We start from the raw sequence: 72,089 nt of genomic DNA on the forward strand, positions 1-72,089 counted from the left end.
TTTCTTTGAGGAATAATAATAATAATAAAATAAACCTTTATTGTTAAAGTACAACATGTGTACATTGAAATTAGCTGAACCTCCCCCCCGTGCTCCCTCCCCCCAACACACAGAAGATGTTTCATTTCTCATCCAAGAAGCTGCATCAGTAATGTCAGGATGATGGGGGGGGCAATGGAAGGGTTAGTTCTGTCAGGATTGTGGGGTTGGAAGGATCATATTTCTCCCTCCTCCTTGCTATCAAAACTAATTTTCCCATTACCCCCACCATCTGCCATAACCAGAGATTGACTAATCCCAAGCCTGTCAGCCCTTAACCAGAGCATGAAGATAGGTACGTTCAAAGAGTGCTTATGCTATTGCAACCATTACTGCTTCTCAGCTTGCAAACAACTGGGGTGGGAGGGGGGAGGAATTGGAATGCAGTCTCCAGACCTCAAGAGGTCAGCTCGTGGGAATCAAGGACGTTGCACCAGGTGTCTGTCAACTCCTACAGACATTTTCTCATAATAATATTAGGACACTCAATTGGACACTGTGACCTGCACTAATTGGGAGAGGGAGGATTCTATACTTTAATTATGAGGGTTTGCGCGGGAATTAACCAGAGTTGGTTTTGCTTTCATCTGTGCCGAAATGATGTGCTCAATAAAGTTTTGCATTAGAGATTTGGATCGTCTCAACGGTGCTCACTTGGTTGGGTTCGTCAGTCGGAACCTTGACAACAGGGTTCTCCCCACAGGAGACGGGGTCTGGTGTTGCCATGCTTTTGTGCGTGTGTGTGTGTGTGAACAACTATGATCTATGGTGAGTCTTCCTGATCCTTGGGGCTATTGATTTTTAGAACAGAATATAGAATAGAATATTCTTTATTGGCCAAGTGTGTGATTGGACATGTAAGGAATTTTTCCCCGGTGCATAAGCTGTCAGTGTACATACAAAAAAAAAAACTTATATCGTCATAAATACCAATAGATACTATCCTTGAACCCATGTCAACATGAGAGTTGGACAAAACACAATGGACGAAAAAACGGCTGCGGAAGTTGATGGAGTCAGCAGAGGTGGCTAAAATGACTGCTTTGATAAAAGAAAAGAAAAAAAACCCACAATTACTTTTGTTTCTACTTGGAAACTGCTTCTGAACTTTGTGTTTGAGATGAGGAAAAAAAATAGGAAACTTTGATTTTGGGTTTCACCAATTAAACAGCTTTGTTGTTATAAAACTGGCTAGTTTATACTATTAAGCGAAAGTAAAAAGTCGAAGTTCGGTCTTAGTTATCTTCTTCTACAGCACCAAAGGGAGTCGGAAGTCAACACCTTTTCTTTCTTTTTCCCTCCTTTTCTACTTTCCCCTTCCCTATTGCCTTCCCCTGTTTTTCCTATTATTTGCATTTTTGCATTTTATATTATAAGCTAATTAAAAAGGATAAAAATGAGAGAGGGAGAGGGAGAGAGAAAGATTCCAGACTCGTGATTTTTTTTTTGATTTTTTTTTTTGCCACCCGGACTTAACACGGATCTCCTCCTCCTGCGTGTGCAAAGTAACGTAGCCGGGGCGATGTGGATCCCTGGGCGCAGAGGAACGTCATTCCCTGCTCCCGTTCCTTCGCCGTTCCCGGCTTTTAGCAGGCAAACGTGGAGCTGACTCGGCCGGCGGGTCCCGCTCGCTACGTGGGAAACGGGATTGGCCTGGGCGAGGTTCCCCGCTGATGTCAGAAGCTGCCGTGGCCTTTGCCGAGAGCCGTCGCGTCTCCAATCCCCGAGAGGTCCGGCGCGACAGGTTGCGCAACCGGGCCCGGCTGATGCGGATGGTCAGGCCCCGGCCTGGTCAGTAGCGGCTGCTGCAATCCTCCGGCGGTTTGGTTATTTCATCAGCCGCGGCAGGCAGGATCCCGCCCCTCCCTCGCCCGGACTGACCCCGGTAGTGTATTGGCGGGGCTGGGAAGAGTCAGAATGGGAGATGCCGGCGGGAGAAGGTGGTACAGTGGTTTGCAAACTTAGGGGACGCCAAACGAAGCAGGTCCTAGCTGGCCAAGCAGCGTTTCTGAGCCTCTGCAGTTTGAAGATTATTATTATTAATAATAATAATAATAATAATAATAATAATAATAATAATAATAATAATAATAATAATAATAATAATAATAATAATAATAATAATAATAATAATAATAATAATAATAATTTTATTTGTATACCGCCCTTCTCCCGAAGGACTCAGGGCGGTGAACAGGGCAAACATATAAAAATACAAAGATACAAAAGTTAAAAAAGAATTAAACACAATGCCCAAGCTAAAACAATAAATAGATATATTAAAAACAACAATAAAATCCCAACCCATCCCCCATCAGGCCAGGCCGGCTTGTTCGAACAAGTGAGTCTTCAGATCGCGTCGGAAGGAACCTGGGCGAAGGCCCCCCTAGTCACATCCACTATGTGATCTTCCAAAGCAAGCCGTGAATCTAGGACTGGGTGGACTTCGACTCCCAGCATTCCCCTGAATTCAGCATTCCCCAGCTTGAAGATGGGTGGACTTCGACTCCCAGCATTCCCCTGAATTCAGCATTCCCCAGCTTGAAGATGGGTGGACTTCGACTCCCAGCATTCCCCTGAATTTCCCCAGCTTGAAGATGGGTGGACTTCGACTCCCAGCATTCCCCTGAATTCAGCATTCCCTAGCTTGAAGATGGGTGGACTTCGACTCCCAGCATTCCCCTGAATTCAGCATTCCCTAGCTTGAAGATGGGTGGACTTCGACTCCCAGCATTCCCCTGAATTCAGCATTCCCCAGCTTGAAGATGGGTGGACTTCGACTCCCAGCATTCCCCTGAATTCAGCATTCCCCAGCTTGAAGATGGGTGGACTTCGACTCCCAGCATTCCCCTGAATTCAGCATTCCCCAGCTTGAAGATGGGTGGACTTCGACTCCCAGCATTCCCCTGAATTCAGCATTCCCCAGCTTTAAGATGGGTGGACTTCGACTCCCAGCATTCCCCTGAATTCAGCATTACCCAGCTTTAAGATGGGTGGACTTCAACTCCCAGAATTCCTCAGCCATCTCCCAGAACTCTGGAAGTTGAAGTTTAAAGCTGCCAAGGCTGAGAAACATTGGGCCCATGGAAGCAGCAGGCAGAGGCCTCTTAGGTGGTTTATAATGGGTACGCGGTGGCTCAGTGGGTTAGGATGCTGAGCTTTGTCAATCAGAAGGTCGGCAGTTTGGCGGGTCAAATCCCGAGTGCCGCGTAACAGAGTGAGCGCGCCTGTTACTCGTCCCAGCTTCTGCCAACCTAGCAGTTCTAAAGCACGTAAAAATGCAAGTAGAAAAATAGGGACCACTACAGTGGGAAGGTAACAGCGTTCTGTGCGCCTTTGGCGTCTAGTCATGCCGGCCACATTTTTTTTTAATTTTAATTCCATTTATATCCCGCCCTTCTCCGAAGACTCAGGGCGGCTTACAAGCTTAGCAGTAGCCTTCATTCTATGTATATGCCTGCTTGTTAGGGCTTTCACACACACACACCCCAAGCGGCATTATTACAAAGTCAGCTTAATTGCCCCCAACAATCTGGGTCCTCACGGAGACGTCCTCGGACAAGTGCTGGCTCTTCGGCTTTGAAACGGAGATGAGCACCGGCCCCTAGAGTGGGAAACGACTAGCATTCATGTGCGGGGGAACCTTTACTTATAATGGGTAGGGCTGATTTGGTTTACATTACTCCTCAATTTTAGGCAGGCAGAAAGCGGGCCCATCCATCCATCCATTCAAAACATAGAGCAGTCCATCTTGAACCAAACTCCAGGGAGTTCCCATCCCCAAAATAAATCAATACAAGTAGTCCTGGACTTAAAACCATTCATTTAATGACCAAACAGCACTGAAAAAAAGGTGACTTGTGACTATTTTTCACACTTATGACCATTGCAGCATCCCGATGGTCACATGACCAAAATTCAGAGCCTTGGCCACTGACTTATATTTAGGATGGTTGCGGTCATGTGAACACCTTTTGCAACCTTCAAAGTTGCAAAGTCAATGGGGAAGCCAGATTCACTTAACAACCGAATTTAATAGCTGTTAACTGTTAATTGTAACTTCAAACTGAAGAAGCTTCTTGGATGGGAAGCGAAACATCTTCAAAGGAAAAACAAGAAAGTCCAGTTTTGCCTCCTGAAAAATACTTTTGGGACAAGCGTAACCAGGATGACTAAGAATCTCCAAACATTTACTAAGCAAACAGTCATAAATGTAGGACGACCGGTACTATATCTTTTATTACGTGCAACCAAAAGAGGTGAAACTAAGAACCATGCAAGCTTTGGATTCTTCCAGCACTGTACTCTTCACATACTTTTACAAACCAAAGAATTGTGAAGCACTCAAAAGCCTGCATGCTTGGAGGTGCTTCATTTGGCAGTCTTAAAATCTCAGCACTGTATGGATTTCAGGTTAATAATAATAATAATAATAATAATAATAATAATAATAATAATAATAATAATAATAATAATAATAATAATAATAAGTTGGAAGGGACCTTGGAGGTCGTCTAGTCCAACCCCCTGCTAAGGCAGGAAACCCTATACCATTTCAGACAAATGGCTGTCCAGTCTCTTCTTAAAAACTTCCAGTGTTGGAGCATTCACCACCTCTGGAGGCAGGTTGTTCCACTGGTTAATTGTTCTAACTGTCAGGAAGTTTCTCCTTAGTTCCTAGGTTGCTTCTCTCCTTGACTAGTTTCCATCCGTTGCTTCTTGTCCTGCTTTCAGGTGCTTTGCAGAATAGCTTGACTCCCTCTTCTTTGTGGCAGCCCCTGAGATATTGGAACACTGCTATCATGTCCCCCCTCGTCCTTCTCTTCGTTAAATTACACATACCCAATTCCAGCAACCGTTCCCTATATGTTTTAGCCTCCAGTCCCCCAATCATCTTTGTTGCTCTTCTCTGTACTCTTTCTAGAGTCTCGACATCTTTTTTACATCGTGGTGACCAAAACTGGATGCAGTATTCCAGGTGTGGCCTTACCAAGGTTTAGTGAGGGATACTGTGTTCTGTACACAATCAGCCCCTATAAATACGAGATACGCTTATTTTCACCTTGCCTCCTTGTGTCCTTCATCTTGTTGTGTTTTTGAAGAAGAAAGACTATTCCAATAATTTGCTAACTTTAGTTACATCCAGGGCTTTTTTTCTCATTGAACGCTCAGAACGGAGTTCCGGCACCTTTTTTGGATGGAACCTTGTAGGGTAGGCAAGGCGGGTTGTATGACATGTGTGAGTTCCAGCACCTTTTCCTTTTACAAAAAAAGCACTCTCGTAAATCTACCGCATGCCTACATGTAAGTCAGAACTGATTCAGTTGCAGTGAATGCACTTTCCAGGGGAAAAAAAAAATCACTGTCCTACCTTAAAAGGCAGGTTGCTACACTCTCCCTCCTTCTCCTGCCTGACCTTTAAAAGGCATTTTGGCTTGCAGAAGCCTAGCACGCAAGGAAAGCTATTTCTGGCATGCGAATGCAAACAATGATGCGGAAAAATGTTCCGCTAGGTTTCTTTTCAGCAGGCTATTGTTAGAAGGTTCAGAAGTACAATCAGAATCAGCAAGGTGTGTTTAGGTTTGTGGGGCATGATGGCATCCTTAGTCATAACATTGTTCTGAGAGGCAAAACCAGCAAAAATAAACCAGCACAACGAAAAAGGTTCCTACAAACCAATGTGCAGGAACAACTGGAATTGTGTGCCTGGGTTAGCTCAGGCCACCAAGTCTTTCAAGAATCTCTGATATTGGGAGGGGTTTGTTTTGGGGGTTTGTTTTCTTTTTTCGTCTTAGCAACTTTGGGGAACAGTTTGCTCCACGATACTGTAGAAGTGTACATGTAGGCCATGAATCAGCAAACTCTTAAAGAGATCTCTGTAGAGAGAAAGATGGCGGGTCTCTTTGGGAAAAAAAAATCTGCTTTATGACAAAATGCATCTGGCCTTTGGAAGTAGCCATGTCTTACTTAGCCAATCTTATCCAGACTCAGAAGCTCTGCAGAATCAACTTGGTTAGCGTTTTGCTCAGAAATCTCAAGGAAATTCCAGCGTTATAGATACCGTATTTATCGGCGTATAACACGCACCGGCGTATAACACGCACCTCATTTTAAAAAGGAAATTTCAGGAAAAAAACTTAAATTTCGCACTGCTGTGCGGTATTTACTATGGGTCATTAACATTATATCGGCGTATAACACGCACACATCATTTGCCCCCTATTTTCAGGAAGAAAAAGTGCGTGTTATACGCCGATAAATACGGTAGCTTTCAACTCATTAATTAATTAAATGTATTGGCCGCCCATCTTACCATAGTGCATGGGTAGGCAACCATGGCTCTTTTACGACCCGTGGACTTATTTATTTATTTATTTATTAAATTTATATACCGCCCTATTCCCGTAGGACTCAGGGCGGTTTACAGGGAGGGTTAAAAACAAACATACAAAAATTAACATCAGATTAAAATTAATTAAATCAAGTCCCCAAAATTTAAACTAAAACCCAATAAAATTAAAACCCCTCAGCCTGGGCCAGACAGCTCGAAGACCCAAGTTTTCAGGTCCCGGCGAAATGAGCGAAGGTCGGGGGCAGTCCTAAGTTCCATGGGGAGTTGGTTCCATAGGGCCGGCGCGCCCACAGAGAACGCTCTTCCCCTGGGAATATGCTGGCTCAGGAATTCTGGGAGTTGAAGTCCACGAGTCGTAAAAGAGCCATGGTTGCCTACCCCTGCCATAGGGCAAGTCTGGGTGACTTACAGTCATAAAAATATATCTATACATATACAATTGAAACATAAACAAATTGAAATCAAGATGTTAAAATCGAAGGACACATGGGTAGAGCGGGGGAGGGCGGGTAGATGGGATCTTTTGTCACTCAATCAACGACCTCCATTGTGCTGTTCCCCCACTTGTGTCCCAAGCCAACTTTAGGCCCTTATGAAAGTATAGGAGGGTTCGGCCCAACCTCACATCGGGGGGTAGGGAATGTTTCAGAGGGCAGGTGCAATGGCAGAGAAGGCCTTCCTTCCTCCTGGCCCCAGCCAGAATAATCGGGCTGACAGGACCCGAATGGGACAGGCCAATCCCGGTGGGATGAGACGGTCCCTCAAGTAACCTGGACCTATGACTTATGATCAGAATTTCCATTGCTAAGCAAGGTGGTTATTAAATGAGGCCTGCCCAATTTTACAATCTTTTTTGCCACGGTTGTTAAGCAAATCACTGCAGTCGTTAAGCGAATCCAGCTTCCTCCCACTGACTTTGCTTGTCGGAAGCTGGCTGGGAAGGCCGCAGATGGCAATTCTGTGACTGGAATACTGCAATCATGGTAAATTGCCACATGCCTGGATTTTGATCATGTGACCGTGGGGGATGCTGTAACGGTTGTAAGTGCGAGGACCGAACCTAAGTCACATTTTCCAGCATGTTGTAAGTTTGAATGTTTGCTAAATGAATGGTTGTAAGTCAAGGACTATCTGTATTGGATTGAGAAATAAAATGCATTTTAGCAGAAGGCAATGACAAAGCATTTCTGCCCAGCTACCCAAAAAATGTATGGGTGAGGCCATGGAGTCCCCAAGCTAATTTCTTGAGAGACTTTGAGTGAAGCATAGTGAATATGGTAGTTTCTAAAATAGACAAACAACCAAGATTAGAGGAGAAGTGGAGACAAGGAAGAGCTATTAGTTTGTAACTGTTAGTAGCCTCTATGCGTGTTCCCTTTTAAATTAAAAACAAACCACATTCCCTAGAGTCTTGAATCACCCTCAGAGTAATTTGTTATTGCAATTCTTGCGCAGGTCACAGTTTAGTTTATTAGATGCATGAGGAAATTATTCATTTATTTATACAATTTAGTTGGCTGCCCAACTTCTAGTATCTCAGGGCGACTTGGAATGAAATATCTTGGAATGAAATATCTTCCTGAAAAGGGACTCTTATATTTATATTTGGACGGTGGTGCACAAAACATACTCAGTAACAACTAAAGTTGCTTTTAAGAAGCCTGAGGACTCTGTTTCTGTTGTAAAAAGTTCTTCTCCCTCAAGTCATGATATTGGCCATATGCTCCCTCCCCGGTTAGCAATAAGAGCCCTCTGAAGAGGGGTGTCCTGGGAGATGCGTTTAGTTCTCATGTTGATGTTTATCTACAGCAGGCCAAACTTGGCAACTTTAAGACTTGTGGACTTCAGCTCCCAGAATTCCACAGCCAGCCATTCTGGGAGCTGAAATCCGTAAGTCTTAAAGTTGCCAAGTTTGGAGACCCCTGATCTACAGAAGCAGGAGGATGTTATTTGCCTATTTGTCTTATTTGGGTCTTTTTGATTAGCCAAAGTTGTGGAAGAGAGAAAGGAAAGGAAAGGAAAGGAAAGGAAAGGAAAGGAAGGAAGGAAGAGAAAGAAAGAAAGAAAGAAAGAAAGAAAGAAAGAAAGAAAGAAAGAAAGAAAGAAAGAAAGAAAGAAAGAAAGAAAGAAAGAAAGAAAGAAAAAGATAGATAGATAGATAGATAGATAGATAGATAGATAGATAGATAGATAGATAGATAGATAGATAGACAGACAGATAGACAGACAGACAGACTGATAGATACTGTAGATCAGACATGTCAAACACAAGGCCCGGGGGCCGGATGCGGCCCACAAAGTGGTTTCATGTGGCCTGCGAAGCCATCCTGGAAACAGTGAGGTACCGGCCCCCACTGCCTTGGCCCTGGCCCAGAGACCCTCCTTCTGCCAGAGACCCTCAGATCTGTCCCACTCCTGCCCAGGCCCCCATAGGCACCCTTGATGCGAATGATGTAGAGCTGGCCATGCCCACCCACTAGGCCATACACACTTTAGCCACGCCCACCCAGTAGGCCACGCCCACCCTGGCCACACCCACCCGGCCCCCTGAGGGCAACCGCAATGCTGATGCGTCCCTCAATGAAATTGAGTTTGACACCCCTGCTGTAGATAGATAGATGCTGGATTAGAAAGGTTTTTGGTTTAAGCCCCCAAGGCTTAAACTCACATGCTTTATAAGTGGTTCTCTACTTAACATCACAATTAGGACCAAAATTTCCATTGCTAAGCTGGCCGATAGTTAAGGGAGTTGCTCTCAGTTTTATACTTTTTTTTGCTGTGGTTGTTGTGAATCGTTGCAGTTGTTAATTGAATCTGACCTCTCCCATTGTCTTTGTGTGAAGGGAAACCAACTGGGAAGGTTGCAAATGGCGATCACGGGACCCCAGTTGCTGCAACACTTGTAAACACATGCTGGTTGTCAAGCCTCCAAACCTGGATCATGAGACCGTGGGGATGCTGTGATAGTTGTAAGTACAAGTACCAGTTTGTAAGTCACTTTTTTGTGTGTGCTGCTGTAACTTCGAATGGTCACTAAATGAGAGGTTGTAAGTCAAGGACTACCTGTATTGAGGGGCCCTTGGTGCTTTCTGAGCTTGGTTGTTTTCTTGAAACATTTTCATTACCCAAACAACGTTAACACTGATGATGCTACCTAGTTTGGGTTAATGAAAGGTCTGCAAGAAAACCACCAAGCTCAGAGAGCACCAAGGACCCCTCATTTCAACTCTCAGTTGCATATATTCCCTCTCGGTATTACATATATTGTCTGAATCTCCATCGCCCCAGAGGGAGTCAAGCTATTCTCCAAAGCGCCTGAAGGCAGGACAAGAAGCCACGGATGGAAACTAGTCAAGGAGAGAAGCAACCTAGAACTAAGGAAAAATTTCCTGACAGTTAGAACAACTAACTAGTGCAGGGGTGTCAAACTCAATTTCATTGAGGTCCGCATCAGCATTGCAGTTGCCCTCAGGGAGCCGGGTGGGTATGGCCAGGGTGGGCGTGGCCTACTGGGTGGGCGTGGCTAGAGTGCATATGGCCTACTGGGTGGGCGTGGCCAGCTCTACATCGTTCGCATCAAGGGTGCCTATGGGGGCCTGGGCAGGAGTGGGACAGATCTGAGGGTCTCTGGCAGAAGGAGGGTCTCTGGGCCAGGGCCAAGGCAGCGGGGGCCGTTCCCTCACTGTTTCCAGGATGGCTTTGCGGGCCACATGAAACCACTTCACGGGCCGGATCCGGCCCCCGGGCCTTGTGTTTGACATGTCTGAACTAGTGGAACAACCTGCCTCCAGAAGCGGTGAATGCTCCAACAGTGGAAGTTTTAAAGAAGAGAATGGATAGCCATTTGTCCGAAATAGTATTGGGTTTCCTGCCTGAACAGGGGGTTGGACTAGATGACCTCCAAGGTCCCTTTCAACAACAACAACAACAACATCATCATCATCATCACCATCATCATCATCATCATCATCATCATCATTATTATTATTATTATTATTATTATTATTATTATTATTATTATTATTATTATTATTATTATTATTATTATTATTTCCTCCAATCTTTCCTGCCTTATTGTCCATCTGATTTTAAAGTGCTTCTAGAAATGCTGACCTCCAACACTGGAGGGAGGGAAGAATGATGAGAAAAGGAATCGGATAGATTTGGAAGGAATCTACTTGGGGACAGCTGATGTAAAGCAAATTCTGAATCTCCAAGGTCATAGATATGAGTGGTGCATGCATTAGTGCACCAAGACTAGTACAGGTAGTCCTCGGCTTACAACTGTTTAGTGCCCGTTCAAAGTGAGAACGGCACTGAAAAATGTGACCGTGATGACCGTTTTTCACAGGGACGTCCTTTGCAGCAGCCCCAGGATCACGTGATCACAATTCAGATGCTTGGCCACTAGTTCATACTTACGACCGTTGTTGTGTCCCTGGGTCACATGATCCCCTTTTTGAGACCTTCTGACAAGCAGAGTCAAGGGGGAAGCCAAGTTCACTTAACAACCGGGTTACTAACTTATCAACTGCAGTGATTGATTTAACAACTTGTGGCAATTGAAGTCATAAAATGGGGCCAAACTCGCTTAAATGTCTCACTTAACAACATAAATTTTGGGCACAATTGTGGCCGTAAATTGAGGACTACCTGTAGCTGAGTGTTGGACTGAGAAGAAGCGGCAGGTTCAAATCCCCACTTGGCCAAAGAGCTGTCTAGGCCGGGGTAGGCAACCTTGGCTCTTTTATGACTCGTGGACTTCAAGTCCCAGAATTCCTGAGCCAGCTGTGTTGGCTCAGGAATTCTGGGACTTGAAGTCCACAAGTCATAAAAGAGCCAAGGTTGCCTACCCCTGACCTAGGAGGTGTCCTTTCCAAGCCGGTCATGCTTAGTTCAACCTACCTTGTTGTTAGTTGCGAAGTCGTGTCCGACCCTTCACAACCCCATGGACAACATTCCTCCAGGCCTTCCTGTCCTCTACCATCTTCTGGAGTCCATTTGGGCTCATGCCTACTGCTTCAGTGACTCCATCCAGCCACCTCATTCTCTGTCGTCCCCTTCTTCTCTTGCCCTCAACCTTTCCCAGCATTAGGCTCTTCTCCAGTGAGTCCTTCCTTCTCATTAGGTGGCCAAAGTATTTGAGTTTCAACTTCAGGATCTGGCCTTCTAAAGAGCAGTCAGGGTTGATCTCCTCTAGGACTGACCGGTTTGATCGCCTTGCAGTCCAAGGGACTCGCAGGAGTCTTCTCCAGCACCATAGTTCAAAGGCCTCAATTCTTTGGCGCTCCAACTTACCTTGCAATGTTATTGTAGGGATAAAGTGTAGGGAAATCCTTCCTCCCCCGCGTCCGCCATTTTTCAGTTGCCACAATTGCCCTATGTGCAGCGTGCCATCCCCTGCTGAGCTATAAATAGCATTTGAGGAGGAAAAAGGTAGTAGAAACCAACTGCCGTGAAGAGGTTGGAACAGAAGTCAACGTGTGCCAGGAGGAATAATCGTGCTTCCTTAGTTGCATCTCATGTTTCTAGCTCCTTTTGTTCCTAGAAAAACTCCCTCCAGGAAGTCCCAGTTTCTCCGCTCTGGCCTTTGCCAGTCAGATCAGGACATTGTTTGCTTGTGGTTCCAACGTGTGGTAATTTCGTTGGGGGGAACCTCTCTGAGGCTTTTTTTTTTTGTTTGGCTTTTTGTTTCGTGGAACGTGATGGACGCAGCCTGTCTCGTTCTCCTCTCTTCCCACAGGGAGCTGCCGCAAAACAGCGGGTTGCTTTCTGTCACCACCCTGATCCCTCAAGGTGGATTTAGCAGGTCCTTCAAAGAAGGCCTTGGGCAGTGCTGAGAGTGCAAAGGGACCTGGGAAGCTGGAGAGGGAAGGGGAAAAGACGATGGAAGGAGATCCTCTGGTGCAATAAAAAAGGAATATGGTCCATGTTTTCTCTCTGCCTGGCTGCGGCCACAGCTCACGTCCTCCTAACTGAATGCAAGTTAAGGTCAGGTCCTGATGACGCAGCCTTTCCTTCCTCCCGGCCAGCGGTCAAAATCTGCTTCATTCTGGATTTTTCTGTTGCAGGAGGGAAGGGGGCCCTTGTTAACCTCTGGTGACACAGTCCTGACCAGATGCACACTGGGTGTGTATGTGTTTCAGTGGCAATAGTGCAGATGTTGCATTGGGTCCTGTAATCTCTCCCATTCCTGTTGGCTGTTTTGGGGAAGGAAGTGACCCAGCAGTCTACAAGACCCCAAAACAGGCAAGGACATTCTTCTACATGGGTCAAGACATATAAAAGGTAAAGGTTCCCCCGCACATGTGTGCTAGTCGTTTCCAACTCTAGGGGCCGGTGCTCATCTCCGTTTCTAAGCTGAAGAGCCAGCGCTTGTCCGAGGACGTCTCCGTGGTCATGTGGCTGGCATGACTAGACGCCAAAGGTGCACGGAACGCTGTTACCTTCCCACCGTAGTGGTCCCTATTTTTCTACTTGCATTTTTACGTGCTTTCGAACTGCTAGGTTGGCAGAAGCTGGGACGAGTAACAGGCGCTCACTCTGCTACGCGGCACTCGGGATTCGACCCGCCAAACTGCCGACCATCTGATCGACAAGCTCAGCGTCCTAACCCACTGAGCCACCGCGTCCCTTAAGACATATAGGGAAAGCCTAAAACGGTTTGGCTATCCCCAGTTAAGTCGTGCTGTATCACATGAACAGTCAGCAGAGCAAGTGTTCTGATGAGTGACGTGCCCATCAACTGCTTTCTACCCAGTGGAACCCCTGCAGCAATTCCAGTGTCCCGCCTTATAATGGTATGTGGGAATGGCCTTGGGAAACAGGAGGGAAAGTTACAGAAGGGCGTGTAAAAGATGTCTTAAGTCCACAGAAGGAGGGATGGTACAGGAAGTGTTCCAGAAAGAACCCTCCCTAGTTTTCTGAGGAGTACAGGTAGTCCTCAACTTACAACCAGTTGTTTAGCAAGTTAGTCATAATCTCAAAGTTACAATGGAACCCCCCCCCCAAAAGGTACTTATGACAAGGCACTGGGCCGTGGTGGTACAGTGGTTAGAATACAGTATTGCAGGCTAACTCTACCCATAGCCAGGAGTTCGATTCTGAGCAGTTCAAGGTTAACCGAGCCTTGCATTCTTCCGAGATCTGTAAAATGAGGAACCAGATTGTTGGTGGCAATATGCTGACTCTGTAAACTGCTTAGAGAGGCTGTAAAGCACTGTGAAGTGCTATCTAAGTCTAAGTGCTGTTGTTATTGCTACTGAAGTTCTGACAGCTGCCCCCCCCCGGTAATGTGACCGCATTTTAAGGTACGTGGCAACCAACCCAGGTTTAGAACCATGTGACTGTGATTTACTATATTTTTGCCCAAACCCAGCATTTACTTAAGATTTTTGACAAAAACTCCCCATAGCTAACAACTGCAGATTCACTTAAGGACTAGGGTGATTCACGTAATGACAGCTGCCAAAGTTGTAAAATCGGATCGACTTGCTTTACAACCATTACCACTTACAACTGCAATGTGGGGAGGGGAGCACAAAGGGAGGCTCAGCCAATCTCAATGTATACATGGTTGTACTTTGACAATAAAGATTCGTTCATTCAACTTAAGGTGGCAAGTCAAGGATTAAGTGTAATAGTAAAGAATGGGAGAAGTCGTTTCAGTCTTGCAAGATTTGATTAGTGTAACCTTGCAATAAAGAGGGAACTGACGCTTCTTGTCCTTGAGGGCTAACATCTCTCTATGGATCAGGTCTTGCGGGCAACTCTCTGGGACCAGTGGCTTCTCCTTTATAGGTAGTCTTTGACTTACGACCACAACAATGGAGCTCAACATTTCTGTTGCTAAGTGAGACAGTTAAGTGAATTTTGCCTCCATTTTATGGCCTTTCTTGCCACAGTTGTTAAGTGAATCACTGCAGTTGTTAAGTTAATAATGCAGTTATAAAGTGAATGCGGCTTCCCCATTGACTTAGTTTGTCAAAAGGTCGCAAAAGGGGATCACATGACCCCAGGACACTGCAATGGTCATAAATATGAGTCACTTGCCAAGTGTCTGAACTTTGATCACCTGGCCATGGGGATGCTGCAATGGTTGTAAGTATGAAAAAACGGCCATAAGCCCCTTTTTCAGTGCCATTGTAACTTTGAACGGTCACTAAACAAACTGTTGTAAGTTGAGGACTACTTGTACTGGGACTTCCCCAGCATCCCTGAGTTCCCTTTACTGGGACCCACCCCAAAGTGGGTGGAGCTTCTGACAAAAAGATGGCCATTGCTGAGAATTCTGGGAGTTGAAGTTCACCCATCCAACCCAAGATGGTAGATGTTATGTATGCAGGCACCTGCATAGCAACAGCCACCAGGGGGCGTTGGCCTGGACAGTTTCGGCGGGAAACCTAGGGCCAACCCCATTGGCTGTTAGCTTACCTGGCCAGGTATATAAGGAGGCCAGGTAGCCCTCATTCCCTAGTTCACTACCCCCTTCAATAAAGAGCTGAACTCACACACCGGCTGGCGTCTCTTCCTTGCATCGGACCCACTACACAATAGTAGACATGAACCCAAGATGGTAGACGTGAGCCCAGGTCCTGTACACGCCAAATTTACCTCAGTTTCACAGGATGTTTTCCCCAACTAGAGAGAAGTAGCTTCATTGCAGAAATGTCTATGGCATTTCTCAATCATCCAGCTTATGGTTATCCCAAAGGTGCTTTTCCAAAAGGCGAGCGGATTTTCGTGTTTGTTTTTTCCCCCCTTGAAAACCTTTTGCTTCTCATCCAAGAAACTTTCCAAGTTTTCAAGGGAAAAAAAACCAGAAAATCCAGTTGCCTTTTTGAAAAGCACTTTTAGGACAACTTCATCGGAAGGCTGTTCTTTCAGTTTTCGTGTCGAACTGATAGTCCTAGTTCAGCACCTGTTCTATTCTGGGGTTATTTTCCCACAAGTCTTCCTTGTGGCTGAGTATAACTTGGATGATCAGAAGCTGGGTTATTCCATCAGCTGACTCACCTGTTAGAAATGCATTCAGGTGTACAAAAGTTCACTTCCCTCTCTTAGTCGCTTATCTGCTGCCACATCAAACAGCTGAAATTGGTCATCCTTGTAAAATTTATCCATAGTTACTCCATCATTGCCGGTTACCCTGATTCCCTATTGTTTCACAGATGCTTGCCCAACACCTCTGGTGCCTAGTTCCTTAATCACTGAGAAATCTGGGGATTTTTTTTTGTTTCCTTTTATTCCTTGAAGTATTTATAACCCATCAGTGGATTATAATTGCTGAAGGGAGCCAAATAAATTAGTTGCGTATCTTTCAATATTTTGCTCTAGCTCTTGAGATGTGAGAAGGGCTGGCCCTACATTTTAACCCTCCTTTCTTCCTAAACCTTTGGAGTCTTGGTTAATATAAACTTTTCGTAAAGTTTTATATATAAAAAAAGTAGGTAAAGTTACCTCCCGTTGATTATATAGATGTATTTGTATGGTTTTCTTGGTAATAGAGGTAATTGTTTAGTGACCATTTAGTGACCACAACACTAAAAAAAGTGACTTATGACCATTTTTCACACTTATGATCATTGCAGTATCCCCATGATCATGTGATCAAAATTCAGATACTAGGCAACTGGCTCATATTTATGACCGTTGCTGTGTCCCATGGTCATGTGATCCCCTTTTGCAACCTTCTGACAAGCAAAGTCAATGGAGAAGCCAGATTCACTTAACAACTGGGTTACTAACTTATCAACTGCAGTGATTCACTTAATAACTGTGGCAAAAAGGTCATAAAATGGGGTAAAACTCACTTAACAAATGTATCACTTAGCAATATAAATTTTGGGCATTGTGAGTCAGAGACCACCTGTACTACAAAAGTTGTTTGCCATCACCTTTTTTCAGGAGATGCTTTTGATTTCCCACTTGATAGTCAGCAACCTTGTGGTCTCCTAGTGGTCTCCTTTCCAAGTATATCCAATCCAGCCCTGAGCCTGTTTAGGATTTCAAACCCAGGTAAGTGTCAAACTGCTGTCACTTACTGAAAGTATGTCTCAATCTGTGTGCCTCAACCTTGGCAGGTTGAAGATGTGGGGACTTCAACTCCCAGAATTCCTCAGCCAGCAAGCTTTTCATTCTTCCGAAGCAGGGGTCTTCAAACTTGGCCCTTTTATGACTTGTGGACTTCAACTCCCAGAATTCCTCAGCCAGGCACGCTAGCTGAAGAATTTTGGGAGTTGAAGTCACAAGTCATAAAAAGGCCAAGTTTGAAGACCTCTGTTCTGAAGCGTACAGGCATGGAATTTCCATTCTGTGGATGGATATATCTAAACATAGCCTTTCTTTCTTATTCTGTTCTTCAATGCAAGGTTCCTGAATGGTCATCCAATGATGGAAGGATGAATCATGGTGTATATATAAGATGAAGGGGTAGCCATATAGGGTGGGTAGCACAGGAATGCAAAATGTGGAGAGAGCCAGTCCCTTCCCATCTTTCTCTGATCACTAGACTAACCACCTAAGATGGCGATGACTCAGGACGACCCACAAAGGTTTATGGAAGTGACTCAGGAAAATAGATAGAGAAATCTTCCAATCAGGGAAGACAATGGTTTGTGCCACCTCAAAAGTGATGCTGTAATAAAACCTAGGTGGACCACAAGAAGGGACATTTTGTTGTATCATAGTTATTGTATTTTATTGTAAATGGCCTCCCTGGATTGTTGCTGTGGAGAAAATTGGAGGAAGGTATGTGTCAGGACCCACACCAATCCACATCTTAGGGAAAAAAAACTCTTGGAGACAGGATTGTCCAAACAGGAACTTTTACTAAAACATGGTTGACAGTGGATAATCTAGACAGGATCTGGAAACTGTCTCACAGATTGATACTTTTAAAGTGTCCCCGAGTAAAAACCCCTCCCCTCAGTCCATTTGGTTAGTCCCGGATCAGTCAAGTTTCATGTGCCAAAACCCCTCCTGGGAAAAGAGAAACATCAATACATTTGCAACATTATTACTTCCTCCCCTTCACATTCTAGTCCGAGATACAAACCAGAATTCACCCCCCCCTCTCTTTCTTTGTTCTTCTTAGTTCAAAGGTTTTCTTCCTTGGTCTTTTGTGATTTATTTATTTATTTATTTTATTGCATTTATATACCGCCCTTTCCCTGAGGACTCAGGGCGGTTTACAGGGAGTTAAAAATCAACCATACAAAAGTTAAAAAACCAATTTAAAAAAGATTAAACCAACCCTATACAGTTAAAAAACCCCAATTAAAATAAATTTCTCCTCAGCCTGGGCCCGAGAGCTCGAAGAGCCAGGTCTTCAGGCCCCGGCGGAATGATCGGAGGTCGGGGGCAGTCCTCAGCTCCACTGGCAGCTGGTTCCAGAGGACAGGCGCCCCCACCGAGAAGGCCCTATCCCTGGGTATCACCCGCCGGCAATCTCTTACCGGTGGGACCCTGAGCAGACCCTCCCTGTGGGAGCGCACTGGGCGAAGGGCATTTGATGCCGGCAGCAGGTGTTCCCTCAAATACCCCGGACCCAGGCCATGTAGGGCTTTATAGGTCATCACCAGCACCTTGAATCTCACCCGGAGGGCAACCGGAAGCCAATGCAGCTCGCGGAGTAGAGGTGTTACATGGGAGTATCGGGAGACCCCCATTACAACTCGCGCGGCCGCATTCTGCACCAGTTGAAGCCTCCGAGTGGTCTTCAAGGGCAGCCCCATGTAGAGAGCGTTACAGTAGTCCAAACGGGAGGTCATGAGCGCATGAGTAACTGTGCGTAGGGCGTCTCGGTCCAGATAGGGACGCAACTGGCGCACCAGGCGAACCTGTGCAAAAGCCCCCCTGGTCACGGCTCCTATGTGATCTTCAAAATTGAGTCGTGAATCCAGGAGGACGCCCAAGTTGCGAGCCCTATCAACGGGGGGTAACACCTCACCCCCCATCGTTAGAGGTGGAATAGTCTGGTTAGCCCGAGATGCCGATATGCACAGCCACTCAGTCTTGGCGGGATTGAGACGAAGCCTGTTTCTCCCCATCCAGACCTGAACCGCCTCCAGGCACCGGGACATCACGGCGAGGGCATCACTGGGTTGGTTCGGGGTAGAAAGAAAAAGTTGGGTATCATCAGCGTACTGATGATACCCCACCCCGAAGCCACGAATGATCTCACCCAGCGGCTTCATATAGATGTTGAACAGGAGAGGCGAGAGAACCGACCCCTGAGGGACTCCACAAATGAGAGGCCTCGGGGCGGATCTCTGCCCTCCCGTCAACACCGACTGCGAGCGGCCCTGGAGGTAGGAGGAGAACCACCGTAAAACGGTGCCTCCCACTCCCAACCCCCTGAGACGCCGCAGCAGGATACCATGGTCGATGGTATCGAAAGCCGCTGAGAGATCTAATAGGACCAGGACAGAGGAGCAACCCCTGTCCCTTGCCCTCCAGAGATCATTCACCAGCACGACCAATGCCGTCTCCGTGCTGTGTCCGGGCCTGAAACCCGATTGGTACGGGTCCAGATAATCAGTTTCCTCCAGGAACAGAGGGAGCTGATGCGCCACCACACTCTCAACAACCTTCACCAAAAAGCGAAGGTTGGAGACTGGATGATAGTTGTTTAAAACAGCCGGGTCCAAAGCAGGCTTCTTGAGAAGGGGTCTCACCACCGCCTCCTTCAAGGCGGCAGGGAAGACACCCTCCTTCAAAGAAGCTGTTATTACTGCATGGAACCAGCCTCGTGTTCCCTCCCGAGCCGCATAAGCTAGCCAGGAGGGGCACGGATCCAACAAACAGGTGGTGGTGCTCAGTCTCCCCATGATCCTGTCCACATCATCAGGGGAAACAGGGTCGAACTCAGTCCAGATAACGTGCTCAAGACCGCCCGATTCCTCCACATCAGACTCTGCCCAGTCAGAGTCCAGGCCGGTCCGGATCTGAGCGATTTTGTCCGCCAGATGATGACTAAACTCCTCGGCTCGTCCCCGCAAGGGATCCTCTCTCAGCTCCTGGTTAAGGAGGGAGCGAGTCACCCTAAACAGGGCGGCCGGGCGATTATCTGCGGACGCGATAAGGGCGGCAAAGTAGTTAGACTTCGCCGTCCTTATCGCCGCAAGATAAGACCTTATAAAGGTTCTTAACTGCAATCGGTCGGATTCGGATCGGCTGGATCTCCAACCGCTCTCTAGACCTCGTCTCCGACGCTTCATCTCCCGGAGCTCCACAGAGAACCATGGGGCCCAACGGGATCTGCGCCGGGTCAGAGGTCGCATGGGTACAACGCAGTCAAGTGCCCTGGCGGCAGCCGTTTCCCAGGCCTCCACCAGAGCATTGACTGGGCTGTGGGTAAGGGTGATAGGTATAGGCCCAAGCGCCCTCTGGAACCGATCCGGGTCCATTAGGCGCCTGGGGCGTAACCACCTGGTCGGTTCCGCCGCCCAGCGGCGGGGGGTGGCATAGCGGAAAACCAGTCTCAGGAGGTGGTGATCTGACCATGACAGAGGGGTGATGGAAGGGAAACCCCCTCCCAGATCATCCAACCACTGTCCAGATAGGAACACCAGGTCGAGAGTATGATCCCCCACATGAGTCGGGCCCTCAATAACTTGGGTCAGGCCCATGGCCGTCATGGAGGCCATGAACTCCCGAGCTAACTCCGACGACCCTCCCAGTGACGGCAGGTTGAAGTCACCCAGGACTATAAGCCTGGGGAACTCCACCGCCAACCCTGAGAGAGTGTCGAGCAGCTCAGGCAGGGCTGTTGCCACACAGCTGGGCGCCAGGTATGTAAGCAACAAGCCCAACTGAGCCCGAGGACCACATCTCAAGAGGAGGGATTCACTCCCGGCCATCTGGACAATGGTGGCCTCCCGGGGACACAAAGTCTCCCGAATAACCACTGCCACCCCACCACCCCTGTCCTGAGCCCATGGCTGGTGCAGCACCCGGAAACCTGGCGGGCATAACTCGGTGAGAGGCACCCCTCCCTCCGAACCCAACCAAGTTTCCGTGATGCACGCTAGATCCGCACATTCCTCCTCGATCAGATCATGGATGAGGGGAGCTTTGTTAACTACGGATCTAGCGTTAAAATAGACCAACCTGAGCTCAGGGACCTGATCACCCTCATCCCCGGGTAAGAGGGTGCTAACCGGAGGGTCGGAGCGCGCCACCGCTCGGAGATAGCGGGGGCGCGATCCCAGGTGTTGATATGGCCCTCCGCGCAAACACCTGCTGCCATTCCCTATCGCCGTGGGGATTTGAAGCCCCACCCCCACATTCCCAGAGCCAGCAGCCACCTCCCCCGACCCCGTCCCGTCAGGACCCTTAACAGGTCCAGACTGAGTGCCGGTTAAAGATTCCCTCCCTACCCCCCCCCTCCCTCCCCCTCCCTAACCTTCTAAAATAACCGGCTAAAAATTTTATCAGGGGCCTCTTAGCACGTCTCAACTCGAGGCCCCTATCTAAGCCCAACCACCTCTCGGAGTCCCAGCACTTGGGCTCATCATTAAGGGGAGTATGGAAACAGGCGGAAGGTCGCGCCCAGGAGGCAGGAACCCCCCTAAGGGCATACAAGTCCGCTTCGGAGTAACGAAGGTGAACCATACAGCGCTAGGATAGTCTCTTAGGGCAGATGTTATAAATATGTCCAAAGGGTCGCTCAATGATGGTATATAGATGGAAAAAGAGGTCCAGTAGGCATATCTCTTAGTCCACAAGGCCATCTCAGCTCTCACCTGAGATGGCAATCCAAGGGACAGCCTCAGTCGTCCTCTCACTCCGGCTGAGGAGTCCAATCTGGAGTAGAGAGAAAAGGGGGGGTCCTGAGCCAAGCCCACCCCAACTGGTCTCTCACACCAGTGAGGTGGTCGCTGACCAGTCCAAAACCGTCCTCCCACCACGGTCAAGTCCCAGCCAAACTGGACTGTCAATAGGGGGGTCTTAATTCCCATCAGGCATGGAGCTAGCCATACTGCCTGCCTGTCAGCAGAGAAGTAAAGAACAAGCAGGCCAGGCCTCTGTCGATCCTTGCGTCGCCGGCCAACGCCGCCAGTCTGGGGGGGGAGGGCAGAAGCATTCTCTCCCCAACGCCCGTCCACCAGTCCAAACGATCTTCCAGTGGCGGAGAGAGGCATTCCCAGCAGCTGTCTTGAGTCCGGGAATTCGCCAACACGTCCGCCGAGGCCGATGACCAGGCCCACAGTCCGCTGCCACCATCCGGGAGGAGAAGAAGGCTCCGCGCCGCCGAAAACGGCGCCAGCCAGCTGATGGTCGTAAGTAGGTCTCCAGCCGGTGGGATCGTCGCCGCTGCCCCTCCGAACAAGCAGAGGGTATCCACGGCGAGCAGGCAGAAGAGGAAAGGCAGGCCAAGACGTCCCGAACTTTCACGGCGTTGCAACAGTGCTTGGCAGGTCGGCAGGCTGGCGATTTTCAAACGCCGCTAAATTCGGAGGGGGGGGGCTCAGCGCCACGGAGAACAGCGCCCAGCAGCTGTTTTTAGATCCCCCAACCCCCGGAGTCGCCCCATCGTACCGTGGGCCTCCATGAGCTGGTCCATTTGGAGCCCTCATAGAGCGCCCGAAGCTTAGATTGCGGCCGTCGCCATCTTGGGCAGGTAAAAAAAAAATGATGACCTCCAGGCAGGCTGAATAAACAAACCTTGCATCTAAGGGATAAAAAGGTAAAGGTAAAGGTTCCCCCGCACATGCGTGCTAGTTGTTTCCAACTCTAGGGGCCGGTGCTCCTCTCCGTTTCAAAGCCGAAGAGCCAGTGCTTGTCCGAGGACGTCTCCGTGGTCATGTGGCTGGCATGACTAGACGCCAAAGGCGCACGGAATGCTGTTACCTTCCCACCATAGTGGTCCCTATTTTTTTACTTGCATTTTTACATGCTTTCGAACTGCTAGGTTGGCAGAAGCTGGGACGAGTAACAGGCGCTCACTCTGCTACGCGGCACTCAGGATTCAACCCGCCAAACTGCCGACCTTCTAATTGAAAAGCTCAGTGTCCTAACCCACTGAGCCACCGCGTCCCTGCCATCTAAGGGATAGAGATGGCCAATTTAACACCCTGTCTTCGCTTCCCCTCCTTGGGAATGGCAGAATCCAGTAAGGGGGTGAGATTTAGGTTTGCACAGATAGGGAGTTAGAAATGAAATATAAATGGATTCTGACAGTGTGTTTTATATGTTCACCAACTTGAATTATTTGTAAAAATAATAATAACGGGATACAAATAAAGAAAGAAAAATTAAAAATGGCCTCCGATAGAAGAATGGCCGGTGGAGATGATGGAAAGTGCTGAAATGGCCAAATTGACATCCTCGATCAGAGAAAAGACAATATCTACTGTATCTTTATTGCTGACTGAAAACTCCTTGTAGACTTTTTTTTGTGTGAAACAGATTGATGACTTTGAGAATTAGAAAGAATAAACTAGGGGGGGGGGAAAGTAAAGACGTTGTAAACATAGAGCAAGTTATAATGGTACGTATAACTGCTGTGGAGAAAATTGGAAAGCTACTTCCATTGTTTGTTTTGTTCTTTCTTTGATCTTCCTCTTTTTTTGAACTTTACATTAGTTTTAGTCTTCTGTCTTCTTTCTATTTTTTTTTAACAACAGAATTATATTTTCAAAAAGCACTGACACAGTAAAAAACCTCAGTTATTTTTATTATGCGTCAGCATCTTCAAACTCAGCTCTCCACCAGTCCCTGCCAGCAAGTAAAGCCAGCCTCAAATTCCAGACCTCCCGAGTCGGCTGTGATGAACCCATCCTCCCGCTCCCTTCCAGAGACAGTCCTTGGCGGGAAGAGGATGGGTAGGTGGGCTTCAGAAATAGGATTGGAGAGCCTGCAATTTCCTCACAGCCCATAATGATCTCTGTTGCAGTCACCAGATCCAAATTCAGGGTATATCGTTTAGTGGATATGAATCATATGCAAAAATGCAAAAGTTGCGTAAGGAGCTATTGTTAACCTCAGAAATATTAGCCTAATTATATTCAACATCCTTTTTGAAGTCGCTTCCGTTTGTTTTCGTTTTTTTCTCCTCTTCTTCTTCCTTTCCTTCTTCCTTCCTTCCTCCCTTCCCTCCCTTGCCCTCCCCTCCCCTCTCCTCTCAACATTTCAATCTACCACTTCAGATCAGCATTTCTGTCTCTATGCTAACCCTTTTTCGAATTTACTGATTAGGCCCACCAGGTTTCATGTTTGGTCATTCTGGGTTCTTAGTTGGATGACAATCAATCAATACGCTATGATACATTTTATGGCTTTAAATAGGCCATAATGGCTAAGTGTTATGTTTTCCTTTGCTTCTCATTGTTTATATATTTGATTTTATATATATATATATATATATATATATATATATATATATATATATATATATATATATATATATATATATATATATATATATATATATATATATATATATATATATATATATATATATATATATATATATATATATATATATATATATATATATATATATATATATATATATATATATATATATATATATATATATATATATATATATATATATATATATATATATATATATATATATATATATATATATATATATATATTGGGGGGGTGCTCTGTAGTGGAAAAGCAGATAATAAAAAATTGGATAAACCCTGCACTGTGTTTGTAGACAATGGCTGGAAATTTTGGGCACGAAGAATATACATAGCAAATCAGGGCAAAAGAAATTTCACCCTAGCACAATATGTAAATATCTCCTGTTATAATGCAGTGGCTGCATCTTCTATGACTTTAATTCTCAACAGTTAGAATTTGTGGCAGTTTTTCTCCACCTTGGCACTTTTAAGATATGTGGACTTCAACTCCCAGAATTCCTCAGCCAGGTGCCAAGGATGAGAAACGCTGATCTGTGGGAACTTGTGTGACATCATAGCAGCTCAGCCAATGGCTGAGAAGATTTCACAAAAAGCTTGCAGCCAGTTTTTAAAGCCTCCATCTTCATGAAGGTGGTAGTTGTGTGAATATATAAATGAATCCCAATATTAAGGGGCTATATAACAGTACTTAAGATATTGCACCATTATTCATCAGTTCTTCCCTCCCAGCTATTTGTCTCTGTCATATCCCGTTATGAGTCGGTCACACCTCATTAATCCTCAAGGAAAATTTTGAACTAAGTTACTTATTAACTATTACTGGGCTCCAAGATCCTTTTCCACCGGAGGGCGGGATAGGTCCTGAAAGCAAAATTCAAGAGAAAGTTTACACTCTCTTAGGGCTCATTTCATTCACCATTATAGCTAGAGACATGTTTTTCTTCACTCTGGGGCAAATACTGTTGTTATTGTTAATTATCCCTCACTTTTTACTGAAACAGCAACAACTCAGTCATCAACACCAAATACAAAGAATAATTTTCCAGCTACTTCTTTCTCCAGCCAACTTTGTACAGGTGATCCTTGTTGTACAACAGTTTGTTTAGTGACCATTCAAAGTTGCAGCGGCACTGAAAATAAGTGATTTGTGACCATTTTTTAACACAACTGCTGCAGCATTCCCACGGCCACCTGATAAAAATTTGGGTGCTTGGCAATTGGCATGTATTTATGACAATTGCGGTAATCCGGGATCACGTGATCCCCTTTTGCAACCTTCTGACAAGCAAAGTCAAGATTTGCTTAACAATGGTGTGATTAATTTAAAAACTGCAGTGATTGGCTTAACAACTGTGGCAAGAAGGGTCTTAAAATGGGGCAAAGCTCAGTTAACAACTGTCTAGCTTAGCAATGAAAATTTTGGACTCAATTGTGGCAGTAAGTTGAGGAACACCTGAACTTGTCTGAGATTTTCCGTAAAGCAGAACTTTCTGTTCAGTTCCCTTTGTGGTATCTACAAACAGTGTTTTGCTAAATGAATGGGCACTACGTTGTAAGTACTATATAAGGTAAAGGTAAAGGTTCCCCTGCACATGCGTGATAGTCGTTTCCGACTCTAGGGGCCGGTGCTTATCTCCGTTTCAAAGCCGAAGAGCCAGCGCTTGTCCGAGGACGACTCCGTGGTCATGTGGCCGGCATGACTAGACGCCAAAGGCGCACGGAACGCTGTTACCTTCCCACCGTAGTGGTCTCTATTTTTCTACTTGCATTTTTACGTGCTTTCGAACTGCTAGGTTGGCAGAAGCTGGGAGGAGTAACAGGCGCTCACTCTGTTACGCGGCACTCGGGATTCGACTCGCCAAACTGCCGACCTTCTGATCGACAAGCTCAGCGTCCTAACCCACTGAGCCACCGCGTCCCTAAGTACTATATAGTAACTAGTATATAGTTTAATATAGTAATATACTTCCTGTCTTAAAATAGTAAGACAAGTGTTACTTATAACCAGCTTTTTCCAGGTGGGCCTTTGAAAATATGGAGCGATATTGGCTTTTCACAGTGGTATTCCTTGGGACACTCTGTGGAAGCAGAAGCTGGACTTTGAAGAAGCCAGATAGAGAGAGTATTGACGTCTTTTAAAATTTGGTGTTGGAGAAGGTGCCTGTGAATACCACGGAGAGCCAGGAAACCAAACCAATGGGTCATCCAGCAAATCCATGCAGAGTTCTCATTTGAGGCAGACGTGAACAGGCTCAAATTATTCTACTTTGGACATGTGAGATGAAGATCCAGTTCTCTGGAAAAGCTAATTCTGGGAAAGATGGAAGGAAAGAGAAGAGGCTGACTTGACAACAGGAGAGATGGACTGAGTGAGGAGAGATCCAAAGTAAGTAGGAATTTCCTGACAAAAGCAATTAATCAGTGGAACGACTTGCCTCCAGATGTTGTGGGTGCTCCAATACTGGAAGTTTCCAAGAAGAGATTGGACAACTATTTGTCTGAAATAAGGTTTCCTGCCTGAGTAAGAGGGTTGGACTGGAAGACCTCCAAGCTCCCGTTCAACTCTGTTATTCTGAGTTACAATAGCGTTGGGTGCACCCATGGAAAACATGAAAGAACAGGTTAGGCTGTTTAGGGACAGATCATCACAGACCAAATTTGTGAGATCACTGGGCATCAATCAATGACCTGAAGGGACATAAATGCATTTTTCAAAGGATCACTTCATTTACATCCCTTTTATTCTCCATGGGCGGTCTGTTATTTTAGGGTTACACTCACCCACCACGTGGGTTTTCATACAGGAGGTAACTATAACGTGGTCACTTTTTTGGCTGAAAATGCTGTTGAACTGCACGTAACTATGGTTTGTGGCTTAGCCTATTGTGCAAAGCCATCCAGTGGTTGCTTCTTCAGGCAACCAGCTTTGAACAATCATGGTTTAGAAGTTTCATAAGCTGACGTGGATGCTAACATATAGATTATATTGTGTGGCAAACCAAAATGAAGACCTGGCTTTGTCTTTTAACCAGGTGTAAAAGAGAAATGTGATTTCTTTGGTCAGCCTTCTCTAATTTGGTACCTCCTGAGCTATTGGGCTGCAAAGCCCATTATCCCCAGCTTTTCCTAGTATTGCTGTAATTCATTTCTAAAATTGAATCATAATTTTAACTTCATATTTGTATTTCAGTGCCCCCTAGTGGAGTATGTCTGCATGTGTCTCATGATGGTGCACAGGATATTACAGGTAATCCTTGATTCAGGACCACAATTGAGCCCAAAATTTCCATTGTTAAGTAAGACAGTTGTTAGGTGACTTTTGCCCCATTTTACAACCTTTCTTGCAACAATTATTAAGTGTATCACTGCAGTTGTTAAGTTAGAAACATGGTTGTAAAGTGATTCTGGCTTCCCCCTAGAGTAACTTTGCTTGTCACAAGGTTGCAGATCACGTGACCCCGGGACACTGTGACTGTCATTAATATGAGCCATTTGCCAAGTTTTTGAATTTATTTTGATCACCTGCCCATGGGAATGCTTCAGAGGTCATAAGTGTGAAAAACAGTCATAGGTCCCTTTTTCCCCCCAGTGCCGCTGTAACTTTGAAGGTCACTAAACAAATGGTGTCAAGTTAAGGACTTCCTGTGTCTTGCCTGGGTAGAATCTAACAATTTCATTTTGAAATCGAGCTGATTGCTAATTTCTGTGCCAAGGAAATGTGGACGGAAAGATTGAGAGAATTTCTCATTCCTAAGAGATTCAACAGCAAGGTCAATGTTGGGGGCTTACAACCACCAATATGGCAAGGTGGATGTCCTTCTGTCATCATTATGACTCTAGGGAGAAGACTCTTCTTTATCAACATCTGGAGGTGGGAGGGGGTGGAGCCATGTGTAATATGTTCTTAAGAAGGCAGAAAGCAAAATCCTATGGCGTGGATGAATTAAGAAATGTTTCCACTTTCTTTAAACACATGACATGCCTGGTTATTTGGATAGGAAAAAAAGAAAGAATTTTTAAACCATTTCACTCCATTCTATTCCCATTTTTGTCATGTCTCAATTCATTGTCCCTTTAGGGCCCTTAAGGGATGCGGTGGCTCAGTGGGTTGGGATGCTGAGCTTGTCGATCAGAAGGTCGGCAGTTTGGCGGGACGAATCCCAAGTGCCGCGTAACAGTGAGCGCCTGTTACTCGTCCCAGCTTCTGCCAACCTAGCAGTTCGAAAGCACGTAAAAATGCATAGGGACCACTATGGTGGGAAGGTAACAGCATTCCGTGCGCCTTTGGTGCCTAGTCATGCCAGCCACATGACCACGGAGACGTCCTCGGATAAGCGCTGGCTCTTCGGCTTTGAAACGGAGATGAGCACCGGCCCCTAGAGTCGGAAATGACTAGCACGAATGTGTGGGGGAACCTTTACCTTTACCTTAGGGCTGTTGGTGCTCTTTGAATTTGGTTGTTTTCTTGGAGACGTTTCATTACCAAGGAAGGTGACATCATCCATGCTCGTCTCTGTAACTGAGTCCTAAGTCTTTGGATGTTAATATTTACTGTTTTAAAGTCTTACATTGTCATTTTTATCATATTGCAAGCCATCCAGAGTTGCTCGATAAGAGATGAAAGGCTACCTTTATCATCGGAACATTGTATTATATATGATTTGATTTGATATGCAGTATATACAGTACTTCTGGTTAAAAAAAAGAATTTCGACTGCTATCAATTTAGCTTCCGTTGAAATTTTCTAGTATGCTAAGATTTTGTTTAATTTAGGATTCTATATTACTTTCTTTAAAAGGAATGGAAAACACTGTCTAGTATGTTATACAGAATTATATAATGCTGTTATTCTGTGTCCCTTCTCAACCAGCTTTATCTCAAGATTAGCACATGCTGCCACATGGTGGCCAAATCTAGGTATGACAGCCCCATTCTGCTCTTTCGCACTGCAATAAATTCTCAATTAGACAGATTCGCTATTTTGGCTCTCACAAAATCAGTAGCTGCCTTGCTGAGTTTCCTGGGCTGCAAATGAATTTGGAGATTCTTCAGCTCACCAACCATTTTTGGTCTGAGCAGAGGAGAAAGAGGACTTGTTTTAGGATCTGCCCCTTGCCTAAAATGTCACCACCAATCTAAATGTCAGGTTCCTCTGTTGCAACACACATTATCCACAGGGTGAACAAATAGATCCAAAAGATGCCCCAATGTGGCAAGTACTAATCATTTTCATGACCTTGGTCGAAGCATAACAAATCTGTGTGATTTGGAAAGCCTCAACAAAGATGCAGAGGAGTCTCAAGGCTATGCTGTCTTGAAATTACAGATTACATTCAGCCAAACAACCCCTGATATCCACCAGTGTCTCTCAAGATAGTGCTCCACAAACCTTCCACGGAGACGCAGAAGCCTCAAGGTTATGCTATCTTCATTCCACTGGCTGGATTAAAGGCGGCCTTCAGAATAAACCATATTCAGCCAAACATGCCCTGATTATTCCACCATGGATTATTCCATCAAAGGCAACAGCCAAAAAAAAATGTCAATGCAATCCTAGGTTGCCTTAACAGAGGGATACAATCAAGTTCATGTGAAGTATTATTACTGCTTTATAAAACCTTAGTTAGTAAGACCACCATTTGAATGCTTCATCCAGTTTTGGTCACCCCATTATAAAAAAGATGTTGAGACTTTGGAAAGAGTGCAGAGAAGAGCAACAAAGATGATTAAGGGACTGGAGGCTAAAACACACGAATTGGGTGTGGTTAGTCTAGTGAAAAGAAGGACCAGGGGTGACATGATAGCAGCGTTCCATTATTTGTGGGGTTGCTACAAAGAAGAGGGGATCAGCTCATTTTCCAAAGCACAAGAAGGCAGGTCGAGAAACAACAGACGGAAGCTAATGAAGGAGAGAAGCAACCTAGAATTAAGAAGAAATTTTCCAACAGTGAGAACAATTAACCAGTGGAACAGCTTGCCTTCAGAAGTTGTGGGTGCTCCAAAATTGGAAGTTTTTAAGAAGACTGCCACTTGTCTGGAATGGTATAGGACCGTGGTGGCAACCTATGGCACGCGTGCCACAGGTGGCACACAGAGCCCTCTCTGTGGGCACGCGTGCCATCGCCCCAGTCCTAGGCCTTCAGCTGGGTTTTATAAAACCTTTTCACTTTAGGTCTCCGCTGCCATGTGCAAAAGAGAAAAAAAGGTTCAATCAATCAATCGATCAGTTTCAACTTCTCGCGGGGAAAAAAAAAGATGTCGCAAAGTTGGAATTGATTGAACTTTTTAGTTCCACCCAGTCTGCCATTACCACAGCAGCCACGCCCACCCAATGGGCCACGCCCACCTGGCACCTGACGATGCATAAGTGGGTTTTGGGTAGCAGTTGGGCACTAGGTCTCTAAAAGGTCAGCCATCACTGGAACAGGGTCTCCTATTAGACCAGGGGGTTGGACAAAAAGACCTCCAAGGTATTATTCTGTTCTGTTCTGCCAATGAAAGTCTCTATTTGCTTGTTCGGTAGCTTAATGGGCGTTACAAATCTAGCCATTGTAAAGTATAAGCCATGGTATGTGTGTTAGTATATGTGAAGGTCTTGATTGTGGCTCAGTCTGTAAATTACAACTTAGCATATGTGTGTAAAACTCACCTCTCATTTCAGTGGCTGGGTTCATACATCAATCGTGGCTTAATAGGATTATGAGACCAGGTCCCTGTGGCCTCATTAAACAGAACATTACTAAACTGATTAAAATGCACTTAACTGACTTTCCCGGATAAATCATGAATCATAGTTTATAAACCAAAATGGCTGGATTCCTTACCAAGCCAAAATCAAGCAAACTGTTGAGCAATCATATCTGGGCCACAAACACTACAGTATGCTGTGTTTTTCTGAGTTTTTGCAGTCCATATAATGACAGCCATAAAGGTGTAGAGCTAATTCATCTTAACAACGAATCTAGGCTGGGGGGGGGGAGTGTCTTCAAACTTGGCCCTTTCATGACTTGTGGACTTCAACTCCCAGAATTCCTCAGCCAGCATGCCTGGCTGAGGAATTCTGGGAGTTGAAGTCCACAAGTCATAAAAGGGCCAAGTTTGAAGACCCCTGATCTAGGCTTTCACCCCTGTGGCATGAGCTGAATTATTCCTCTAAAGATACTCTAAAAGTTTCAGCATCTTTGGATTACAGCCATTTCAAGACAACCCCTCTAAAAACTGACCACCTTTTTAACCAGGGGAGGATTTTTTTTTTGAGTGACCAAACTTTGTTCTGTGTCTCCTATATTACAAAAAATTAGCCCTAGAATGAACAATAAGAAACAAAACGAGGTATACCTTTAACAGTTGCACAAAAGTTCCCTACGGCACATTTGTGTATTCCTTCCTGAATAGAGGTAGTCCTTGACTTACGACCACAATTGAGCCCAAAATTTCTGTTGCTAAGTGAGACAATTGTTAAGTGAGTTTTGCCCTATTTTACGACCTTTCTTGCCACAGTGGTTAAAAGAATCACTGCAGTTGTTAAGTTAGTAACACCGTTGTAAAGTGAATCTGGCGTTCCCCCATTGACTTTGCTTGTCAGATGGTCACAAAAGGGGATCACATGATCCCCGGGACACAGCAACTGTCGTAAGTACATGCCAGTTGCCAAGTACCCAAATGTTGGTCACATGACCATGGGGATGCAACGGTCATAAATGTGAAAAACGGTCGTAAGTCACTTTTACCCATGCCATTGTAACTTTGACTGGTCAAATGGTTGCAAGTTGAGGACTGTCTGTAAAGATTTGCTAATATTTATCTTTTTTAAAACCTAAAAAATAACTTTTATGCATTTAGCTAGCTTCTTTCCAAATCTTTTTATAAACAAGGTTGAGTTATTGTTTTTCTACCAAGGATCATACCAAGCTGGTATCGGTGTATGTGTGCATATATGTGCATGCACATCGGTATGTGATCTGTGAGACTGAGGCAAAGGGGAGAAAAACATCAGAGCCAAACTTTAGGATACCCTGGGGAATTCTGGGAGTTTATGCCTACAGACGCGGTGGCTCAGTGGGTTAGGACGCTGAGCTTGTCGATCAGAAGATCGGCAGTTTGGTAGGTCGAATCCAGAGTGCCGCGTAACAGAGTGAGCGCCTGTTACTCGTCCCAGCTTCTGCCAACCTAGCAGTTCGAAAGCACGTAAAAAATGCAAGTAGAAAAATAGGGACCACTACGGTGGGAAGGTAACAGCGTTCCGTGCGCCTTTGGCGTCTAGTCATGCCGGCCACATGACCACGGAGATGTCCTTGGACAAGCGCTGGCTCTTCGGCTTTGAAATGGAGATGAGCACCGGCCCCTAGAGTTGGAAACGACTAGCACGCATGTGCGGGGAAAACTTTACCTTTACTTTATGCCCACAGATCTTCAAGTTGTCAAGGTTGAGAAACACTGGCAGCAAGATTACTTTACTCACAAAAATGGAAGGACACTTTGATTCCTGCAATAGATGAATGGCTGCAAACCCTATACCATTTCAGACAAAGGGCTGTCCAGTCGCTTCTTAAAAACTTGCAGTGTTGGAGCATTCACCGCTTCTGGAGGCAAGTCGTTCCACTAGTTAATTGTTTTAACTGTCAGGGATACTGACAGTTAGAAAGTTTATATTACGTAATACTTTTGTATTATGTAATATAAACTAATAAAAAAGGACATATATAAAAAGAGAGAAATACTGAGTTAGACCAATATTTGAAGGGAATTCATCTTCCTTTCTGTCTTAGCCCTGGTTGCGCAGTGGTTAGAATGCAGGCTAGCTCACTGCTTACTGCCAGGAGTTCAGTCCTGACCAGCTCAAGGTTGACTCAACCTCCCATTCTTCCAACGTCAGTAAAATGATTGTTGGGAGGAATATGCTGATTCTGGAAACCACTTAGTGAGGGCAGTAAAGCACTATGAAGCGGTATATAAGTCTAGATCAGGAGAAGGCAACCTTGGCTCTTTTATGACTCGTGGACTTCAACTCCCAGAATTCCTGAGTCAGTTGAAGTCCACGAGTCATAAAAGAGCCAAGGTTGCCTACCCCTGGTCTAGGATGCTACTGCTATGGCTATTGCTTAGTTCGACTCTTTCTCTCTTGTGAGCTACAAAGATCAGATTCTCTGACAGCCACACTCCCCCCCTCTGTGCCACTTATTTTTCTATTCAGTAAGGCCCACAGATCATCCTAAATCTGGAGTTGCTTATTCCTGCTTAATGGGCAATCCATTCAGGCACAGATGCGCTGCTACATACCAAAGAAAGACTGAGGCAGACACTTGGCTGCTCTCTTATTATCGACATTATAATTATCAGCTCTCTTCTCCTTGGCGTTTGCGTGTTGAACCATCTTACTGGGCATCCATGTTTGCCAGAGTCACTGATACCCTCCCTATTGCAACTATGCACTCAGTGTCTGAACATGAGACTGGAACACCGTCTGCCAGCCTGGCTTAAGCTTCTGGGAAATGTTCCCTCTACTAGACTCAAAGGTTACAGAGTGGGAACACAGCCTGGTGCTCCGTTACCACTTGCCCGACATTGCGAAACCGTTGTTTGCTTCTGCTGCTGCATTCTTGCCATAGATCACATTGATTTCCCCGCCCAAGGGATATCGGTGTCTTAGCAATGGGTTGGCAGAAAGGATAAAGAGTTGCAGTTTCTATGTTCTGAACATAGAACAGGCTTCTGTGTTCAGAAAAAGAAGCAATGGATAGGACATTTTGGTTGCCACGATGTAAAAAAGGTGCTGAGACTCTAGAAAGAGTACAGAGAAGAGCAACCAAGACGATTAGGGGACAGGAGGCTAAACTGTATAAAGAGCGGTTGCTGGAATTGGGTTTAATGAAGAGAAGGACGAGGGGTGACATGATAGCATTGTTCCAATATCTCAGGGGTTGCCATAAAGCAGGGGTCCCCAACCCCTGGTCCGGGGAATGGTACTGGGCCGCGGCATGCCAGCAACCGGGCCGCGCAAACAAGCAAAGCCCCATCCGCAGTATGCAGGCAGCACACAAAATCATGCCCCCCTCCCAGTGTGCGGAAAAACGTCTCTCCACGTAACCTGTCCCTGGTGCCCAAAAAGTTGGGGACCTCTGCCATAAAGAAGCACCTGAAGGCAGGACAAGAAGCAACGGATGGAAACAAATCAAGGAGAAAAGCAACCTAGAACTAAGGAGAAATTTCCTGGCAGTTAGAAAACAAGCAATCAGTGGAATTTGCTCCCAGAAGTTGCGGGTTCTCCATCACTAGACTAGAGGTTTTAAGAAGAGACTGGACAACCCTTTGTCTGAAATGGTGTAGGGTTTCCTGCCTGAGCAAGGGGTTAGACTAGAGGACCTCCAAGGCCTCTTCCAGTTCTGCTATTTTGTTATTCTATGTTTTGATGCTCCTTTATGGAAAAGGGCAAAAGTCTTCTCCCTTCATGGAGAAGCTTGACTTGATTACATGATGATTTACAATTCTCTGTTGCTTCTGAGTTTGGTTTATTTCTGAGGTAGGATTCCAAGTCTGAAACATCAGGATCATGAGATTTTACAATTAAGGGATTGCTCTGGTAGGTTTAAAGATTTTTGAGCCTCTGGATGGGGTCATCCAAGGTATTGTGGGAAGTCATCTCCCCAGAGAAGAAAATATTAAAACGGCAGGAAAATACATTTCCTAAAAAGAAGTTAAAAGGCAGAAAAGCATGCCCAGGTTTTCGTAATAGCCCCAAGTCTCCCTCCCCCAAGCGGAAACCAACTCTATAGAAATGCAGATGTAAACCATTCAGGAAGGTTAAAGCTAAGATGACTTCTAAAATCTACATACCCCAACCCCAGGGAGGTGGGCTTAGACCAGGGGTAGGCAACCTTGGCTCTTTTAGGACTCATGGACTTCAACTCCCAGAATTCCTGAGCCAGCTATGCTGGCTCAGGAATTCTGGGAGTTGAAGTCCATGAGTCCCAAAAGAGCCGAGGTTGCCTACCCCTGGCTTAGACAGACAACCAGCAAGAATCCTAGAGTGGCACACCTAGGCTCAGGACAGAATACATGACAAAGGAAATACAAAGCTTGAAACAGGAAATAACTCCAGACAATAGAGTCCAAGGGGTATAAAAACCCACTACCCACATGTGCTCAGCCCTTCTTTTCCTGTTGGATCCATCTTTCTGTCTGCCTTTCCTCTGCAATAAACTACAACCTTCTTCCCAAAGCAGTTGCCATGTTTATTCCCCGCTTGGAGGAACCATGATGGAGACTTTTCTTCCGACAGTATTAAATTCCATACAAACATGCAGTACTAGGGCTTGGTATTCTAGTTCACACCACATGCAAAGCTAACAGCTGAGCATCCTACAACACACTGAATTACAATCTACCCTGACCCGTTTTTTTAGCCTAGTCTGGCCACACAAGTTACTCAAAATGGACTAGTGTTTTAAAGTATTTCTTCTCCGAATTTGCATTGTTTTTAGCTAAAGAAAAAAAGTGAGGTAGCAAAGCACTCCCAATCCAGCTAGAGAGTATATGTACCAAAAACACACCGCGTCACTATAACCTTAGATATAATATACTTCTAATTTACCTGGGAGTAAATCCCTCTAAATTCGAGGAGCGTTCTCCCATGAAAACCTATTTAGGATTGCAAACCTGTATTGGGGGGGGGGAGAGAAACCTCCTTAAAATGTGTTTAGATCTTTTCTTACATCACTTTGATTTTTTTTTCAGTCTGGTCAGTTTTTGCAATTATACCCTGTAAAAAAAAAACGTTTTATCTCCTACATGGATGAAAAGCAAGGCCACCCACAGAGATTTATCGTGGGGTGGGTGTACGCGCATGCGCAGCGGCAGTCAAGGGCTCCGTCTCCTTTTTTTCCGTACAGAAGGAATTCTTCCGCGCTCAAGTTGCCCTGCAGAGTTGATGGTTCGTTGACCCTTTCAGGCTGCACAGTCCTTGCTTCCAGTCGGCACAATCTGCGCTGCTCACCGCTCTCTTCTTCAGATAAGCGCAGGATCCGTCTCCCTCCACTTCAAAGCTGCAAAGCAATGATAAAGAGAGTTGCTGGCATATCTAATTTTGTATGTGTTGGTAGCAGTAAGAACTGTCTTTGTTCAATATTGGGAAAATGAAAACGCTGTGCCGCAGGGGTAAGCAACCTCGGCTCTTTTATGACTCGTGGACTTCAACTCCCAGAATTCCTGGCTGGCTCAGGAATTCTGGGAGTTGAAGTCCACGAGTCATAAAAGAGCCAAGGTTGATTTAATTTAATTTAATTTATTGAATTTATATATTGCCCTTTCCCGAAGGACTCAGGGCGGTTTACGGGGTATAATTTTTAAAACATTAATACAAAAATTAAGACCAGGTTGCCTACCCCTGCACTATGGGAAGAAGAAGATGGGGGGGGGGAACACAGGATTGTGTAGCATTGAACTGATTTATATTGCAAAAGGTTAAGATGCAACATTGAGTAAGAAATGTACCCGGACATCACGTTGTTTACTAAGCACTTATGAGTTGTAATAATAGAAAATGAATAAAATACTAATAATAATACTAATACTAATACTAATACTAATAAGAATAATAAGAATAAGGAGAAGGAGAAGAAGAAGAAGAAGAAGAAGAAGAAGAAGAAGAAGAAGAAGAAGAAGAAGAAGAAGAAGAAGAAGCTGTCGTAACTTCGAATGGTAGTTAAAGCAATGGTTGTATGTTGAGGACTGCCTGTATGTCTCAACCGAGTTCTGTTCATGCCCAAGAGAACAAGGCATCATTCAAACCGTCTCCTTCAGGCAAAAAAGTGGAACGGCTGGGTTCACAAATCCAAGAGCTGGGATGCTGAGGGTACTCCCCTGAGTGAGATTCTTAGATGCAGGGCGAAATAGGATGCTGCCTTATAAAGTTTTCTTGTCTCTTTGGAGTTCATTCGTGCCTTGTGAAAATTCGGACGGCAAACTTGTCTTCTGGCAAGATTGTCTTTTTCGGAGGTAGTTTAGAAGTTGCTGTTCTGTAGGGACGCGGACAGTAATTGCTATTGGAGGATGGGAGAGGGTTGATTTGAATGCATTTGTTCTTACGCGTCTGTTTTAGTGTTTTCATCAAATACTGGAAACCACTGGGAGTATGTAAGGAACATGGTGGTCTATCAGAATAGTAAAGTAATTGACTGAATGAATGAGTGTCCCACAGTTGCTTTTCCAAAAGACAAATGGATATTCTTGGGTTTGTTTGTTTTTCCCCCCCTGTGAAAATGTTTCGCTTCTCATCCAAGAAACTTCTTCGGTTCTTCAGAACTGTTCAGAAGAGTTCTTCGGAACTGAAGAAGCTTTTTGGATGAGAAGCGAATTTTTTTTCAAAGGGAAAAACAACAAGAAGAAAACCCAATTGCCTTTGGGAAAAGCAACTTTGGGACAACCGTCACCTGTATGATTGAGAATCTCCATGGAGATTGAATGAATGAATGAGTGAGTGAGTGAATGAATGAATGAATGAATGAATGAGGCAAACACAGCTGGAACCAATCTAAATTTCCTTTTGTACCTGGGAAACTCTTTCATGTTCTCCTTCCCTCCCGTTTATATGCCATTCCAATCCAGAGCCTTGCAGCTGTTTGCAGTAGACCAGATGTAGACTGAGACAATTACAGAGCTGTTATAACTTCTAACCTCACATGCTTACACATGCTGGTTACTATGACCTTTCCTCTCACTCCCTAACAAATGGCTCTAAAGAGCCGTATTGTAATGATATATATATATATTGAAGACTTAATGGAGAGTATGATCTGAGTATCCAATGGTAGGAAGAACTTACAGGTTTTTGAACAGAGTCCCATCTGGCCATTTCCAGCTCTCTTCAGGACTTCTGTGGAGGCCAACCCAGTGGTTAAAGGGCTCTCTGACATTAACGGCGCCAATCTGTTTTCGAATTAAAAAAACAAACAAGAAACAAAATATGGGTTTCAGAACATTTGAGAAATTGAGTTGTGTTTCTTCCATCATCACTCTTCATATATGTGCACGTATACGCCCCATGTTTTGTCAAGAACGACAATTCACATTCTAAAGAAAATCCACTATCTGGATTGCTTGAATTAAAACACTCTGCTTCTGGGGTACAGAGGATAAAGCAACACCTCAATACTAGAATCAGATTTAAATTCCTGGAACATCCTGGAGAGATAATGGCAGGCTCTTATTTCATAAAATAGTGAAAGAGGTAGGCAGGCCTGATTGAGCGCAACTGCAGATAACAATGTTGACAGATTCTTTTCTTACCAGTTTCTCTAGATCCCCAAAAACAGCCAAAGTGGCCCCAAGGGAGAGACAACGATTCTGACTAGCATTCCAGGACTCTTTGGTTTCCATAACATGATAGCAATTTTCTTGGTTCCTGTGCCAGCCTGTTGGGCAACAGGAAGTGGTGGCAGCAGCGGAAGGCAAATGAGGTTTAGCTTCTGAAAATACAAATTCATGCTATTTAGTATATTAAATCAGCGCTTTATTTAGGAACAGAGGTGGGGAACTATGGCCCCTTTAGGACTTGTGGACTTCAACTCCCAGAATTCCTGAACTAACATGGAACTCAACTCCCAGAATTCCTCAGCGTGGCTGGCTCAGGAATTCTGGGAATTGAAGTCCACAAGTCCTAAAAGGGCCATAGTTCCCCACCCCTGATTTAGAAGACTGTTTCTCAGCTTTGTGAATTTCTAGGTGTATGAACTTCAACTCCCAGAATTCCACAGTCAAGATGGCCACTGATAAGAATTCTGGGGGTTGGTCCACATACCTGGTTGCTAACAAAGTTGCTAAATTTGGGAAAGATTGATTTAGAAACTCAGGTCATAAAAGAGAAGGTAGAAAAAGCTGCTGTTGTTTTGATGCTCTCCTTCCCTTCTCCAATAGAATATTGAGTTCAACTTTTTTCTGATTGGGATCCTTCAAATGTGTTGGATCAGAATCTCCATAATTTCTAATGATTGGTGCAAACAGAGAAACTAAAAGTTTCTTTGCCTGGTCTTATCTGCATAATACTGCTAAGCTTGAAAGCCGCCCTGAGTCTTCGGAGAAGGGCGGGATATAAATGGAATTAAAATAAAAAATAAAAAATAAAAATAATATAGTTCTATCAACCATCAGGCTGGACGCCCATTACACTAAACCAGGTTTTATTTTGACTACAGTTGGTTGAATGGACCTAACACAGGGTTTGATGTACATTTGGCTGTAAGCAAGAACCACCACTGCAAAAAAATGAAAAGAGAGGCAAATATTATTATAGCTCATTGCACAGCCAGCCAGATGTTTTGACTGGCACCTACTGATTCCCTCCCAAGGATCTGAGATAGGCAGATGTTGTTGGAAGGCATTAAAGATATTCTCACAAAATATACGCTGTTCCAAGTAAAGCTGATGATATTCAAGTGGTGCTTCAGTTGTTTTGGGCTTCCACTCAAGGTACCCATCACTATTTGTGCTATATTTGCTTTCTTTATAATAACAATATTGTTATTACAGAATTAGGAAAACGCTTTTATTTGAACACCAAGATCTCTGTATATTTTGGAAGTGTGGAGCTATCCTTCCCCAAAATGATCTCATTACAGGAAGAAAAAAAAAGTAAACACCGTCACAGCAAAAGACAAATAATTTCTTTAGCACAAAAAAAAACAACCCACCCAAATAAATCATTGTGTCAAATTATGTTCCTCAGAAGCTAGGAATAATAATTAAAAACAATTATTTGGGGCTCGATTTTACAAAAGAAAAAAAATCAGTTGCTGCAAGTTTTCATACTGGCAGTGTGATAAAGTGGATTTTAAGACCTACTCCTTAGTACAGTGATAAATTTTGGGGGCATTTGTTTCAAACAGCCAGTGTCTTAGCTTCCCTTTCGTGACCTTAGTTTGACACAGATGTCAGACAAGGAGGCACAGCCAGATAAACGGCTGCTGGAGCTGACCAATCTGCCAGGACAGGAATCATTAAAGTCGGTTCACGTTTTTTCCTTCCCAATTACAAAAATATTTATTTCAAAGATGATTTGCTGCAAAACAAAACAAAACAAAACAAAAAACTTTGTAGGCTCACTCTGATATTCTCCAAACTCTGTCCAGAGTTCAGGGATTCACTGCTATTCCCCAAACCAGGGGTAGGCAACCTCGGCTCTTTTATGACTCATGGACTTCAACTCCCAGAATTCCTGAGTCAGCTGACTCAGGAATTCTGGGAGTTGAAGTCCATGAGTCATAAAAGAGCCGAGGTTGCCTACCCCTGCCCCAAACTAAAGAGATTGCTGGGATTTGTATCCATAGTACCTGTGGGGCTTTCTGGGTGTGATTCCCACACTGAATTACCACGCAGGAAAGCAATGAACAACACACTGCTCTAAGCAACTGCCTGCTTGCATTATGGGTGATGTTCTCCAGAGTAAGAAAGAAAGACAAAGGAAGAACCAATATTTTCATAAAGTAACTTCAGCAATGTGTACCCTACAAAGTAAACTGCCTGTTATGTGGGAAATTATTTGAAATATTTCTAGAAACAAAACAGTGTGTACGTGAATAGACACAGGTAGTCCTCGACGTAATTGAGCCCAACATTTCTGCTGCTAAGCCAGACAGTTGTTAAGTGAGTTTTGCCTTATTTTACGATTTGCGACGGTTATTCAGTGAATCACTGCGATTGTTAAGTTAGTAACATGGTTGTTAAGGGAACCTGGCTTCTCCAATTGACTTCGCTTGTCAGAAGGTCGCAAAAGGGGATCACGTGAGCCTGGGATACTGTAATTGTCATAAATATGAGTCAATCTCCAAGTATCTGAATTTTGATCCCGTGCAACATGGGGATGCTGCAATGGTCGTAAGTGTGAAAAACAGTCATAAGTCACTTTTCTCAGTGCCGTAGTAGGGACTGAACAGAAGATATGGCTGCCTTGAAGACTAGGCCTTTTTCTCACACTGATACTGGATCTTTTTGTTAAGGTGGGGATCCAAGACCGGGATGTTTTCTTTTGAAAGTCCTCAACTTACGGTCCCTAAATGAATTGTTGTAAATTGAGGACTACCTGTATTATTCTAAAGGATGAAACATGGACAGATCAATATGGAACACGAGTCTGTCACTCACTTGTGAAAACGAAGATGGTGGTTACCAAGCCCACAATCTGAATGACAAAAATTATGAGGACAATCCACGTAATTGAGTTCTTGACCCTTGCGTTGGGTTGGGTGCCTACAAAGGAAAAGATCGTAGGTCGTTTTATTGCATTTTTAAAAAGAGCTTTCTTCCCAGAAAGCTTAGAAATGGCTTAGTGGATCCTCTATTACCTTGGCAACGGATAACACCCAGTTTCATGCCCCCTCAAAGCACCCATTATTGGAATTAAACATAGATGTGATCAGAAAGGCTGCCAGTTACTTTTTTCTTCCTCCCTTTCTCTCAACTGTATTTAACATCTTGCTGAATAAACAGTTCTTAACAGCTCAGATGTTTGCATTCCGCTTGATTAATCCCACCTGAGTTGGCTTAATAAATATGTACTTCAAGGTGGAGCTTTTGCATTGTATCTCTGCTAATTATTTCAGTAGGTTGCCCTTGAGATCTAGACCCCCCCCCAAACCATAACTTCAAAGAATCAGATAAGTAAACAGAAGCTTCTAAATCACTGGGGACCTTGCTGTGGTCCAGATGTGGCAAAAGTAAGACTCTCAACATGTCTCCCCATGGTCTGGCTGTCAGTGGCTGCTCAGAGGTAATGCTGAGCATCATCTGGAAGGCAATATGGAGACTTGGCTATTTGAACTTGCTGGCCTGGACTGAGGGATTGGGGTTTTAGATTTTAGATTTTAAATTTTAGAATGTGTTTTATTGTTTAGGGCTACTTGGTTTAATTTATTTTAATTTTTGTATATTATGTGTTGTATATAGTGTTTTAATTGCCCTGTACACCGCCCCGAGTCCTTCGGGAGAGGGGCGGTATATAAATCTAAATAATAATAATAATAATAATAATAATAACCTGCTGGAAAAAAGGTGCCCGAGTCACCTCAGTGATGTGACATACCCTGAGTTCATAAAACATGATATGTCTATGGATGATTCTCAATCATCCGGGTCATGATTGCCCCAGAGGTGCTTCTTCTAAAAGACAACCGGACTTTCTTGTGTTTTTTTTAAAATTTGAAAACATTTCACTTCTCATCCAAGAAGCTTCTTCAGTTATAACCAGGGCTTTTTTTCTCATAGAACGCTCAGAACGGAGTTCCGGCACCTTTTTTGGATGGAACCTTGTAGGGTAGGCAAGGCGGGTTGTATGACATATGTGAGTTCCGGCACCTTTTTCTTTTACAAAAAAAGCACTGGTTATAACTGACTGGGGAGGAAGGGAAGGATTTGTATTCTTTGCAGTCATCCAGTTGTTACCTCTCTGAGAGTCATTGAGTCCACTTGGGAATTTTATGCTTCCTCAGAATCAATTGAATCAGAGCGTAAACAAGTGTGGGATGTCAACGCTGCTAACATCGGATGTTCTTGCTTTGGCAATATATGAAGATGCAGCCATTTCCCCCTTAACCTCTGTGTTACAGTACTTTTAGAGTTAGAATTAGACGATGCTGAGGGGTGGGGGTGGGGAGGAAGAACGTGTAGTAGTAGTAGTAGGGCGTTTTTCAAGGTTCTTTGAAATAAGAAATGATAAGAAATGGCAGGTTGGAGAACTGGAGGGAAGGTCTGCATTTCATACTAATTGGAGGATGTGATTTATGACTGTTAAATAGAGGAGGGAATTGGGCTTTGATACTAGGTGTTTAGGGGAGGAGAATTCAGATTTTGGTTTCGACCATGTACATGCCAATGCCATGCTACTCGAATAAAGATTCTTTAAGGTAAACAATGCCTCGAAATTCTTTGAAGAGTTTCATCTGTCGGAACCATGACATGGAACTTTCTTGGGATTGCTGAAAGGACAAGGTTCCACACCTGTTTACACTTCTGATTTGGCCTAGATTAGTTCCCAGAGTCCCTTTCCAGCCATACAAGTTCCTTGAATGACAAGCAAATAAGGAAATTACATTATGTATTAAGACTTTTTTGGAGAGCTTCTGATTTGTTAGCACCCAGTTGTGACCACATGGAACTAGAGCATATACAATAATGGCAAATAAGAGTAGAACAGGGGTCCCCAAACCCCGGTCTGTGGACCAGAAACCAGGCCACACAAACAAGCAAAGCCCCATCCGCGGGATGCAGGCAGAACACAAAAACCACACCCCCTCCGGTCCACGGAAAAACCTCTCTCCACAGAACCCATTTTATGGTGCCCAAAAGGTTGAGGACCTCTGGAGTAGAACATTGCTTCTCAATCTCAGCAACTTCAAGACATGTGGACTTCAACTCCCAGAACTGCCCAGTCAGGATAGCTGGCTGGGGAATTCTAGGAGTTGAAGTCCACACATCTTCACCTTACTGAGGTAGAGCTACAGGACGTTGGAGAGCTCCAACTTGAAAGCTTGTTCCATGGAATTTCAATCTTCCTACCGCAATCACCTGCAGCCAAATTCCTTGAGGCACAGAATGTCTGAGCATGTATTCAGAAGAAAAACTCTTAGTACTAAGTTCAGGACCATCTTTCCTCTTGCCTGACAACTGGAGCTGCCTAGAAGGATCCAAACAGTGAAATTGTCTCCCTGTAGTTCAGAGGAATACCCCACAATGCCAAGTGCCTTTTACCTGCTTCCTTCTTTTCTTCCAAGATGAAGTCTACCCACTGCTCAACAGCTGTAGGCTTATTGTCTTTCTTGTCATCTTGGTTCCCATCGATTGCCCCTCCTTCGAAAAATAAAGGGAAATTAGATATCTACTCTACCTGAAGCAACATAAAGCTTCTTCCCTCTTGATTCTTGCAGATTCTATCACAGGGGTCTTCAAACCTGGCCCTTTTATGACTTGTGGACTTCGACTCCCAGAATTCCTCAGCCAGCCTGCCTGGCTGAGGAATTCTGGGAGTTGAAGTCCACAAGTCATAAAAGGGCCAAGTTTGAAGACCTCTGTTCTATCACATCACAGTCCCATAAGTTAGCAGGGGATGCCTTCTTGGGAGGTAGGGAAATCCTACATACAGGTAGTCCTTGACTTACAATGGTTTATTTGAAGTTACAACGACACTGAAAAAGTGATTTATGACCCCTATTTCACACTTATGAACCATTGCAGCGTCCCCATGGTCACCTGATCAAAATTCAGACGCTTGACAACTGACTCATGTTTATGACAGTTGAATGTGATCAGCTTTGGCGACCTTCTGACAAGCAAAGTCAATGGGGAAGCCAGATTCGCTTAACAACCCGTGTTAGAAAGTTAGCAACTGCAGCGATTCACTTAAAAATTGTGGCGAGAAAGGTCATAAAATGGGTGCAAAAACTCAACAACTGTCTCGCTTAGCAACCGAAAGTTTGGACTCAGTTGTGGTCATAAGTTGAGGACTATCTGTATTGGTATCTGGAACTAAATCCCAATGAACCTAAATGTTGTGGATGTAGGCCAAGTACTGTAAACCTGGCAAAGCCACTTTTTGAAGGAAGTCGAGGCAAGGCTGTCCATTAACTACTTCAACATAATGCCATCTTTTCCTATTGCACAATCCCAGGAAAACAGAGGCAAAAGTTGCAGACGTGTGAAACCCGCACCCCACTGTCATGGTTCCGATGAATGAGACAATTCAAACAAGTTGCAGGCATATTATTTATCTAAAAGTCTTTGTAATGAAACGAAACATCAGCACTCATGGAGGGATGCCAGAATCTGAAATCTCCTCTCCCCAAACCCATCGTAACACACACACAATCCCCGCCCTTATCTACACGTCATAAATCACATTATCCAATTAGTTTTACATATGAAGTCTCTCCTCCCATTCTGTACGCAGGCTTTTCTTATCTTCTCAAAATAGTCTTAGAAAATACCCTCCCTTCAAGATTCAAAGTGAAGCAGTTTAAACAAAAGGCTGTCTCTTACATTGTCAGTGCAAAAACATGTCAATATTTGCAGCATTGACACACAGCTTCTGAACTATTTGCACCTAAATTTAATACTGGCTGAAACAAGTCCAGAGAAGAGTCCAGAGGCTCTTGGCTGGAGAATCCTGAGAGTTGAAGCCCACACATCTTAAAATTGCTAAGTCTGAGAAACACTGCTCCAGGCCTGGAGATTCGTGACCCACTGGGTGCACTAGCTATAGCTGTGTGAAGTTCTTGTACAATATAGTTTTTAAATGTGGTGGGTTATTGTGCCATGCCAGTAACAAGTGGAGGTTAATAGAGCTTTGGTGGAGCAGTGGGCTAATACCTCCTTAAGTAACACCAGCTGCCTGCAATTAGTGCAGGTTCGCATCCCACCAGGCTCAAGGTTGACTCAGCCTTCCATCCTTCCGAGGTAGGTAAAATGAGGACCCAGATTGTTGGGGGCAATTAAGCTGACTTTGTAATAATGCCGCTTGGGTGTGTGTGTGTGAAAGCCCTAATAAGCAGGCATATACATAGAATGAAGGCTACTGCTAAGCTTGTAAGCCGCCCTGAGTCTTCGGAGAAGGGCGGGATATAAATGGAATTAAAATAAATAAAATAATTTTGCTTCTAAATGCACATCACCAAGCAAAACTGTTGGTGGCTTAGAAGTAGAATAGAATAGAGTATATAATCAAATAGAGCTGGAAGGGATCTTGGAGGTCTTGTAGTCCAGCCCCCTGCTCAAGCAGGAGAACCTATACCAGTGATGGTGAACCTTTCAGAAACCGAGTGCCTACACTGCAACCCAAAACCCACTAATGTATCATCGGGTGCTTTGTGGGCATGGCCCATTGAGTGAGTGTGGCCAATTGGGTGGACGTGGCCCATTGGGTGGGCGTGGCTGCGGTGATAAAGAGCACACTGGATGGCACTAAAAAGTTCAATCAATCAAATCCAACTTTGCGAGATGTTTTGTTTTCCCTGCGAGAAGTTGAAATTGATTGATTGAACCTTTTTTTTTTTTTTTTTGGACAGGGCGGCGGAGGCCTAAAGCGAAAAGGTTTTATAAAACCAACTGAAGGCCTAGGACTGGGGTGACGGCGCGCGTGCCCACAGAGAGGACTGTGTGTGCCACCTGTGGCACGCGTGCCATAGGTTCACCACCACGGACCTATCCCATCTCAGACAAGTGACTGTCCAGTCTCTTCTTAAAAACCTCCAGTGATGGAGCGCCCATGATTTCTGAAGGCCAGCTGTTCCACTAGTTCAGGGGTCAGCAACCTGAAACAGTGAAAGAGCCACTCGGAACCGGTTCCCTCACAAAAGGAAAAACTGGGAGCCGTAGAAAATGTGTGCGCATGCGCGTACATGCGCACATGCGCAGAACAGGGTTTGACTGAAGAGTGGAGCCAAGGCGAGATATGCACCTACCCTGCCCCCTCCGCTCTCATTCACTCACGTTTTGTTTGGAAAAGCTTCTCTCTCGCTCTCATTCACTCGAAAGGCCAGCCGCGGCGCCTCCATTGACTTCTATGGGGACGCTTGGCAATGAAGGGGCTGATTGAAACCGCTCCCGGTAGTGCTGCTACTGCTAAATTTTCCACTTGCTGCTTGGTTCCGATGAAACCGGAAAACCTCTGGATGCCACTGCTGGGGGTGGAGGAGGCTGTCCGGGTTCGGCCGTAGCGGAAGCCGACAGTAGCGGTGGAGGTGGCGGCGAGAGAGACGCTGGAGGTCTGCCGCATCTCCGTCAGCCTCCGCCTCCCTCGCAGAAACAAATTCCTGGGCTGGCCCCCATGGCAGCAGCGGACCCCAAGGGCTGAGCAATCGTTCCGGTGATGGCTGCTGCTGTTGGGGCGGCCTAGTGAACTCGCTGAGAGATGCTGGAGGTGCGCCAGGCCGGCGTGGTAGACACTGTGCTCTCCGTCTTTGGCCCAAAGGAAGAGGACACCACACACACACACACACACACACACACACACACACACACAGAACTCCCCCTCCCCGGCACGCCGCATCTGACCGACCCACTCACCTTTCCAGCAGTCCTCCTGTCTCTTCCTCCGCTGCCGCCATGTGCAGTCCGAGGAAGAAAAGAGGTTTGTGGGCAGTCCCACAAACAGCTTGTGGGAAGTCCCACAAACCAAAGAACTTCAACCAATTCAAGGTTTTGCAAGGTGGGTTTTTTTCCATGAGAAGTTTGAATTGATTGGTTGAACTTTTTTAGTCCCACTTTTTTTTGGGGGGACTGCACATGGCAGAGGACTGGGAGCTGCAGGAGATGGCTGAAAGAGCCGCATGAGGCTCCGGAGCCACGGGTTGCAGACCTGTGCACTAGTTAATTGTCCTCACTTTTTGGAGGTTTTTCTTTAATTCCAGGTTGCTTCTCTCTTTGGTCAGTTTCCAACCATTGTTTCTTGTCCTGCCCTCTGGTGCTTTGGAGTCTAATTTGACCCCCTCTTGTTTGTGGCAGCCCCTCAAATACTGGAATACTGCTATCATGTCATCCCTGTTTCTTCTTTTCTTTAGACTTTAGATTTTGGGTCTAATGGGATCTGGTAGAGGAAGGAGAGAAAATTTTTTAGAGCTTCTGGGTGATTGGTTCAAGCATTTGACAGAATTTGCAGTTCAGTGACAGGGACCTCACTTTGGAAATTTTTTTGGTGGACTGATATTTAGGATTAGCCTGTTTTTTGTAACACTGAGAATCAGAATTTTGTGTGTAAAATTTTTTTTTGAAGGTGAAATTATGCAGCGTCCTGTCTTATTCCAAATTTGATCTGGGCTTCCTTCTATTTCTTTGGTGGGCCAGTCAAGCAAACAGTCATCTTACACAGGTAGTCCTTGACTTATAACTGTTCACTCAGTGACCATTCAAAGTTACAACGGCACTGGAAAAAGTGACTTATAACCATTTTTCACACTTACCTTTTTCTATGAAGTCTTCTTTGTTTATGTTTGAAAATTCTACAATGGAAGCATCGGTTGGCTGTGATTTTGGAAAACCATCTTTCCCTCTAGGGAGAGAGGAAATTCATGATATAAAGGATATGTAATCGAAGAAGATCAAAACATTTGCCTTTTCCTATGATGGACTGTAGAGTAGAATATAATGCAATTGTTTGACTAAACTGTATTCAAAAAAGTTAGCAGTACAAATGCAGGTAATCCTCGACTTACAACACTTCACTTAGTGACTGTTCAAAGTTACGGCACTGAAAAAGTGACCTATGACCATTTTTCACACTTACGACCTTTATAGCATCCCCATGATCAGGTGACCAAAATGCAGATGCTTGGCAACTGGTTCATAACTTATGGCCGTTGCTGTGTCCCAAGGTCACGTGATCCCCTTTACAACCTTCTGACAAGCCAAGTCAACATGGGAAGCCAGATTGACTTCACCACTGCGTTACTAACTTATCAACTGCAGGGATTCCATTAACAACGGTGGCAAGAAAGGTTGTAAAATGGGGCAAAGCTCACTTAACAAATGTCTCACTTAACAACAGAAATTTGGGGCCCAATTGTGGTTGTTAGTCAAGGACTACCTGTACTATCTAAAGTAGCCTGTCAATAATGTGGCAATCAGGTGCTATAAATGAATAGAGTAGAGTAGAGTAGAGTAGAGTAGAGTAGAGTAGAGTAGAGTAGAGTAGAGTAGGGCTGGAAGGGACCCTGGAGGTCTTCTAGTCCAGCCCCCTGCTCAAGCAGGAGAACCTATACCATCTCAGACAAGTGACTGTCCAATCTCTTCTTAAAAATCTCCAGTGATGGGGCACCCACGATTTCTGAAGGCAAGATGTTCCTCTGGTTGATTGTCCTCACTGTCAGGAAGTTTCTCCTTAATTCCAGGTTGCTTCTCTCTTTGATCAGTTTCCATCCACTGTTTCTCGTTCTTCCCTCTGGTATTTTGGTGAACAACCTGACCCCTTCTGCCTTGTGGCAGCCCCTCATATACTGAAACACTGCTATCATATCTCATCAAGAAGGATCAAAATGGCTTTCTTGACTGAGTTCAGCGCCTGGTTATTTCAGACTTCCTATTGTTTCCTTGATAACACCACCAAAGTGGATTGATTACCTCCCTTCACTCTAAGAAAGTTTTTCTTTTATCAGCTTCCCAAAATAACTCAGACTTCTCATCCAGGGACCAAGCAGGTCTGACTCTATTTAGCTTCCCAGGTCAGAAGAGGCTGGCCAAGACCTGTCACAGGCTGGGAGCTCTTAGCTCTAGAGATGGAAAGCGGCAGCCTGTAAGAGGCAGGCTGGTTTTGTTGGACCTGGCGTGAGCTAAGCTCCTCTGTGAGGTGACCTTGGATGGAACCAGTCAGACACAGCCATCTGCTGCAGGTCTAGATTTGGAAGTCTCAAAGCGTGGCGTGAAAGGCGAGGTGAGTGGCATACAAATCAAACAAACGAATGCCCCGACACATTAGGTGCACCAGCAGGAAAACACTTACCCATTCAAGACATGTCCAGTAGCCTAGGCAAAAAAGAAGGAGGTAAAGTATTATGGGATGCCTTGGATTTTTCTTTTGCCAAAAAGTCAACTAAGAGACAATTGTCACCATATTAATAAGGATGTCAGCCAGTTTGGTCTAGTTCAGGGGTAGGCAACCTTGGCTCTTTTGTGACTCGTAGACTTCAACTCCCAGAATTCCTGAGCCAGCCATGCTGGCTCAGGAATTCTGGGAGTTGAAGTCCACGAGTCACAAAAGAGCCAAGGTTGCCTGCCCCTGGTCTAGTTAGTGGTTAAGGCATCAGGCTAGTCCTGCTTTAAGCATGGAAAAAAACAGCTGGGTGACTTTGGGCCAATCACTTTCTCTCAGCCCAACCCACAGGGTGGTTGTTGTGGGGAAAATAGAAGGAATATTAAGTATGTTTGCTGCCTTGAGTTACTTATAAAATTAATAATGGGATAGAAATAAAAACATAAAACTATATATAATTTAGCTGTTTTTCAACCCTGGATTTTGGATACAGCATGATATGATACTAAACCATATTATATATTATGTTAATGTTAAGTTAATTTTATGTTGTATTGTATAGTTAGTATATTGTACTGTACTGTACTATAATGTACTGTATAGTACTCTATCGTATCGTATCGTATCGTATCGTATCCATATTTTGGGTGAGAAAAACTTTGGTGCAAAGACAAAAAGATCTAAACTCCGTCATCCCTCCCATGTTATTTTTAAGTCAAACACTTCTGCAGTTGCTGTGGCTGAAAGATACTTCATTTGATCTTTTGACAATTTGATATCTACATTTCACATTTTTCAACCCCAGATGAGGGTGATATATAACAGTGTGTGTGTGTGGGGGGGAAATAATCACAATTACCACGATGGGTGCATATTGTACTTTTGCTGCAGCAAATAGTTTTAATCAGGGTCAGTTTGTTGTGACAAATAATAAATAAAACAAGTGAAAGTGAACTGAGTCATGGCTGGACTACTCTAGTGAATGTCATGTGGAGCTGCCCTTGGAGACTGTTTGGAGAATGGTGCAGATGATGGTTTTCTATTGGCAGAAGGATTTTATCCCAGGGGCATTTAGGGGCTGGCTCCCTATTGACTTAGATACATTGTTTTGGAGAATTATGCTGGCTTACCTGATTTTGTGGTTGATTCCTGGAAATGACAGTGTGTGCCGCATGATCCCAGGATTTTCTGCAGAGTGAACAAAGGGGAATTTGATCCTCCAAACAGAAAAGACTTAAGTCTTCTTTATGTATCATGCACACATCTTGAGCTGACCAATTTGTTTCATCTACAGTTGCCTGTCTGATGGCTTCTTTCATTTTCCTCAGAAATTCTGTGGACCCCTGTTTGTTTTTCAATGAATCTCCTTTACAACTTGAACAAGACGCTTTATCTTTTACTTCATCCTCCAAGGATTGGCTGATGCATGTTAGAGAAGAGTTTACCCCACAGGATGGAGTGATTGGAGGTTGACAGTTGGTCAAACCAATCAAACAAACAGTTTCCTATGTAGAACGGCTTGAAGATGTGATCTTCTCCTGGTTCCCTAAGGAAGAAAACAGCAGAAATGTGGACTCAATCAAGAGAAGTTATAATGTATTCATATATTGTAAAATTGGAATGCTTGTGGTTTGGGCCCCTTTTCTGTGTTCTTTCTAATGCGGTGTGTGTAACTATGGCAACTTTATGACCTGTGAACTTCAACTCCCAGAATTCTTGAGCCATCATGGCTGCTCAGGAATTCTGGGAGTTGAAGTCCACACAGGTTGTAAATTTGCCATACTTGTCATCCGTGTTCTAAAGTCAGATTATAGATCTAACCAACAGATTTTTTTTTCTCAGAAACTATCTTGAGTGATTTCTGCTGCTTAAGGTAAAATATACATTAAACAATTATTTGTTTATCTTCTGAGAAGAAGCAGAACAACTAGATTCTGTAATAGCTTTAGCAGGGGTATCAAACTGCTGGATGTGTCATGCCAAAACCGTGCTCACCTCATTGGTGGCAATGGAAAAAAAGTCACGATACCTCGCGGCACATCACATGATGTTGCGTGTTTGACATTCCTGCTATATAGTATCAACTCTCAAGACTTTTTTTTCTGCTATGTATTCAAAATGGACTGTGATTAATGTGTGTGTGTGTTTGTGTTTGTGTACGTGTGTGTGTATATAATATGTATGTGTATGTATATACATATACGTGTACACATACATATTCTTTTGAGAGCTGGCATCAGTATTTCATTTTTTAATGCTTGCCAGTATGTTCACAGAAAAAAGTAACAATAAAGTTTATCTTATTCCTTGTCAGAACTTTCATAATAATAAAAGTTGTTCTTACTTCCTACTTGATTCAGTATACATATGGAGAAGTTAATATCCATATTTAGGAAAAATCCCAAGACATTTATTGGAGAACAGGAATATGTAATTCTTCTTTATTAAAACAGTGGCAACAAGAATCACAAGTGCTGCATGAAAGTAAAATGGGGAGATAACACTTAAAATAGCGATAAGCAAGTCTGAATACCATCTGCCAGTTTCTACGTTCTAAGCCTTACATCTATGTTTAAATACAATACAATCCTCGCCAAAAATATGCATCGTCTTACCCATATATGCAATGATCTGAGATGAAAGTTACAGTTCCAGCGTCAGTCCTCTGATGTATATGTATATGTATATGTATGTACTTTCTATTTTACTTCTGGCTATGTAGCTTTGTACTAGAACTAGATGTTAACAAGGTGTGCAAAGAAAGATAAGCCATGAAAGATCTACAGGAGATTTAACTACAAGCCTGCCCCAAAGCCTTTGAGTGGGTTTTGCATATAGAGCTTCTGGCTCAGCTGTTAGTGAGGATCATTCCCTGCTTATCTTTCAAAAAGCATATGTCTAAATTACGGCTATACCCTTGGCTATTAGCTATCAGGACGCTGCAGAGGAGCTGTTGACAATATACAAGTATGTGTTTGTTTCAGCTAACAGTTGCCTTACCGGTCTTTTTTCTTAGCATGCTAGCATTTAACAATAGCTCATATAATTGTCTTCTGCCAGAATATCCTAACAACTTAACTCGTCGTTTCTCAGACTCCAGAAAGCAGCTGTTTGTGGCTTGCTTTGCTCTGGTTTTGCTGCTTCTCCTTAGTCTCTCAGCCTCACAAAAATCACCCAAAAGAGTCAGTGAATTTCTTCTCTTCCTGGATTCTACAAAGGCCAGAGGATGTATGGATCCTTCTCAAAAAAACAGTTCAGCTCTCAAGACTGTTTTCCCAAGATTAGGACTCAGTTAAGAAAGACCATCATCTCATCCTCACAGATAATCCTTGATTTAGGACGGTCATGGAGCTTGCCCATTACAGTCATAAGTTGTAATGGTCGTCAAACAGGTCACCCATATGACTGGCCTGATTTTATTATCTTTTTTGTGGGTGGTCGTAAGATGAATGTCATGGTTGTAAAGAGAATCCGTTGCTTGCTGCAGGCCGGTTTTGCCAAAAACTGGAAGGAAATGCCAATTATTGGCAAAACCATTGTAAAATGGGGTCATATGACTATTGGATGATGCAAACAGTTGTAAATGGGAGCCGGTTGCCAAGATCCCTATAAGTAATTGTTTCACTGCAGGGGTTGTGATAATGGCAGTCACCCTGTAGCTTTTCCAGGATCCATCGTAACTGAAGGTTTGCTGAGCGACTGGTCATAAGTCAAGGAATTACCTGTACTTAACAAGTGGGAAGTCAGAAATAGCTGGCTATTACCAGCAGCCCCCTTCAAAATGAAGTCCTGGTTATAATGGGTACAGGTAAGTAGATGGACATGCAACCCCATAACACAAATCCCTATCCCTTTTGGTACATGTTTTCGCTTCATTGCATACACAAAAGAGCAAGGCGTCTGTTGCGACACCATACCAGCCATCTTGTAAATACTGACTTCCATGGATGCCTCTGAGTGGAAGAATAAGCAGGGCCATAAACCATCAAATGCAATCCATGCATGGATTCAATTCATACCTTACATGGAGTCACCGTTTGCTTAATCCTGGTTTGTTCAATAAGCCACAAGGACTGAGTTTGAACCACACACCAAGTCAAAATCTAACGAACCACATTATGGCCCAATGTCATGAACAAACCCTCAGACAGTGATCACTAGTATCATAACATAGTCATTTTCTTCTAATCAAGGCCTGTGACCTCAGCAAAGGAAAATTATTCTAATAAAGGAAAATATGTGTAGCTCTGGGTTGAAATGAGGAGTCCTGGGCACTTTCTGAGTTTACTTATTTCCTTGCAGATGTTTCATTAACTAGCATTGAAACTCCTAGATGATCTACCTCAGGGATCTTCAAACTTGGCCGTTTTATGACTTGTGGACCTCAACTCCCAGAATTCCTCAGCCAGCGTGCCTGGCTGAGGAATTCTGGGAGATGAAGTCCACAAGTCATAAAAGGGCCAAGTTTGAAGACCCCTGATCTACCTGGTAGTAAGCACAGGTGACGTTACCTAGTTTGGATAACCAAGTTCAGAGAGTACCAAGAAAAAAAATTGTTTCCACACCATCTTCTCCAGCTAAGCTTTTTATAAAGATGATTTATGTCCCCCTTCCCAAACTACCTTTAACAAATGAAAACAAAAATGGCACCAGCATCACATAGCTTTGAGCTCCTCCGTTTCCTTTCTTGCTGCTCAGAAAGAGACATTTGGGGGTTCCTCAAGGCAGCCTATCAAGCTTCTCCAAACTCTAAACGTTTCAAGGAGGAATTTCCTTGAAGGAGCCAGCAAAAGCTACGAGAATCCTCCTTTGTGACATCAGTGTTGCCTGAGTGAAGGAGAAAGGCCATTGCAGAGAGTGGAAGTATTTGATTCTCAGGGGTTCACCCCTAACCCCACAATTCTCATTTCTCTGATTCGGTTAACCAAAGTCCCCAGATTTGAATTTTTTTTCCAACAGTTGATCTAAGGCCGGGCTTTTCAACCTTTGCACAGATTGTACCACCTTTAGGACAAGACAGTATTCGAGTACCACCAGTGCTTAGCAAGGTGTCAAAAACTTGATAACTTTTTTTTAAAAAAGGAGAAACGTATCAGTTTTAATTTCTTCGGTGGCGGTTCCTTTGCTGAATCACTTTACCTTTTCAGGGAAGAACGTATGATGAATTTATCCATATTTATTAATATGTACCACTACGTTGGTGGTAAGCTGGCTGATCGGTCCTTCTTTCTCTCTCCCTCTCCTCTCCTCTCCTCTCCTCTCCTCTCCTCTCCTCTCCTCTCCTCTCCTCTCCTCTCCTCTCCTCTCCTCTCCTCTCCTCTCCCTTTTTCTGTCCCCTTCTCTTTCCATGTCTTTTTTCCTTCTCTCTCTCCTGCTAAAACCTCCTCCTTTTATATCCTCTCCTCTCTCCACCCCTCCTCCTTTTCCGGGTGTGCTGGAGGCTCCAATCAGCATGTAGCTGCACACCAGTCCTGGGGACTCTACCTCACCCTGGAAGCTCCAGCTGACTCTTTCACCCCAAGGCCTGTCTGCTGCTCTTGGTGATAGCAGAGGCTGCTGGAAACACCAATCATCTGGAACTGCGTGCGCCGATCCTGGGCTCTCAGCAGAGTCCCGGCGACACTGCAGCTCCAGCTGACTTTCCCCCAGGTCTGTGCGGCATTGCCACCACTTCAACTCATCAGCACTGCCACCACTTCAGCTCATTCCCCCCCCACCCAGTTACACTTGTCTAGGTTGTGTACCATCTGCCAGGTGCCAAAGTACCACCAGTGGAATGCGTAGAGCCCTGCTCTAAGCTACTTGTCAAGGTATTGATTTAACAGCGAACCAGCTTATGTAATGTAAGATTTAAGATGAAAGGATGGGAATGTCTCAGCAGGGTCTGTGTCTCTTTAAGAGCCTTTCTATAAAGGGAAGGCTCCGCGGATGTGTTCTCTCTCTTCCGTTTCCTGCTGTAATTGTGGTTTGTTGGATCCCGCTGTATTAGCTGTATGTATATATCCTGCTGTATGTATATTGTTCCTGCTGTATGATATTGTAGATAGTGTAAGATAAACCACCATTTAATATAGACCATGGTTTACTGTGTTTACTCCTGGGTTATCTCACGCAATAAGATTGTGCACACTCTGACACTACCATTTTCCAAACTTGGCAAACTTCCAGGTGTGTGGATTTCAACTCCCAGAATTCTCAGCAATGGCCATGCTAGCTGTGGAATTCTGGGAGTTGAACTCCCTGGAAATTGTCAAGGTTGGGAAATACAGGTAGTCTGCCACTTACAACCATTCAAAGTGACAACAGCACTGAAAAAAAGTGACTTATAACTATGACTATGGCAGCATCCACGTGATCAAAATTTGGCAGCTGGCATGTATTTATGACGGTTGCAGTGTCCCAGGATCATGAGATCACCTTTTGTGACCTTCTGACAAGTAAATTCAATGGAGAAGCTGGATCAACTTAACAATTGTGTAATAACTTAACAACTGCAGTGGTTCACCTAACCAGGGATTCCTAGTCCCTTTAGCTCAGAATTCAGGTTCTTTCTGGTTGTTTAAATTACAATATTCAGGAAGAAGAAAATGCTGTTATAGCCACTAATCCATGGGGCAGGTTGTGTAGTACAATGGTTATGTTAGAATAGAATAAAAGAGTTGGAAGAGACCTTGGAGGTCATCTAGTCCAACCCCCTGCTCAGGCAGGAAACCCTATACCATTTCAGACAAATGGCTGTCCAGTCTCTTCTTAAAAACTTCCAGTGTTGGAGCATTCACAGCTTCTGGAGGCAGGTTGGTCCACTGGTTAATTGTTCTAACTGTCATGAAGTTTCTTCTTAGTTCTAGGTTGCTTCTCTCCTTGATTATTTTCAATCCGTTGCTTCTTGTTCTACCTTCGGGTGCTTTGGAGAATAGCTTGACTCCCTCTTCTTTGTGGAAGCCCCTGAGACATTGGAACACTGCTATCATGTCACCCCTCACCCTTCTCTTCATTAAACTACACATACCCAATTCCAGCAACCGTTCCTTCTATGTTTTAGCCTCCAGACCTCTAATCATCTTTGTTGCTCTTCTCTGAATCTTTCTAGAGTCTCAACATCTTTTTTACATCGTGGTGACCAAAACTGGATGCAGTATTCCAAGTGTGGCCTTACCAAGGCATAGTAAAGTGATATTAATACTTCACGTAATCTTGATTGTATCCTTCTGTTAATGCAGCCTAGCACTGTGTTGGCTTTTTTTTTTTGCAGCTGCAGCACACTGCTGGCTCATATTTAAGTGATTGTCCACTAGGACTCCAGAGATCCCTCTCACAGGGATCTCTGCACTATTAAGCAAGGTACTTGAGTTTGCCCTGTATTCAGTCATAACAACACTAGAAATGTGTTAAGGATGAGGCAGTCTTTTGTCTCCTCTCAAGAGCTGTATTGTATTGCATGATTTATTTAATCGTAATTTGTTAAACATCAATTCCTACTAATTGAAGCCGTGGCTTACAGACTACAATGGCTCTTTTTCTATCACACCGTATATCAGGGGTCTCCAAATTTTAAGACTTGTGGACTTCAACTCTCAGAAATGCCCAGCCAGCCCTCCTGGATTCATGCTGGCTGGGGATTTCTGGGAGCTGAAGTCCACAAGTCTTAAAGTTGCCAAGTTTGGAGATCCTTGCCCTAGGTCAGGGGTCGGCAACCTCGGCTCTTTTATGACTCGTGGACTTCAACTCCCAGAAGCATAGCTGGCTCAGGAATTCTGGGAGTTGAAGTCCACGAGTCATAAAAGAGCCGAGGTTGCCGACCCCTGCCCTAGGTGATAAAGAAGCAAACCAAAGTTTGATTTTGAGCTCTCTCTGATCCCCTCTGCTAAATTGTAGCTGTTCTTGGCTTCTCTCTAGTACTGTGAACTTAACTGGATCCAAAGACAATTGTATTGGATCCTAAATCATCCTTCAGTTGAGATACGAGAGTTAAAAACAGCCAAGCAGGTACAATTTACTGTATATTAGAATCAGAGAGACTAAAACAGAAAAATTAAATAATATTATGAAGGCAAATTAGAAAACCAATATCTATATAATAAAGGAATAATGGGTGTTTGTAAAACTGAACTTAATTTAGGACCATGACTTTGGGGATAAACAATTCATTAATGGAATCTAATGTATATTACATAACCAGTTAACTCATTTTATAGAACTAAAATTCTATATATCTACCCCAAAATGACTCAAATGCAATCAAGAAAAAAAAATAGTTTCTTGGCTCCACCCATTTCTGTTGAAGCAATATTCCAAAATATCCCTTTTGCAATGTTACAAAATTAATACAGACATCTCAAATGTTCCAGATCTTTCAAGCATCTGTTACTGTGGCAATCCTTAAACATCATTCCAACATGGAACTGGTAGACCACAGAATGGTATGCTTTTTATAAAACAGATACATCCACAGGAGTTGGATCACTTAAAACTTCTCATGACAGAGAAGATATTTCCACCAAGGGCTTTCTGATTTCTTGTTTTAATTCTTAGCCCTGGCACCATCTAATCACCCCTAAAACCTTTCTGTAACTATAAATTTTTGACAAAAAAAAATCACATCTCAAGAACCTCCCACCCGATGCAAATTCTTCCTAACTTTCCTGCCTTTGATCTCATTCTAGGTCTGCTATTTGCCTATTTTTGCTCTCCTCACCTCAGGCTTTCCTGTTCTTCAAACCGAGGCGATGTTGTTCGTTCTGATGCTCCCAAAGAAATTAAGTGACTGAATGAAATCGGAGCCGTTCAACTATTCTGGGGAGGGAGCCGAGAGCAAGAAAGTTCTTGACAGTCAATAAAATCTAAATGGGTCCAGCTTCGTTTGGACAAGACAGGAAGACATTAAATAACTGGAGGGATGTCAACACGAAGAGGGCAAAGGGCTATTTGGAGTGACAGGAACAAGTGAAATAAAAACCACCCAGGGATGCAAAAGGAGGGACATTTTAAAGAGAACAAGCTCAGGTCCCAGGTTTTGAAGGGCTCATAAATTAACTTCTCTGCTTCTAAAATTATAAACTTGGTTGTCAGTGTGAAGCAACATGGAGTTGCTCAGAATAAGAATAATCCCTCCAAATAGGGATACATCACAGGCTTCTGCTAATCAATATTATAAGGAGGATATATAATGCACTGATAGAAATAGATGCAGAAATGGAACTTGTTAAAGACTGCATGATAAAATGGGCCCAGAATTTTCAGGAGCCCATAACGATGGATATCTGGGAAAAGATATGGGTCAGAAATGTAAAATTTACACAGGCTCAAAATTTAAGAGAGAATTTTTATAAAATGTTTTATAGATGGCATTTAGATCCTAAAAAATTAGCATGTATGTATCCGAATTACCAACCTAAATGTTGGAGGTGTGGTTGTGATGATGCAACGTATTATCATATATGGTGGACTTATAAAAAAGTTAAAGCTTTTTGGATTAAAATTTGGTGGAATATGCAGAAGATATTTAAGAAAAAGAAGTTTTCTCCACAGTTATTTCTGTTGGGTATTATTACAGATTGTACTGTTATAGAAACTAAATTGATGTTGAATTTAATTACGGCAGCAAGACTCTTGGTAGCGCAATATTGGAAAAAGGAGGAACTGCCTACGATAGAAGAGTGGACTTTAAAAGTTTCAAACCTGGTGGAAATGGCAAAGATTTCAGCATATTTGAAAGAACAATCGCAACAGAGATATATTTCGGAATGGAGAAGATGGATAGATTATATTCAGAATAAATATGGGACTAAAGAGTTTCATTTAGCATATGAGTGAGCATTAGCATTATATGATGTATTATTATTTAGTTATTATTATTTAGTTATTTGTTATGTTTAAGAGGAGTTAAAGTGTGATAGAATTTAAAGTGTTTTTATAGTTAGTTTGCATATTTTAGTTTAAGTTTGTTAGAGATAATACCCTGTATTCAGCTCTGGGAAGTTGGGGGGGAGGGAGGGGGAGGGAGGGGAAGTATGTTTAAAATGTATTCTAAAACTTTTTAATAAAAAAAATATATTATGTTCCCTCAGGCTTTCTATTAAACTAGGATCTAGTCCTCATAGCTTCATTCTGGGCAACAGTTGACTCCGAACCCTGACAGAGAATTGGCAGGTGAAGGTTTATTGAAATTGTCTGAAATCAGCAAGGTTACTGTTTTCACTTCTTTACACAGAATTCTCCAAGGTCATCAGTTGGAAAGTCAATCCCAGTTCCCGTTCTTGGTACTTTGTTGGAGAATGCCTTGTGGTATAAATTCTGGGATGTCTATTTTTAATTTTTGCTTCCTCGCACAGTCAGATAGATGTTCAGACTAGATTGGAACTATCATACTTTTATGGTATTTATTAACATGGATTTTCACATTTTGTATCTGTAGTTTTTTTTTTACATTGCTGTTTTATCCCATTGTTGTGACCGGCTCTGAGTCGCTAGAGGTGAGATGGGTGGATACATAAATTTGATAAAAAATTATCAAAGGTATTTGATCTAAAGATTAGTGAACCTCTAGAGAGTCAGTTTGGTATAGCAACTAAGATAGGCTAGAAACTGGGAGACTTGTACAGTATTCTTTGGGCACAACATCAGCTGTGTGACCCTGGGCCAGTCACTTTCTCTCAGCCCTTGGAAGGATGCAATGGCAAACCACTTTTGAAAAACCTTGCCAAGAAAATTGTAGGGACTTGTCTAGGCAGCTTCTAAGATATGAAATGAGCACCTAATTCACCATATTGCTTGGTAACTTGATAACGTCTCTCACATCCTAATCTTTTATGCTCTCCTACAGCCATCTAATGTTCCTACCCCTTCTTTCCTATTCTTGTTTTTTATATATACGTTTAGTTTTTAATTCACCTTTTTCATATTTTTTTAGACTTTTATTTTTATTCTTGATGCACCCTTTATGAATTTTAATGGTCGTACCCAACTTTCCTTCTGCTGGTCTGTGATTGCAATAAAGATTTGATCTGATTTGGTTCTTCTCCAATTCGCTTTCGCCATACATATAATTTGTTGCTCTGTTAATTGAGGATATCTGATTAGAAGGAGGGGGACAAGGACTATAAATATTCATGTATCAAAAGCAAGAAGTAACTCAACAACTGCTGAAAAAGAAAGAAATTGAATCCAGTTGAGGCAATTTATACTTTTTCTGCTCTTTGGGGGTATTTCAAAAACATTCCAAACTAAATTAACCAGAAGAAATCCATTTCACAAGTAGTCACAGAATGTTAGCCTTGCAAGGTAGGCCAGACATAAAACGTGGCCAATCAGCTAATTCTATTTTAGTATAAGTTTACATTAATAGAATCGCAAGTCTGAAACTACATCCAGAATAGAATGCAATCTACTGTTAATAGAATCTTGCGAGTGTGGAAGTACATTCGTCTCCTTGCCCCCATCTCCTTTACAGCCCAAGAACCTAGAAGCTGTTTGCCCTGCACACATTCCTGCTGCAGGCTAAGTTGCTTTTTATCTGCTGTTTCCTGAGTTGTGTCTCTTCTCCCTGTATCCCAAGGTCCTTTCCACATAGCATTACATCAAATAATATCCAGGCTTACTGATCAAAGGGATGAGAGGATTGTGTAATGGCTCCAGTCTTCTGTGGTCACCCAAGTTGGCAGCACTTTCCCTGACCTGGTTCATTTATGGCCCAGCTATCATATTTTAGAAACTATAGCCAAGCTAGGAATTCCTTTTGCATCAATTTGAAATCCTGGGTTTGTATGTTCTTACTTTTCCAAGACTAGGAATATTTGCCTCTGTCCTGGCTTAGGAACTGAAGCAAAACTGTATTCCCTCCTTCACCCCACTTTTTTTAAAATTTGCTTAGATTTCCCCTGCCAAACACCCACTAGTGGTTTTGATGCCAGCTGATCCTTATCCAAGAGAAGGAGAGAACAGACAGATATCTCAACTATTTCGTTCCTGCTGTTTTTGCCAGAGCTATTTTGTGTCTAGGAAGAGTTATGAGGGTCCAGAGAGAGTCAAAACAGGCCGGGTCAACCTTGTCTGAATTTTAAATTTAGCTAAGTCCAATTTTAAAATCTAGCTCTGATTTATCTCAATGCAGAATACTGGATTTTTCTTGTGAGTGTGGGGGCATATACAGATATTGGTGCACCGTAGCATAAGTACAGCCTCAGAAATACGATTTGCAATATGAGGTTTTTTTAAAAAAAATTTATTAGAACAGCCAACTTTAAAAGTATTAAAATATATTCAAACCAGAACACAGGAAGTCTGCAAGCAATGAAACGGTAATACAGTAGACAAATGAAAAGTACTACCGGGATGCAAATGTAAGAACAAAGAATACCATGAGCCAAGGCAAGCTCGGTGCAAGCAAGCTTAAGAATATTACTTTCATATACTGTGTATAAGTAGGAAGAATCCTAGAGAGATATTTTATCTTATATGTCGAAAGAAATAGTTTAAAATTGTCAGGGATGTCTGGTTTCTATACGCATCATCCACAAAAGTATATGTGATCAAAGTCCTCTTTTAATGTGTGCAAAACACATACATGGGGTGGAGTTTAGATGATTGTGGCCATCCTGTTTATTTTGTTTAACTTTCTTCCCTGCGGACATCCCTCGGGATGGGTTGAACAGGTTATAATATCACATGTAGAATATAATTTCTAAAGCTGGAGAGAAATTGGGAAGGACTAATATGTAAAGTACTCATTCATACTGAACGTGGGAGAAGGCAGCTGAATAACCATTCTTTCCAGGATTTCTGTCTTCCCACTGGACAAAGAAAAGCAATGAGTAAGGCAGTTTTACATCAAAGAAATGGCCTGATTCAATTAGCCTAAGGCAAGGGTAGGCAACCTTGGCTCTTTTTTGAGTCGTGGACTTCAACTCCCAGAATTCCTGAGCCAGCATAGCTGGCTCAGGAATTCTGGGAGTTGAAGTCCACGACGCATAAAAGAGCCAAGGTTGCCTACCCCTGGCCTAAGGCATAAGAACATACGGAAGAACCGTCTCATGAAAAATTAACAGTACAATACATTGGTCTAAAAAAATTAAGTCTGTATCATCTCTAGTGTTCTGTGACCTAAAATGCAGACAACATGCTGGTTGTTCGCTCAGGTGTCTGGGAAATCAGCCATGGCCGTCCAAATGTAAAGCTTTTAAACTGGAGCTGGGCCTTAACAAAGGAAGGCCAATAAAACACCCGATTAAGAGCAACCAAGGAGAATGCACGGCAGGAGATGGCCAATTTGCTTAGGACTTCACCAAGGTTCATTAAAAAATTCCCAGGGGTCTCCATAAAGAGGCACCTCACTATATCTTCCCCACACAAGATCATCAACCAGCTCTTCAAAATCTATTGCGGGCAGCCTGAGCAGCCCTCCCTTAATCCAAAACCAAGGGTAGATATTTTCTCCAGAAAAGTTTGCTGGCGGGAAGGTAAAGATCCAATTGTTGGTCCCAGCATTGTAAAATGATACCTGCCCTGCAGTGTAATCTAGATTTACCTGGATCTTTTGGAGAGGCTCAGACAGAGCCAAAGGAACAACTCCAGAATTGGTATAGGCCACATATTTTTTTTGCTCATCTAAACCAAGTCCCCAAATGCCGTTTTCGGGAGCAAATTGTACAGGATGCTTTCTCTCCACCGACTCTTTGGCGACCCCCACAGCCCAGATCTTCCCTTCTCCCACATTTATTTCCCAGTAGACTCTCCCTGCAGTGAACCCTTCACTTCCAAGCACACAGGAATCTTTTTCAAATCTCATCCAGTGGTAAGGTATTTTTTCCTTCAATCCTGCATTCCACTTGACAGTTATCTGGTCATCTGAAAGTTCCAGCATGTGATTCAGTGTGTCCCGATCGAAGAACACATTTTCTGGAGGAGAAAAGGATCGGGTTAGGCTGCATGGCTAAAAGTGACCTGCCCTTAATGTTCTATGCCAGCCTTCAGACAGGTTATGGCAGCATCATTCAGAATTGCCAACTGGCAGGTTTCTGGCAACTTGACAACAAATCAGGCTAAAGGCTGGAGTAGATTTCTGCACCACTGCACTGCATGGAACATACGTGCATATCATTCGGAGACAGTTGCATAGCTGTTCTTTTTATACATCAGCAAATTTTAATGTTCTGGCTGCAGGGGTAGGCAACCTTGGCTCTTTTATGACTCGTGGACTTCAACTCCCAGAATTCCTGAGCCAACTAGGCTGGCTCAGGAATTCTGGGAGTTGAAGTCCACGAGTCATAAAAGAGCCAAGGTTGCGTAGAAATTCCCTAGAATAGGACGTTGGACCAACCAATCAGCACGCAGGATGCACACCTCCACAGAATGCACAATCGGGATTTGGGAGGTGTATGTATCAGCCTGCTTGCAGCCATCTGCAATCTCTGCTTTACCAATTAATCTCTTCAAAGCTGGGTAAAATGACATAAAATCCATTAGTGATATTGATTTAATAAATTTTGAAGGGAAAGAAATTGGGAAGCACTGATTTATGGGAATCATTCAAGATGAAGCAAGCAAAAGTGTCCCAAATTTTTAAAAAAGCAAAATGGCCGTCTGCTGGCAAAATGAAAACCGCTGCAGACTATTTATCCCACTTATGTGTTGTCTTTCTGCTAAATCATGGTTAATGTGGCTTAGCAATGAATCAGTGAAATGAAAAGTTTTTACAATGTACATCTATTCAATAGCATATCAGAAAAAACTACTACTACTTATTATTATTATTATTATTATTATTATTATTATTATTATTATTATTATTATTATTATTATTATTGTTATTATTATTATTATTATTCACAATTCATAAAACATACACCATTGGCTGGTTTTGCATGACAAACTAAGCCACAATGATTGTGCACAATTCTCAGTGGCTAACTTCGCACAGGAAAGGAAAACTTAAAGCAATAAATTCTTCCTGACTTCCATGATGTGGATCTCTTTCCCAGTTTGGCTTAGCAAATTTACCTTTCTCATAAGGCTTCAGGCAGTTGTCCATGATTTTCATGAATTCGGTTTGCATCTTGCCTAGAAAGTAGGTAATTATTCAGTCAGAATTCTGCCACTCACCTTCTCCAGGCATGCCTAACAAACCAATCCCGTTATAGTTTTCCCTTTTTAGGGGAACAATGGCATTATTTCACTCATCAGATATTCATTTATTCATTTTTCAATTCATATGGCCATCTATCTCAACAAGTGACTCTGTGCAACAAACAGAATTTAAATACAATAAAAATAATTACAAGCATTACAAAAGTTGAAATATGAAGTAGCTGAGAAACACCATAAGCAAAATCACTAGGTGCTGGCTGAGAAATTCTGAGAGCTGAAGTCCACAAGTCTTCAAGTTGTCAAGGTTGCAGACCCTTGCTGTACACCTTGAAGCCCCAGGTCTGAACTCAGAACTAGGTCTTAGGGTGGGGTGGACAACTTACAACTGGTGGACTGGCTCAGGAATTCTGGGAGTTGAAGTCCAGAGGTCGTAAAGGTGCCAGAGTTGTCTACCCCTGACTTAGGGCCTTAGAAAAGGCCAGTAGAGCTGGGGACTTCCTGATCTCTGGAGAGAGAACAAGGTGGGCCTAGAAGGCCTTGCCAACTGACACACTTTGGTTAATGGGACCTGAAGCATGCCCATACTGCCAGGCAGGATCGGATGGATAGAAGCAACTCAGGAGAGACGGTCCCTCAAGCCATGAAGAACTTTAAGATGACAACAGCACCTTGAATCTTATCCAGAAGCACATTGGCAACCAATGTCGGTCAGTAGTGGTGTTATCTGAGCTGAATAATTGGTGCCTTTTACTATCCATGCTGCTGCATTCTGCACCAATTGAACCCTCTGAATGCTCTTCAAGGCCAACCTCATGTAGAGCCCATTGCTGTAATCCAAACTTCACAAACACATCCAATTAATTCCTAAGCTATTCCATAAACCAACCATACTCCTATCTACCCCATCTATGTCAGTACAAGCAACCAGATCCACATGTGTCAAATTCAAGCTAACTTTTACCTTATTCTACCTATAATACAGAAATCTCCCCAGAATGCTCTCTTTCTCTTGGAAACAGATAAGGTTTCATGGTGAGAGTCAGTTTTGGACCTCTTGCAGCTGTGCAAAGATTCAAGGTTAGTTCCCCACTTGGCCCCTCCATTCTGACTGACTGGGTGTTTCCTAGCAATCTATGCCTTTAACACTTGTCAGCATCCTTGAAGCATTTGATAGCGTCCATTTCATCAACATGGATGCTACTTTCACAGCATTCATTTCGATTTCACTCTCCAAAGTAGCTCCTTTAATTCCCATACAAATCTCTGAATTCCTTCTTTCAGCTTTCTCCTCCTTTGATTTCCCCCTGGAATTATGTTTTATTCTCACTCTCTGGTGTCTTTCACTTCCTTTTTTTTCAAGCTCTGCTTTTGGCACTCCCATATTACGGACTGCCTCCTGTTCAGAAATTCTTTTTGATCTAGTAGATCTAAATTAGTCTTTTGTGATAAGCAAAGAAATTAATTGTACTTTTGGATTTACTGCTTTTCCTGTGAATGTATAAACCCGTGTAAACCATGTATTTGAAAGAATAAGTTTTTTTCCCTATGCATATGATTTTCACCCATCATTCACAAGAAAGTATGTGGAAGATTGGGAGAGAAGTAAAGGAGAGACAGATTTTCTGGAAGAGAAAGCTACTGATGACAGTGTGCGCAACATGACAAAACCTGGAACCATCACAAGAAGCCCAAAGCCTGTTTCTGCCATCTCTCATTTTCCTCCTTCTTTACATCCTGATACCTTTCAATGCCTTCAGTGTCTCCTTCAGAACCTTATTTTGTTCACTGATTTTTTCCAATCTCTGCTCTAGGTCACCAAGATTGTTTTCTGCATACTTTTCTTCACCCAAGCTGAAGGGGAAAAAAACCCACTAAGTTATATAGGTACATGAAAACAAAATGATATAGTTACTGTACATCTGTGAAAACGCAAGCAAACTGGTGTGTTACATGAGGCAGCAAAAGATATAATGCAAGCCCAGTCTTATGCACCTTCATGTAGGAATAATAATAAACCTTTATTGTCAAAGTACAACATGTGTACATTGAGATTAGCTGAGCCTCCCCCCCCCGTGCTCTCTCCCCCCCCAACACACAGTGACAACAAACCCTCCCTCCTACCACACCATGTGAACCAACAACACCACACACCGGCCTCCCAAGTCAATTCTGCATAAGATTATGTCCCATTTAAAAGCCTAACAGCCCACGGATAAAAGCTAGAGGGTAGAGTGAGAGTGAGATGGGTGGTATCTCAATTAGATGATGGTGGAGATAGACGGATGAATGGATAGATAGATAGATAGATAGATAGATAGATAGATAGATAGATAGATAGATAGATAGATAGATAGATAAGGTTAGATAGATAGATAGATAGATAGATAGATAAATTCTATGTATATACCTGCTTATTAGGGCTTTCACACACCCCAAGCGGCATTATTACAAAGTCAGCTTAATTGCCCCCAACAATCTGGGTCCTCATTTTACCTACCTCGGAAGGATGGAAGGCTGAGTCAACCTTGAGCCTGGTGGGATGCGAACCTGCACTAATTGCAGGCAGCTGGTATTACTTAAGGAGGCATTAGCCCACTGCTCCACCAAGGCTCTTTCATATGGTTAAGATAGATAGATAGATAGATAGATAGATAGATAGATAGATAGATAGATAGATAGATAGATAGATAGATAGATAGATAGATAGATAGATATGGTTAAGATAGATAGATAGATAGATAGATAGATAGATAGATAGAGATAGATAGATAGATAGATAGATAGATAGATAGATAGATAGATAGATAGATAGATAGATAGATAGATAGATAGATAGATAGGTAGATAGAGATAGATAGATAGATAGATAGATAGATAGATAGATAGATAGATAGATAGATAGATAGATAGATAGATAAGGTTAGATAGATAGATAGATAGATAGATAGATAGATAGATAGATAGATAGATAGATAGATAGATAGATCCATGTGTCTGTAGTCTTTTTCAAAGAAAGATTTCTAACAATCTTGTTACAGAAGAGCCAAGAGGAGCCTAGGGAACCACAGCAACATTTTCAGAAGCTCAAATGCAGGGGCTTCTCCAGGAAAGTGTATCCAAAACTTCATCCCCTGGCAGAAGCAAAATGTGTAAGGAAGAGACACGTACCAGTTTGAAATAATTTTAAATTCCTAGAAGGAAGAAGAGAAAATTCTCATTTGGTAAGAGTTAGGGTTAGCATTAGCATTAAAGTAATTATTAGAATTAATGCAGAAGTTTACATTATTCATTAAAATGTGCAGTATTTGTGAACTTAGTAAAGTCTTAGCTATAATTCAGTTACAGCACCTTTGAGATTCCCTTTTGACTTCATTATTTATATACAACAGTTTCAATCTTTCAAACTTTCAACTAAACTCTCAGTCTGAACAAATCATGCCATAGAGCAGGGGTGTCAAACTGCCGGCCTGTGGGCCGGACGTGTCATCAGGAAACTGCGCCCACTCCATTGCTGACAATGGAGAAAAAGCTGATACATTGCGCGATGTCACATGAGTTTGACATGTCTGCCATAGAGGAATAAGTATGTCATTATACACACACACACACACACACACACACACACACACACACACACACACACAGCATATTTCCCTGAAAATAAGACCTGGTCTTATATTTTTGCCTCCAAAAGAGGCAGTAGGCCTTATTTTCAGGGAAGGTCTTTTTTTCCTGACACCTGCCTCACCTCACAGTGGCGACACTGACAGCCCCATCCTGAAGGAGGCTGACATGGCTGCCAGCCCGCTTCTGCGGCCACTCATGGCAGGAGGCCGCATGGCCTGCTGCGCTATGCTGCCACCATGAGGAGAGGCAAGTGGGGGAAGGGGTGGAACTATCGCAAGTGCCCCATAGGCACCCAAACACTTTTCGCCCGGAGATCTGACAGAGAAACTGGAAGTTCTGTCTGCTTGCAAATGGGGCGCTTGGAGACGGAGCTAATCGCTCCGTCTCCAAGCGCCCCATTCGCAAGCGGGTGAAGTTTCCAGTCTCTGTCAGATCTCTGTTCGGGGGAAAAGTGTTTGGGCGCCTATGGGGCACTTGGGAACCGAGCAAATGACTGTGTTCCCAAGTGCCCCATAGGCACCCAAACACTTCCCCCCTCAGAGTGCAAACTTATCTGCTTTGTGCCAAGGGGCTGGCGGGCTGCAGCTGCTGCCGAACCCCGTCGGCCCCCCGTGTGCTCACCACCCCCACCCCCTGGGCTTATATTTTGGGCAGGGCTTATATTAGGCCCACCCCAAAAGATCAGGCTAGGGCTTATTTTCGGGATGGGTCTTATTTTGGGGGAAACACAGTATACACAAACACACACACACACACACACACGAAATCAAGAGCATTTCTATGAAAGTTCTCACCTTCAGGCATTCCTCAGGGAGCTCCTTACGCAACTTTTCTAAGTTACTGACCAAGCTGTTGATCTGAGTCATTTGCTTCAGGAATTCTATTTCTGGCAGATCACACTTCCTCTCTATGTTTCCAATCAAGGAGTTCAGTTGGTTTGTGTTTGTGGTGTGTCTGGTGTAATTTTTTTTCTGGTAGTCTAAGATGTTGATTTTCAGTTCTTCCAGGTGGGAGAGTAGAAACTGCATTTGATCCTTTGCAGCCTGGCGGAACTGTTCGAATTCATGCACCAGCTTGCGACGTTCTTCTCCTGGCCTTTTCTGCAGATATATCATTATTGGATTTGTAGGCTGCCGAATCATCTAATTTCACAGCTACTCGTGGTAGGATTAAATACAATAAATAATAAGCAAAACATATCAACGGTCATGTAATATGTCCACGGTAAGAAAATTAGCCACAACTGCAAATAATCCATAATACAATATAGATAGTCCTTGAATTACAATGGTGATTGGGAACAGGATTGTGGTCGCTAAGCATTGTAGTCATACAGTGCAGTGTCACATAACCCCATTGCTTAGGATGGCAATGCAGGCAGTCCCGGTTGTCATTGTAACCCCAAGACATATGGGGCATTAAGCAGGAAGCAGGTGTCCCAACTGAGTACCATGTGAGTGTGCAGGAGACCTTGGGAAGGATCTAGGACAGGGGTGGGGAACCTTGGCTCTTTTATGACTCGTGGACTTCAACTCCCAGAGTTCCTGAGCCAGCATGGCTCAGCTTGGAAACGTCTCCCTTTCCCCTTAGCACGGCTGGCTCAGGAATTCTGGGAGTTGAAGTCCACGAGTCATAAAAGAGCCAAGGTTGCCTACCCCTGGTCTAGGACAACTCGCCATGGGTCAACTTGCCATGGCCAACTCACAGTGGTACAGTTTGCCACAGCCAACTCGGTGCAGAACAACTTGCCACGGGACAAAAGTTACACAATATCAAAGAAATTGTGGAATAGAATCATTAAAGAAAGGAGGGACAAAACGAAATGTGAGTGACAAAAATGAAAATAATTTTACATTGTTTTAAATAATTAAATAAAATTGTTGAATTGTCCCGTGGTGCGTTGTCCTGTGGCAAATTGGCCACAGTGTCCTGTGTTGAGTTGGCTATGGCGAGTTGGATGTGGCGAATTGGCAGTGGTGAGTTGGCCATGACAAGTTGTCCCATTCTTCTTGGGAGGCCCAGTGCAGGCAGCACACAATTTGGGGATAGGGTGCTGGGGTGTATGTGAGCAACCGAAGTGAGAAGAAATGTGCAGAACATGCAAGCAAGCAAACAAAGGAAGGAGGGGAAGAAGGGTGCTGATGGATACATGCATGTGAGCAATGGGGGAATGAAGGTGTTAGTGGGTGCATATGTATGAACGAAGGAGAAAACGACAAGGTGGATATATGTGTTATGTATCCAAGTCATCTGCATAGCAACAGCCACCAGGGGGCGTTGGCCTGGACGGTTTTGGCGGGAAACCTAGTTTTGGCGGGAAACCTAGGGCCAACCCCATTGGCTGGTCGCCTACCTGGCTGGGTATTTAAGGAGGCCAGGTAGCCCTTGTTCCGGCAGTACACTACCCCCTTCCAATAAAGAGCTGAACACGTACTCCGGCTGGCGTCTCTTCCTTGCGTCGGACCCACTACACAACATATGTGTGAGACAGAAGGGAAGGAAGGAAGGAAGGAAGGAAGGAAGGAAGGAAGGAAGGTGCATGCTACGGATGTGTGCAAGTGAATGGAGAGAAAAGGATGTGGTGTGGATGAGTGAAGAAAGGCCAGAGTGGGTGGAGGAGACCTACTGCAGAGACTTGTGACCTTCCCCACTGACTTTGCTTGTGGGAAGCTAGTAGAAAGGTTGCAAATGGAAATCATGTGAATAGGGGTTGTTTAGCAACTTTTTATAAGTGCGAACATGGGGACAATGCAACGGCCATAACTTCAGGAACTGGTTGTTAAGTCCCTTCGTTCAGCACCATCATAACTTTAAACAGTCACTGAATGAATGGTTGTAACTCAAGAACTCCTGTATGAACCTGTAAAGAACCAAAACCAAAACTTGCAATCCAAGGAAAGTAAGAGGTAAGGCATCAATGTGGAAAGACAAATGAAGAGACAGAGTTTGCATTTTGGAAATAATATCTGTACTCTGTGCTGGTCAGACGCACTGGTCAAGTCTAAGTCTGGGCACATAACAACACGGAAAAGATTCAGAGAAGAGCAAGAAGATGATCAGGCAGATGGAACACAATCTCCTATGAAAAGAAACGAGACTGTTTAGCTTTGGGTTGGAAGGAAGGACTACCAAAAGGCTAACGCTGCAGAGGAAGGCGGAAATAACGTTGGCAAAGGAATTCAAGAACTGTTAGATAAAAGTGAAAGTGAAAATGAAAGTGAAAGTGAGTGGCAGCTTCATCCCGGACAAGGAGGAGGTGTGTCGGGTACAACCAATTAGAGCCACTCATAGCTAGAATAAGCAACTTAGATGTCCCAAAGCTTCTTTTCCAAAAGGCAACTTGTTTTTTTTTTCTTTGAAAACATTTCGCTTCTCATCCAAGAAGCTTCTCTAGCTCTTCTGAACAACTGAAGAAGCTTCTTGGATGAGAAGCAAAAGGTTTTGAAAGAAAAATAAAATAAAAGATCGACCAGTTGCCTTTTGAAAAAGGACCTTTTGGGAACAACCATGAGCTGGATGATGGAGAATCTCCATAGGCATCAAGCAATTTTATTGTTCTCTACCCAAGTTATAAGAATCTTCCTGGATTTTTTTGCCTTCTGCTGGGAACAAGCAGATAAAGCTTCATGGATCTTGGGGAAGATCAAGCTTATGCTTCTTGCGACTATGCAAGGATTCTAAGCTAAGCCCCGACTTGACCCCTCCTTCTGGCCTAGCTGGCATTCACACAACATCAACCCCCCCCCCCTCTACAGCACCCTCCTCCTTCTTCTATGTCTTCTTCCGCTTCTGAGTCCAAACAAGAACTTGGGAAAGGTAGGAACTGTGCTAGCTCAAAGGCGTCCTCTGTAGAAGTCCCCATCTGCAGAATTCTCTCAGTCAGGCGTTGCCTCCTGCAAAACATCTAGACAATTAGAAAACCCTAACCCTTTCCCTCAGCAAGAGAAGCCCTTGTCTACCTCGACACTTAAGCAAAGGTTGCCTTTTGCGTCCTATCGGTGGAGCAAAAACTGCTGTCCAGTTATGCTCCAGCTGATAGTTCTCCAAGAGTTTCTTCCTATAGAGGAAGTCCTCAACTTACAATCAGTCATTTAGTGACTGTCT

At 43.7% G+C, this 72,089-nt stretch overlaps 1 protein-coding gene across 4 annotated transcripts; it reads right to left on the minus strand.

Annotated features, from left to right (window-relative positions):
* Positions 1 to 34,994: 34,994 nt before the first annotated feature.
* Positions 34,995 to 58,093, minus strand: LOC308664355 (C-type lectin domain family 2 member E-like). 4 transcript variants are annotated; one of them, XM_081321556.1, is made up of 9 exons: positions 57,973 to 58,093; positions 50,408 to 50,823; positions 49,248 to 49,270; positions 47,713 to 47,801; positions 43,511 to 43,609; positions 40,910 to 41,014; positions 38,060 to 38,238; positions 37,596 to 37,699; positions 34,995 to 35,817 (listed from the first exon to the last, which is right to left on the minus strand). In XM_081321556.1, exons 2-9 carry the CDS (start codon positions 50,594 to 50,596, stop codon positions 35,682 to 35,684), a joined length of 924 nt encoding a protein of 307 aa, XP_081177682.1. In that variant the 5' UTR covers positions 50,597 to 50,823; positions 57,973 to 58,093; the 3' UTR covers positions 34,995 to 35,681. The 4 variants fall into 4 exon arrangements, with proteins under 4 accessions (XP_081177682.1, XP_081177681.1, XP_081177683.1 ...); XM_081321555.1 differs by lacking the exon at positions 57,973 to 58,093 and adding an exon at positions 51,893 to 51,958; XM_081321557.1 differs by lacking the exons at positions 43,511 to 43,609; positions 57,973 to 58,093 and adding an exon at positions 51,893 to 51,958.
* Between the last annotated feature and the right edge of the window lie 13,996 nt (positions 58,094 to 72,089).

This window comes from Vipera berus (assembly GCF_964194415.1).
Source record: "Vipera berus genome assembly, chromosome: 2".
NCBI lineage: Eukaryota > Metazoa > Chordata > Lepidosauria > Squamata > Viperidae > Vipera > Vipera berus.

Coding starts and splice junctions, on each gene's coding strand:
- LOC308664355 (XM_081321556.1), bottom strand. CDS start 50,596: ATGAAAGAAGCCATCAGACAGGCAACTGTAGATGAAACAAATTGGTCA. Junction 49,271..50,407: donor GGAATCAACCACAAAATCAG/GTAAGCCAGCAT, acceptor TTTTTTGCCTAG/GCTACTGGACATGTCTTGAA. Junction 41,015..43,510: donor GGAAGAAAAGAAGGAAGCAG/GTAAAAGGCACT, acceptor TTTCCTTTGTAG/GCACCCAACCCAACGCAAGG.